Source organism: Cnephaeus nilssonii, assembly GCF_951640355.1.
Source record: "Cnephaeus nilssonii genome assembly, chromosome: 6".
NCBI classification, from domain to species: Eukaryota; Metazoa; Chordata; class Mammalia; order Chiroptera; family Vespertilionidae; genus Cnephaeus; species Cnephaeus nilssonii.
Window position 1 is genome coordinate 15,135,922 of NC_137077.1, and position 72,089 is coordinate 15,208,010.

Genomic DNA, 72,089 nt, shown 5'->3' on the forward strand with positions numbered 1-72,089 from the left:
TCTGGTGTTCTTGCCAAAAATATTTAACCCAAATCTAATCATGAAAAAAGAATCAGATAAATGCAAAAAATATTTGTCTGGATTCTCTAAAAATGTCAATTTCATAGGAGATTAATTTTTTAAAAAGCTGAGGAACCACTCCAGATGGAGACTCAAGAGTCAGGACAAATAAATACAGGCTGTGATTTTTTTTATTAGATTCTGGATTTATTTTTAAAATTATAAATGGCATTTCCAGAACAATTTCAGAAATTCAATACAAAGATCTATATATTAGATAAGGATAAAGGATACTGTCCCAAAGTAGCATTTTCTGAGTGTCATTGTGGTTATGCAGACGAATGGCCTTGCTTAGGAGACACAAGCTGAAGCATTTAGAGATGAAGAGTCAGGGTGATGTAACTAATTTTCAAATGATTCAGGGGGGAAATGTATACACATATGGGAAGAGAGAGAGAGAAAGAGAGAGGGGGGGGGGGGAGAGGGAGGATGTGGTCAAATGTTAAGAATTGGTGAATCTTAGTGAAAGGTATATGGGTGTCCATTATATATTGTACTAATCTAGAGAAAAGTTAAAACTTTTATCAATATTTCAAAATTTTCCAAATAAAATGTTGATGAGATAGGAAAATATTAAGGTACAGCCTTATAACAATCTAAAATTAAACACCCCACCCATAATAAATGAAGCCCAAAAAACTCAGCCATGTAAATATGAGGCCGTTATTGCCAGGTTAATTAAATAATAGGCCAGATTTTTGTTTTCTTTTTAATTTTTATTGAATTTATTGGGGTGACATTGGTTAATAAAAATTATATAGGTTTCAGGTGTACAATTCTATAATATGTCATCTATATACTGTACTGTGTGTCCTCTACCCCAAGTCATCTCCTTCCATCACCATTTATCCCCCCTTTACCCTCCTCTACCTCCCTCCACCCCCCCTTACCTCTGGTAATCACCATACTGTTGTCTGTCTACCAGATTTTTTTTCTTTATTAATCCCTTCACCCTTTTCATCAAGCCCTCCAACCCCCCTCCCCTCTGACAGCTGTCAGTTTGTTCTCTGTGTCTATGAGTCTGTTTCTATTTTGTTTGTTAATGTTAACATAAATTAACTTATATATAGAGTCCACATATAAGTGAAATCATATAATACCACAATGAGATATCACTTTACACCTGTCAGAAGGGCTATCATCAATAAATTAACAAACAACAAGTGTTGGCAAGGATGTGGAGAAAAGAGAACCCTAGTGCACTGTTGATGGGAATGCAGACTGGTGCAACCATTGTGGAAAACAGTATGGAGTTTCCTCAAAAAATTAAAAATGGAACTTCCTGATGACCCAGCGATTCCGCTTCTTGGAATATATCCAAAGAAACCCGAAACACTAATGCACCTCTTTGTTCATTGCAGCGTTATTTATAGACAAGATTTGGAAGCAGCCCAGTGCCCATCGATAGATGAGTGGATAAAAAAAGCTGTGGTATACTTACACAGCGGAATACTACTCAGCTGTAAAAAAGAAGGAAATCTTACCTTTTGCGACAACCAGGGTGGATGGACCAGGAGAATATTATGCGCAGGGAGATAAACCAGTCAGATGACAGCCAAGTTTCAACAGCCAGACCTGCGAGATCCAAATCTGTTCAAATCCCAGTCACTGCGGTTGGCGCCACCTGGTGGCAGTGGTCTGCTTCAGCTTCAATAAGGATAGAGATTGTTCTGGGTCCTATCAGTAGTAATTCCAGGAATCTGGAATTGCTGTAGGTAGCAGCAACCATTTCTTTAATCCAATCGAGGAGTTTGGCCAGGGGAATTCTGAAAACAGAGGGACCCACCCTCCCTTTTCCTACTTCCCAAGGGAGGTTGCATGTGGTGGGCCGAGGTGGAGGCGAAGGTAACCGAGTCCAGTCCACGTGAGGCACTGGCATCCAGATGCTGCCTGGCTGTGACTGGGCAGCAGGCTTAGCTGCTCTGTGCCGATAACAAAGTCGCAGGCTATGGGACCCTAATGTCCATCAATCCAATGGGGAAGTATTTGGAAGCGTTAGGATATCAAATCATGGCTCAGAACATAGCACCATTTAACCAGTGACATGAATGGTAACACCAGCAATCTTGAAAACTTAACAAACAATATAGAAATTATTTTATGCATTCTTTTCACTATAGCATATCATTTAAACGAGTTTTATTAGAGAATAGGAGGGGATGTATTTTAAATTTTTATTTATATGTGAATTTAGATGACTGTATAGTTTTAAAGTATTTTTAATATCACCTGTACATACATGCATGTTTTGAATACCAACCTGTACACATATATATACATAGGACATGGATATATGTTTACACACACACACACACACACACACACACACACACACACACACATTTATGGAACATAGATGGCATTCTAGATTGTTTCCTGAAAGGAAAATTGGTCCTGTAGTAACACTTTCATGTGCCCTGTCCCCACTACTTACTCTTTTTTTAATGAACAATGAAAAAATATTTACAAGCTTGAAAAACCATCAAGAGAAGAGATGAGCAAGGAGTCAGCTAAACAGTCACAAGTTTAGCTTTAGATTTCTTGGTGAGCATAATGAAAACAAAACAGGCTATTGCTTCTGGGTCCTCACCAGGGTCTAGTCTGGCTGGAAGGATTCCTCAGTGAGTAGAACAAATAAGAGACAAAGACTGGCTCAGTGGCAGCAGCTGATGACACTAAAACAAGAAGAGGGGCATTGTGAGGACAAGGGTGAGAGGCCACACTCTGAAAGCCCCAGGAGCACTCTGAATGGACTGGCCAGTCAAGGGGCCCAAAGCAGGAGACCAGGAAAGAGCATTCCTGAGTAACAGCTGTTGGCCACAGCTGGAACACAGGCCAGCCATGGGGTGAAAGGGAGCACTATTTTGAGGACCAGGGATGTAAAGAGCATAGATATACCTCTTTGCCCCATAAGAGAAATCTATGTTCATCTTTTATATAAGAGGCACTGAGTCACACTGTGACTCTGAGTTTTGTTAATGATACAGAAACATTCTTTTCATGAGTGCTTCTCCTAATACTCCTCTACAGAAGGTAAGACGCATGGTTTAAAAAAACAAAGAATGAAAAAGAGTTAAATGCATTTTGTGAAAATCAATAGCATTCTATAGAGAAGCTACTGGGAATATAATGAGAAAGAGATTCCAGTTACAGTCGCAAGAAAAAGATAAGGTACTTTGGAGGAGTTTTTATGAGAAATGTGTACGACCTCTATGAAGAAAATCCAAAATTTTATTGGGATAGTTAAAATACTCGATTAATGGAAAGCCGTGCTTTATTGGAAAACTAAAAGCGTAAGATGTCAATTCTTCACCTTAGTTTTCATTGCTGATGCTATATTGTAGGGCCACTGCTTACTTGATATATATTGATTTCATATTTGTTCCTAGAGACTTAAACAGTGAAGAGAGGTTAATTGGTTATCTGGCCCATTGATTTTGTTTTTGCGAAAAGAATGGGTTTCATTTTCAGCAATCCTTTATCGGTTAATGGCAACTCATACCATGAATGGATTCTCCAAGCTAACTTCTGTTGACGTCTAATATGTTTTCTGAGTCACACAATATTCCTGTGGTCATTGTAGTACTTGGTCATGATTGCTTGATCTCACACTTCATTCTTATTTCCATGCTCCCTTGAGAGTTCCAGATGTGTAGGAGGTCTCCAGGGGACACCCCCGCCACCCCCCCACCCCCCGCAGTAAATAGTAACCCTATTCTTTGTCCAGGCTCTGAGCAAGTTGAGAAATAAAATAATGAGTAAAGATAGAAACCAAAATATTAATGTTATTTATAATAAAAGCTAGATGGTAAGGAAAAGTTTAGGGAAGTAACTGAATGGGTCTGCTGACTGACTGGATTAGGCAAATTTAAGCATCAAATTCCAGGCAGAAATGAACCTGAAAAGCTCCCTCCCTCACTCACCCATCCACCTGCCTACCCCATGCCTCTGGGCAGGCAGGCTCCTTCCCAAAAGGAATAAGGGGAGAAATATTCAGAAATTTACCAATCAGGTACGTTACTATCTCCCCAAGGTGGAGTGAGAAAAGGGAGAGAGGACAGGTGTTACATTGACTGAGACTTTTTTATGGGAAGGAAACATCAGAAGATGAGAAGAAGGGTTCCCCACAAATGAGATGCATATTGAGAAGCAATAACAAGAAATGGAAAGAACAAGGCAATAGGAATAAAAAATTTTGGCATTTGCCATATTTTCTAGCCACGAGGACTTGAGCAAATAACAGCACCTCCCTGAGCCTCTGTTTTCTCATCTGTAAATGGAGATGATAGCTGTTCTTCTTATCCAAAGCTTTTCAAGATAACGTAAAGTAAGGCAACATAAAAAACTGCTAAACTGCTGAGTATGAGGGTATGATATTAGCAGATAAAAACGTCCTCAAAATCCTGATCATCACAGGATGAAGAGTTGGTTCTCTTAATAGTTTCTTTCTCTCGGCTTTTAAGCAGTGTGGCTATTTTTAGACTTGGTTCTAAAAATGCTCCTCCTAAGTTCCTTCCCCTTCCTTCTGTGTACTTCTTACTACGCCTCTGAGGTGACGAGAGATTCCCCAGGGACCTCCTGGCCATTTCTGTGCATTTCCTTCCCTGTACTTTCTTGCAACCAGGGAGCAGATAAAAGCCCCGAAATAGTGTCTTACAAAGCAAATGCTGGGCTCCCAGGAGGCCTAGTGTATCCCACCCCTCACAAGAGCCCCATCCTTCCTAATGGACGGGCTAGAAATCTGCTCCTCCTCCAAGGCCCTGGCTCCCTGAATAGCAGCGGCAGCAGCTTCTCAGTTGCTAAACCAGAAACCTGGCTTCCTTGCTGCTTCCTCCAGCACCCTCCCTGTCCCAGGTGGAAGTGACAGTTATCATTCGCTGGGACATTGTTGCTTTAGGTGCATTTTTTAAATGCTTTACACGTCTTGTCTTATTTCATCCTCGATACAGTCTCAGGGGATAGGCCCTATTTGTATTCCCAGTTTGGTTTCACCATTGAGGAAGGTAAGGCCCAGAGAAGTTCAGTAACTTTCGTAAGTCCCACACCTGGTAAGTGGTCTTACTGGCACTTGAACTTCCACATTTTACCAATTGCCAAGTCCTGTATGTTTTATCTCCTGTTTTTTCAAATCTATCCCCATCTCTTCACTCTTATCATCTTTGTCTAGTTCAGGGGTGGGGAACGTCCGGCCCACGGGCTGTATAAGGCCCACAAAATCATTTGGTCTGACTCTGCCAAGGCATTAGGGGTGGGTTAATCAAATGTCTGACCAAATAGAGCAGGCTAATTTTTAAGTTGATAATTTTGTATGGCCTACAAATGATGTTATAAATATCCAAGTGGCCCTTGGCAGGAAAAAGGTTCCCGACCCCTGCTCTAGTATCTAGTCGAAGCCTTTTTGTCTCTCCTCCAGCCGCTTGCAGCTTATAACTGAAATGCCCTGCCCTCTTCCTACCATCTCCAAATGTATCTTCTCTAGTTCTGCTCACTTCACATCCTCCATTCAACCCTAGTTTTGCAGTTCCCAGAACATAATTTGCCATTTCAAGTGTCCATGTCTTTGAACATGCTTTTCCACTTTTCCTACTCTTTCTACTTGGCAAACGTCTACCTGATCTTCAAAACCCAGTTCAAGTATCTTCTCTCCAAAGGCTTTCCAACCATCCCAAGCGTGGTTGATCATCCCTTCTGTAAGGCTTATAAGTATTTGTGTATTTAAGTATTTGTTTATCTGTTTGTCTTCCCGAATTGACACAATCCCTGTGAGAGAGACAACTGCTAATAGTGATAGCCATAATGGTTTGAACTAGTACAAGTTCCCATTTACTAGATGCCTGGCATGTATCACCGGATACTCTACCGGGCACTTGCAATCTTCACCTCTACTCTTTACAACTGCCTCGCATGGCACACACTATGATCCCATTTTACAGAGTCCAATAGCAGAGATAGTCCAAACACACCAAGGATCACAATAAATGTACATGGATTAAATTTACATAATAAAGAGATTTCCAAATTGAATGAAACAAGCAAAATAGGATCTTTGCATGTGAAACACCTAAGTGGGATCATTCTGGTTCCTCTGAGCTGAGTGTGTGTATGTGTGAGTGTGGGGTGTGTGTGTGAATGTGTGGGTGTGGGTGTTGGGAGGGGGTGCTAATTCAGTGTACATGCTTTTGGTGATTTTGGTGGCACTTAAAAGTTTGGTGGCACCAGCAGCACAATTTTAACTTTTGTATACATTTTTTTACAAGGTGTAATTTAATTAAGATATTTTTCACTGAAAGTCCTTCATCTGAAAAGTACAGAATACTGAATATGAAGCAGATCACATGAGTATTCAAAAGGGTTATATTGATGAGAATGGTTAAAGAGACACCCCCAGCCCTGACCTGTTTTGCTCAGTGGATAGAGCATCGGCCTGCAGACTGAAGGGTCCTGGGTTTGATTCCAGTCAAGGGCATGTACCTTGGTTGCAGGCACATCCCCAATAGGGGATGTGCAAGAGGCAGCTGATCGATGTTTCTCTCTCATCGATGTTTCTAACTATCCCTCTCCCTCTCTGTAAAAAATCAATAAAATATATTTTTTAAAAAGAGAGACACCCTCAAATATCAGCAGGTTTATTCAATGTATGGGAAATAGGTTAACATTACCATTTTGTTCTAAATGTGGCCATTAAAATCCCAAGGAGGGAAACTTTCACATATCACTGATTATTCACGTGGTAATTTTAGCCGGAAGATCTTCATTCTTTTCAGGGGCCTGTATAAATCAATTGTAACAAGCTGTGCAATTATCATTCTTGCAACTGACTGCTTGTGGCAGATTTAAATTCCATTTTGCAAAGCAGCCAAAAACTGTCCTTTGCCTCCTAAGGGCTGAAGCCAGAAAGCAGCCGAAAGTGGTCACTGCTTTGTTCTTGAATGGAGCTAATTGCAGAGTTGCCTGCAGCAGGGCGGGCACCAGGCAGTCAGGGTGTAAATAGGGACAATGAGAGCTCCTTTTAAACAGACATGACTTCTAAAAAAGGCAACAGAGCTGCAGAGTTTAATTACTCTCACAGGAATTGCTACATCACACAGACCTGACCATTTTTCCCCCCACAATTCAGTTCAACAAACATGACAATTCTCTGTCATAAGAGTGTTCTAATTTTAACTTTCTACAGATTGTTTGGTAAGAATGTGAAGTTTAATTCCTCCCTTCTTTCCTCACTAGATTTATTTTAATCCTGCATCACGGTCAGTTTAAAATAATTTGCACAGCATTGGAATGTGTATGTTCCTACACCTTCTTAGAATCATTATTTTTTTTTTAATTCTTAAAATTCAACCAAGCAGCCATTTAGTAAACCCTATACACAGGGGTGGACAAAGGTAGGTTTGCAGTTGTGAGTACATTGTGGATGAAAAGAGGCCACATGCTAACCTGACAAGCTTGATGAAGGCCTGCATGGTGGCCTTGCAAACTCACAGACCTAAAGCAACTGCAAAAATCGTCTGAAGTTAAAACTTTAACTAAAAGCAGTTCATGGTGGGTAGTCATGTCCTAGGCCGGTATCTTCCCTGACAAAGGTCAGTCTTTGCCTTAACTGAGCCTGTCTATTGTCTTTTTGCATCTACAATAACATATCGTTGGAAAGTCTAGTTATTTTTCCTTTTTCCGGACCCCTCAAAGCACAGGCACCACTCTGCAGAGACACAAATACCCTCATTGTTATTGAGTAAATTGTTGACTGTTAACTATCTGTACCCACCAATGTAAAAGAAGTATGTGTCTGTCATTTTACTTTTTATCCGATGCCATTGGCTTCCTCGCTTTGCTTTCTCCAGCCTCCCTAATCTATCACCAACGGATTTCATGTAACCCACTTACATCTCTTTTGATTGTAACATATAAAACAAGGTACAAAACTGCCATTCTCCAGAGCATTATCTCAGTCCGTTGAGATTCTGCTTCCTGGCATATGTCGACAGTTTGGCTCAAATAAACTCCCAAAAAAATTCTTGAAAGGTTTGAATGCTCCTTATGTTGACAACACGAAACAGAGTTTTATTCCTGTATTAATTATTGCATTACTTATTTGCATCACAACTGTAAACCTACTTTTGCCCACCCCTGTATGTTTTCCAAGCATGTCATTTAATGATTTGCAAACATTTTCTTGCTTAATGCTGAAATCTGCCTTAAGAGGACCGCTGTTCTCATTTTACAGTTCAGGAAATTGAGGTGTGGTTACTTGGACAAGGTCACGCACCCACTAAGTGGTGGAGCCATAATTTAAATCGAGCCCACCTCCAGAATCCTTTCCTGTCAGCAGAATTGGGAAAGCAAATGTTGGCTGTCCCCAGGAAACTTGGCTACACCGCTGTAGGAATTGTGGCCCCGTGTGTGTGTGTGTGTGTGTGTGTGTGTGTGTGTGTGTGTGTGTGTGTACTGGGAGGGGATGGATGGTGGTGACAGCAAAGAAGCTCCTCAGATGAGCTGGCCCGTGCTATTGGCACTTTTATATTATGGTCCAAGATCAAGAGATGGAGCTTTCTCTGAGACCGAAGGGCAGATGACTGCTTTTAGATGCTCCTTCTTATTCTGGTTTATTTTTATTCTTCTGGGTCAGTCTTCTGACCCTGGCCACATTGCATTGCCTCACTGATTTCCTGTCCTCTCTATTTTATTGTTATGGTTTTTTCTCTGGAGGGTTATCCACATTAGACAAGTCAGTGGTGCATTCCATGTTGTTCTAGACTCTGTTTATTTGTTTTCGGAATGACACACTTCTGTTCCGACAGAGTCATTGTCCTTAAAGGACTGATTTGGCAGGAACAGCAAAGCCGTGTGCCAGAATGTTTTCTAACCCACAAAGTCCCTCCACAAAAATAAAAACTGTATCATTTTCGAACTGTTCATCGAAATTAATCAGCAATTCTTTTTCTTTCCCTTTTTATAGCCAGACCCTGTTTAGCCACGCCTAGAATTCTGTATAGTATATAGACTTGGGATTTTAAAATAAAGTGGGCTACGCGGGGGCCAGGTGCTAAAGAAAAAATAGAGGTAGGCGCGTTACTTTTCTAATTTCTGATCTGTCTCCCTTTCTTTCTCTTCCTCCTTTCCCCCCTCCCTCCTTCCCTCCTTATTTTTTTTTTTTCCTGGAAGGACAGTAACACAGTGGAGATTTGCATGCATCATGTTTACTGTAGGGAAAGGACAGAAGAATCCTTAAAGCAGGATTGGGAAGAAGAAGGTGGGTGTGATGCTATCACAACAGACATCTCAGCTGATTCCACAGGGAGGGCTGGAGCCGGGATAACTCTCCAGAATGGTTTCAAGTGGAGGCAGGGAGGGTGAGCCTTTCTATCCATATCGAATCACTGACTACAGGTTGCCCCCGCAGATGAAGTGTATCTACTCAAACAAAGGGGATTGAGGACATTCAGTAATCATCTGAGAGGAAGGAGACACACCCACCAAACTCTGGGTGCTTGGAAGAGAGTGCTCAGACCTTAGAGCCGAGTGAATCTGGGGGGCACAGCACAATCGCCACTCCAGTTTTTGTTTTGTTTTGTTTTGCTTCCAAAAATATTTTTCTTGATTTCAGAGAGGAAGAGAGAGAGAGAAACATCAATGATGAGAGAGAATCATTGATCAGCCACTTCCTGCACGCCCCTATTGGGGATCGAGCCCAAAACCCAGGCATGTACCTTGACTTGTAATCAAACTGTGACCTCCTAGTTCACAAGTCCACACTCAACTACTGAGCCACACCAGCTGAGCTTGTTTTGTTTCTTAATTATGAAACACTTCAGACATACAAATGGAGAATAGCATAACAAACACACACAGACCCTAAATCTATCTTAGGAAATAGAACATTACAAATTTAGCTGAATTATATCCAGCATACCTCTGCCCAAACCCACTTCTTGCCCTCACTCAAGAAGTAACTGCCATTCTAAGCTTGATGTTTCTCTTTCCAGGTAAGGTGACCAGTTGTCTGGGTGTGCCTGGAACTGGGGGGTTCCTCCAGACAGGGAACTTTAGTGGTAAAATAATGAAAGTTTGAGGCAAACCAGGAAGGTTGGTTAACCTATCAGGCATATTTTATACTTTTTAAAAATCTATCTCAATTCACAAATAATATATTGTATTCTATTCCATGGTTAAACTTTACATAAATGGGGTCAAGCTGCATTATCATTCTATAACTTGCTTATTTTTAAGCTCAATATAATTTTATGAGGTTGAGTCACATGGGTAATTACAGCTCAAGTCCATTCATTTTCATAGCTCCAGAAGATTCCACTGTTGAGACACAATCACACTTTATTTATCCATTCTGCTGCTGATGGGAATTAGGGTTGTTTCTAGCTGCCCATTTCGAGTCCTGCAATTAGCATTATTGTGTCTGTCTCCATGCACATGTCCGAGCGCCTTTCTATGTGAGAGGAAAGCTGTTGGGCTCTCTCAGACACACAATGTCACCTTTACTAAGTAACTGGTAAACTGCCCTCCAAAGTGAATCTACTAATTTCCCTCCCCACTGGCTTTGTTCTGGGGGGTTGCTGTTGTTACACATTTTACTAGAGTTTGATATTAATCAGACTTTGACAATCTTTGGGATGTTGAAATTTAAGGAATGTGAAACTCTTCCCTTTTAAATAAAAATCTACTGAATCTACTGTTCATACTGTTCCCTACTGATTTTTATGTGCATTAAAATGTAAATATTCTCCAGATTTTGGTTCTGTGCGAGAATGATTTTGTTCTCACTGTGAACTCCTTGAGGACAGACCTCAGGCCTAGTTATTTTGGGGAACCCAGAAACCATCACAATGCTTGTCATAGAGCAGTCAGTACATGCTTGTTCACTTGGTGAATGATTCAATTCATTAAGTGTCCTATCTCTTGCTAATGTTTTCTTTCTTACATATTTATGGAGGACCTAATAGTCATTCACTTATTCAACAACTGTTTACCAAGTACCTATCATACTCTAAGCACTGCTCTATGTGGGGGATAGCAGTGAACAAATTAGACAAAATCCTGTCTTATAATCTATTGTTATGTACTTAGCTCCAAGCTACAGTAGATGAAGATACAGCGGATCACTTGGGCATGAAGTGGTCAGAGAGAGCTGCATGCGGGACACGAGGCTTAAGCCAGCCTGGGAGGAGATTTCTAGAGAGAAGGCGCAAGGGTGCTGAGATGGAAGAGAATGAAGTGTTTGTTTAACAGTGAAGAGAGGGTGTTCAGGGGGGGAAGGGAGATTTTAAAGTTTGAGCCAAGGAGTAGACTCAATGAAGAGCCTTGGAAGAAAGTTTTAAAATTCATATTTGTGGAGTAAGAAACACTGACTCTCAAGTTTTAAAGCAAACAAGCAACATGGCAAAGGAAGAATCTGTTCAAGGAAGTTAGGTCTGGTTGTGGCCGGCAGAATGTGTTCATGTGAAAAGTCTGGAGTCTGGGGTCAAACAGAGGCTGCTGCAAAAAGCCAGAGGCCTGGGAGCCCCCTAGACTCCCTTTACACACACACACACACACACACACACACACACACACACACACACACCTAGACTCCCTTTACACACACACACACACACACACACACACACACACACACACACCTACCTGCATCCAAGGGAGTGGCCAAGTTACATCAATCCTGTCACCTCGTTAGCTAGCTCCTGGAGTCACAATGCTGGCAGATGATTTTCCTAAAAGGCAAGTCCCATCACGTCAGTCCTCTGTTTACATCCATCAACCGCCTCCGTACGCCTCATAATAAAGTCCAAGTTCCACAGGTTCACCGGGCCCCACAGGTCCTGGTTTTGCCCACCTGTTCCCACACCCTCAGAACTCTGCATTCCAAACTGGGAATGATGTTTCCCATCTCCGTACCTCAGCGTCCTCCACTCTTACTGCTCCAAACGGGTTTCCCCGGATGGCTGGACACTCTCGTTCTTTCGAGGTCCAGCGACGGCATCCGCTTCTTGGAGAAGCCTTTCCTGGACACTTGGAGAGGTCACCACTCATCCCCAGGGCACACCTTCATGCTTCCGTCACACTGCATTTGTGGTTATGTGTACAAGTTTGTGCTCTCCGCTGAAGAGTAGGCTTTCTGACAGCACAATCCAGGTCAAACCATGCGCACAGATAGCACTTTCATTAGACTGGAAGCTCTGTAAGAGTTTGACCCACATCTATTTGTTCACCTTTACGCAAAGCTAAGCACATAGAGGCAATTAATAAATCTTTGTTGGATTTGTGGAAGATAGCAAATACTTAATAAATGTGGGATGGATGGATGGATGGATGGATGGATGGATGGATGGATGGAGTTGCAAATGTTAGGTCATGGCAGAGGAGTTGGACTAAAATTTCCAACTACCTAGGGATTGAAACTTTTTGACCCACTTATTGTTGGTTAAAACATTGTGAAGCTAGCCATCTGCAGGAAGCCAGTTTAGGTAATACAGTGTCCCCTTTGTGATATGCCTAATATGGTATGGCTTACAGCCAGGCCTTTAGTTGGTACATCTGCATTGTAAGATGATGATATCATTTATTACAGGACCAGTATCCTGTTTGTGATTAAAGAACTGGAAGTATCAAGGGACTTAATAACTATCTCAATCTCACCCCCTGAAAGACACAAATTCTTCCGGGTTAGGTGTACTGCCCTCACCCAGAGGCATGTTCCTTCTTAGCCAATACTTCTTTTTTGTGCATATTCCATCAACATCATTTGCAAGTGAGGTCAAGCCATTTAACTTCAAACAAACCCCGCCAGAGCATAGGACCTTGAGATTTAAAACCACAGAGTGAGGACAAAGTGAACGACCATTTTATGTACTTCCTGGACACCACAGATCTTTTTTCAGACCAAAGGTCATTACATGGGATGCTCTCCTGCAACTTCAAAAGAAAGGGGAAACATTAGAATGGCCCGACAAATGATTTGTAGTGGCATGCTCCAAAACCTCAGCACAGTGCCAGCCCATAGTAGGTTCTCGCTGGAATGAATGAATGAATGCAAGCATGAATGAGTGAATGTTCACTCCTGATTTGTGTTATAAGTATCAATGATGGCAACCATATAAAACTTGAGGGGGGGGGTGGGGAGCAACTCTTTACTAAATTTGTGATTTTTATTCTTTTTTTTAAGTATATTTTTATTGATTTCAGAGAGAAAGAGAGAGAGAGAAAGAGAAATATCAAGGATGAGAGAGAATCATAGATCAGCTGCCTCCTGCACGCCCCCCACTGGGAATCGAGCCTACAACACGGGCATGTGCCCTGACCTGGAATGGAACAGTGACCTCCTGGTTCATGAGCTGATGCTCAACCACTGAGCTATGCCAGTTGGGCCTCTGTAACATTTTTTTTAATATTTATTTATTGATTTCAGAGAGGAAGGAAGAGGTAGAGAGAAATAGAAACATCAATAATGAGAGAGAATCATTGATGGGCTGTCTCCTGCACGCCCCCCCCCCCCCCCCCCAGGGATCAACCCGGGTATGTGCCCTTGGCCAGAATCGAACCTGGAACCCTTCAGTCCGCAGGCCGACTATCCACTGAGCCAAACTGACGAGGGCCTCTGTAACATTTTTTGACCAAATTATTCTCATATCAAAACCTATTAGTAAAGTTACAACTACTTAGCATCTCCTTCAAGATCCTTCAATATAGACTCAACTTCCTACTTCCCCTTTTCTGCCTATTTTTCCTAGCAACTGGGAGGACTCACATAACCCGCAGGACAACTACCTCGACTACCTGCTGCTCAGAGGTTGGTTTACTCTGCAGCTAATAGGCTCTATCAACACATTCCCTGGCCTGGGAGTTTCCTTATCTATTCAATGCGAAGAATGAACTAGGTAGCAACAGGACTGTGCTAATCTAAGTCTAAATGTTATGCTCTGAGTATGTTCTCACAACCCCGAAAATAAATATTTTAAAGCAAAAATCCGGATAGTAAGTTGGGAAATTTTAAACTTTTTCTTCTGTACAACTGCAGCATTCTCTGTTGTGTGGATGTAACAAGAGATCTGTATCTTTAAGGCCATTCTCATTACCTCCCCTCTCCTCTCCTCTCTACTCCTCTCCAAACTAGGGTCACCTTTGCAGGCTTCTTCAAACTCTACCATGACATTGTCTCAGGAAAATCTTTTGACAGCAGGTGGATCAACAATATTAAATCAGAGGCTCACTTTACACACACTGATGCTTATTTCCATCAGTAAAAGGATATTTCCTTTCCTTCTTCCTTTACTCCACAATTTGGACATTAAACACAGGAGATGCAATCGTGAACAAGTGCGACATGGTAGTACCCATCCGAACTTTGGTGAGGGATTTAGGTAAATAAATGGGAACTAGTCTAGGTGCAATGCAAGGACAGGAAAAATGTCAGCTGGGAAGAAAGTACACTGGAGGCATCCAACTCAGGCTTGGAGGGACTGGAAGTTCCCACTGTGAGCTGGGTGAAGGGGTGGGGGAAAGAGAGGGTCAAGTCAAAAGAATAATGACTCTCCTGCTAGAATGTCCTCTGAAGGCTCCAAACTATCGCTTCTTAAGGTGCCCTTTGAGCTTCATTGATTTCAAAGGCTCTCATTCTCAGCAGTGTTGATTTTTTTAACCTGTAAGGATACCTGGGACTTCATGAACTTCAAAAATGGTTTTTGCTGATGCTTAATATAAATGGAAACTATTGCAAATTGCTACTTCAAGGCACTTACTTTCACTTTATCTCAGTGCTTAGGCTTAAAATTTTAAATGTCATGTTGCACCTTCCCAATGTGCGCCATAGTTTGGCCTATTCTTTCCCGGCTGCTAATTAGGCTCCCGTGCACCTAGCACGTGCAATGAATTATTGGAGGGACCAGCATTACATAACTTTTACCACATTTTCAGGGCTGTGTGAGAGAAATTTTATTCCTTTTACAAGAAGCATAGAAACCTGCTCAGTTATTTTTAAACTAGAGGCTCGGTGCACGAAATCCGTGAATTCGGTGGGGGGGAGGGGTCCCCCCAGCCCAGCCTGCACCCTCTTGCAGTCCAGGAGCCCTTGGGGGATGTCCAACTGATGGCTTAGGCCCACTGTCAGACATCCTTAGTGCTGCCGCAGAGGCAGGAGAAGCTCCCACCACCGCCAATGTGCTCACCAGCTGTGAGCCCAGCTTCTGGCTGAGCGATGTTCCCCCCTGTGGGAGCCTACTAACCACCAGAAGGCAGCTCCTGCTTTGAGCGTCTGCCTCCTGGTGGTCAGTGCATGTCATAGCGACCGGTTGTTCTGCTATTCGGTCGATTTGCATATAACCTTTTATTATGGATGCTGGTTTTTAAAACAGAAGTTCTAGGGCCACCTATAGTCATATCTTTTACCAATATCTATTTTCATTGCCCTGTCAGAAAATTATCTTAATTGCTAATATAATTATTTCATGCTAGATTTATTTTTCTCTCATCATTTATCATCCAGCAAATTTACAGAGGATTAGATTCAGCAATTCATTATTCCAAGAACAATGCTTTGAATGTAGTTAAGTGCTTTATAAATGTTAAACTAAAAACATGAGCCCTGGCCAGGTGGCTCAGTTGGTTGGAGCATCATCCCATACACCAAAAGGTTGTGGGTTTGATTCCCACTCAGAGCACATGCCTAGGTTGTGGGTTCGATCCCCAGTCAGGGTACATACAGGAGCAACTTATTGATCTCTCTCTCTCTTTTTCTTTCTCATGTCAATTAAAAACACACACATAGCCTCAGGTGAGAATGTAAACAAAATATAAGAATACACTAAATGTATTCAAGCTTAGGATATTTAAAATAAAGGGTAATTAAAAACAATTAAATCAAAACTTTTCTCAGAAGAAATAAAAGGCAGAATGGATTTTTTTTTAAATGCAAATCCTATTTTTTTTTTATCACATCAACCTGAAAAACAAATCAAGTTTGTGGAAAAGTATAAATAGGTATAAATAAATGTATCCTTTAAATAAAATTCAATTAGTCAATCCTAGAATTTTTATATTTATTCTTGACTTTCTTGAGCATTAGTTTCCTCATCTACAAAAAGAGAGTTCATTCATTTGTTCACAAATATTTACTGAATGCTTAGTACGTGCCAGGCTTTGGTTTAGGTTTTGGAGACACAGTGGTAAATAAAACAGATACAGTTCCTGTCTTTATGGTGCTTATACTCCAAGGAGGATCATTCTTACTATCCCATAGAATTGTTCAGAACACTGGATGTTATTGTAATTAAGTGTTTTGTGAGTTGCAAAGTGCTATATAAACCCAAGGTTCTTGAATGTGATGACTGTCTTATTCCTCTTTTTATCTCCTATAATTCAGTATGTTTTAGTAAATGGTGATTTGAGTAGTTACAGTGTTTCAACACTGCCACATCTGACCACTAGAGGTCCTCAACAGTCATACCCAACTCTAATCCATTCTACCTATTATATTCATTCATTCCAATATGATAACTTGTGAGATAGTTTAGCAAAAAACATTTAAGGAAGTTGGTCCTATTAAATGAAAAGGGGTTAATTATAATAGATAACACGTTATGTGCCCACAAATCACGCAATAAGTAGTGTGCTGTTCCTGGCTGAATACAGAAAATTAAGAAATATTTTATGTTAACTAGAGGCCCAGTGCACGAAATTCGTGCATGGGTGGGGTCCTTCAGGGTGGCCTGCGGAGATCGGCCCTAGCTCACACCCCCAGCCTTGCAGCCCTGCCTGGCACCCCGCCTTAGCCTGGCGCCACCCACTCGCCCCACCCACCGCCGCTGCCACTGGTCGCGGGGTGACTGGCAGGGCAATTGGAGCCCCCACTAGCACGCCCGCCAGCCCCGCTCCCTGCCGCTGCTGCTGGTCGCCGTCTATGGGGTGATCAGCAGGGCAATCAGGCTCACACCTACCTTGGCCTGGTGCCACCCACTCACCTGCTCTACCATCCCGCCGTGGTCCCGCTCTCATCAGGGCCCTTCGGGGCTGGCAGCACTTCCACTGCCACCTGCTGCCAGCACCATGTCACTGATGTCCGGTATGTTCCACGCAGCCCCCTGGTGGTTAGTGCACATCCTAGCAAGCGGTTGAACTCACGGTCAGTCGAACTCCCGCCCGAGGGAACAATTTGCATATTAGGCTTTTATTATATAGGACTAGAGGCCCGTTGCACAAAGAGATTCATGCAATAGGCCTTCCTTCCCTTGGCTTCCAGCACTAGTTTTCCTCCGGCACCTGGGACCCAGGCCTTCGCTCTGGCCAGAGTCTGCCTTCTTCGTCTTTGCTGCAGGCTCCGGCCAGAGTCTGCCGCCTTCATCTTTGCTGCAGATTCAGGCCAGAGTCTGCCGTCTTCGTCTTCGCTGCAGACTCCAGAGTCTGCAGTCTTCGTCTATTCACTGTGGCCAGAGTGCCGCTCCTATAGATCACTTCGCACCCCTGCCGCCCTCCCTCTCATAGCAGGCGTCCTGCCCCAACCGACCACTCCTTGCCTGGAGCAGCTGGGCAGTTGCCATCTTTCTCCTAATTTGCATATCCCCTCCTGATTGGCTGGTGGGCATAGCGGAATGATGGTTAATTTGCATGTTTCTCTTTTATTAGTGTAGATCAGTGATGGGCAACCTTTTGAGCTTGGTGTGTCAAACTTCGCCAAAAAACTGAGCATAACTTGGGTAGTGTGTCACTTTGAGGAAAAAACTAACTCCAAGACTCTAGTCGCAAATGTTTCATCCTCAGGAGCAGCAAATGTTTCATCCTCGGCATGCGGCCACGTGTCATCAGAAATGGCTACGCGTGTCAGTGCTGACACGCGTGTCTTAGGTTCGCCATCACTGGTGTACTTTATCACTACAGTTTCTCAAAACAAACCCCTTCATCACCATAAATGATTGTTTCAAAGTAAATCAATGTCTACATAATTTTTAATGGCTGCATGGTCTTCTATCTTGTGGTCATATCAATATTAATGACATGCTATGATTAAGACACTTATAGCTGATTCTTTGTGTGTATTATTTCTTCAAGATCAAGTCTTATTGTGCTTTTCTACAAGAATAGTATATCTATAGGAAAACAGCTTAAATTTAATAAAATATGTCTACATTTTTAGAATTACTGTAAAATACTTTGTAAATATTTTCCTATTACCCAAAATTTCATAAAATAAGTTTAAAACTTTTACATTCACAAATGGTTAGGAAATTTTAATAAATATTTTGTCTAAGTACTGTTTTTCTTTTTTTTCTGTTTTTTGAAACTTCACAAGCAGTACGTAGTGAATTGACTGCTTTTTATAATTGCTTTGGTCATGAATATAGGAAAAACATAGTATTTCAAAACTATTCTCACTGTATTGAACTTTCATTAAAACAGACTTATAGAAATTGAAAATTCCTACTATCAGTAGCTTTCTGTGAATACAATACTTGTGTCATCTATAGAATTCTGCTTTAAAAACTGACAAATTAGTTCAATTATCTCAGAGATTAATAAATATGAGTCTAGCCATACTGAGACAAACTTTTAACAAATACAGCAACTTGGGGATTAAACACTGTTACTTAATGGCGAAACCTTTTAACATCCTGGTGCAGTAAAATAGTTCCACAAGTATAAGGAAGGCATTTTAAATAGCAATAAAACTAAAACTATTCTCAAATTTATGAATGCTTCATATATGCAATTTCTCACATGAACCAAGTGATCAGAACACACAAAGAAAACACACTGAGAATTTGGTATATACGCTTACATTTTAATACTTGAGAAAATATAAATCTGATACAAAAACTGCTGGCACAAGGAAAGAATTACACAAATTTGTATTCAAATAGAGTCAGTATGTGAACCAAGATGTAAGAATATATCAGAACATCATAACAGCCTACTATGGAAGCCTTTTAAAGAAGTAACAGACTTAAAAATCAGAGATAAATAGATTGCAGAAGGAACAGTAATTTTCTTTTCTCAGAAAATCTCCCTCATCTATTAAGAACTGTAAACTCACTGTGGGAGGAAAGTTAGAGGAAATCTAATTTATCAAGGCATTTTGAAGATATAAGCCTTAAACACCAAGTGTAAGCCCAAACAATGTAAAAACAATCAGAATTTCATGTTCCTCTGAAGATTAATTGGATATATTAGTCATGTTAACATGGCAAAAAAACTTTATTCCATTCTTTTTTGAAAGTACACATTATTTCTTCTTCTAGTTACTTCAGTAATTTAAGCTTAATATTAACTTATTAAATATTAAACACAAAATTGTTTTTACAATCTTGCACGATTATTAAAAAGAAATAAAAACTTCTTTCCAACTTCAACAATATATTTTTTTAATTGTGAAAATGATTAGAGACACTAGCCCTTCTTTAACAGCATTTGAAAATAAATTTGAAGAAAGTATCTTTCAGGCACTGTTTATTTCAAAACACCTTTATTTTAGGATAAAATTCATTCAACATGACTAAAAATGGAGAAATTCCCTACTAATGAAAAATAGGGCTATTTACAAATGAATTTCCAATTTAAAAAAAAAAAAAGCAACACATAATTCTTGGAATTTGTGCGAGGTGTCTGAAGACTCTCCACACAAAAGTTCACATATTGTAAAATTTACTTAGATTCAGAGCTTGGCTGTAATATCATTTACTTTTTTTAAAATTCTAGAAGTTATTTATACAGAAGTATTGTTTCCTCTTACAAGGAAATAAACTCCTTCTTCTTCTTTGAAAGGTAAAATTCTTCCTCTTTGAAAGATGCATTAAATATTACTGATCATTAAAAATGGAAGCTTCTAGCATTTCTTGAACACTGACTTCACTTTCCAAAGATGTACATGTTATCTCTCTCAATGCCCAGATCAACAGCAGAACTAAGCCAAATATTTGGTGACTCTCTTTTATGAAGAAAAGCATTAATTATCCCCAAACTAGCTTGCATATATTTTTTACTTTAACTGTATGCCTCAGACAAAAGGTCACTTAGTTTTATACAAAGTTTTCTTACTATATAATCTACACAGCATTAGTAGTCAGCTTAAGATGCTTATTCTCTGATTGCACATTTGTGTAAACCATTATTTTTCCTTAGAAAACACATTACAGTTTAAAATAGAGAAACACAAACCTCAATATTGAATATAATAACCTGTGATAACTGATAATACTATAGTTATTAAAAATACCCTAAAACTTCTGAAAGTACATTAATATTTTAAATATTCACAATCTCTTAAAAAACAATTTACAACATCACCTTAGATTGATGGGAGTCTATGCGGTAATACATAATGTTTCTTGGAGAATCTGACTACAGAGCAGAAAATGTTGCATATAAACTGTTACTTGTCATTGCAAAACTGAAGGCAGCATGATTTATAAAAGAAAATTAACATAGTGGAAGAATCTAATTAAAACTAGCATTGTGCCTTCTAAAGAAAAATAACCACATGAAAGAATTTTTATGCAGCACCATTCTAAGCTTCTTTATTGCCTTAACTTTAAGCCTGTTAAAATGTAATTCTGATGTTAAATTATATTAATGTAAAAATTCATATCTGCACTGGTAGGAAATTACATTATTGAAAATATTTTCAATATGCTAAAAGCTACTAAATCAGTTTCCCCTTTCCCACTGCACAACATCCATCTAAAATGAAATGCATAAATTATTATAAATAATATTAAAAATGTAGATTTTACTAAATTTCTGTTGACCTTTCAATATCTTAACTTGTTTCTTTTTTTAAACCAAAAATATTGGTAACAAAATATTACCAATGTTAATAAGTCGGTTAAAAAATAGTTCCCACGGGGCAAGAGTGGCTTAGTGGTTGAACGTCAACCTATGCACCAGGAGGTCATGGGTTTAATAGCCGGTCAGGGCACATGCCTGGGTTACAGGCTCAATCCCAGGTGGGAGGCATGCAGGAGGCAGCTGATCAATGATTCTCTCTCATCATTGTTGTTTTTATCTGTCTCTCCCTCTCCCTTCCTCTCTGAAATCAATAAAAATATATATATTTTTTAAAAATCAGTTCCCTCTGATTTGGGAAGCTTAAAAAAAAAAAAGTAGTAAGCATTTACCAAACCCAGAATAACACCAACCTAATGAGCGGCAGCCATTGGTATTTAGTGCTGTTTGATCAGACAATCCTGATCAGAAAATAAAGTTAGGTGCCTTTTGAAAGACAAGTGCCAAACTGTTGCTATTTTACTAAAATGCAGCAGCTAATATTAAAAGCACCACCATTGCTATTAGCAGGTATGCAACCTCTGTATAAAAATATAAACCTATACTTAATATTTAAAAATATAGCAACCGTAGTTATAGCTCTAGTAGTGTTATTTGACTTTACAGTCCCCTTAAAGGGCAGACATTAACAAAGATTCTATGTACTAAAAATCAGATAAATGTTATTATTCATAAGAACCTTGTGGTAATTTTACAGCTGCCTGCCTCAAGATCTGGAGACCTCAGATCTGGAATTCTGATGAGCCCTCTCCTCACCACCCCTAGCTCCATCCCAACCTGCACCCCCACACTACTGTACTTAATGTCTGAACCCATTTGGACAAACACAAACAGAACTTTTTAACTTGTGAAGCTAACACATTCACTCTCTTCTTTTTCTGTTTTTTTAAAATGACACATTTGTATTTATTTCCTAGGTTTCTTACTTCCAGTCATAACAAAATAGTGATCGTCATCTTCCTTTTTCTTTGCAGTAGGCTTTTTATCCCCACTCCCTGCTTCCTTAACGGATGAGGGTGGCTTCCTGGTGGAAGCCGGGGCTTTGCCACCTCTGGGAGGCCCCCTGGCTGAGTGCGGGCTCCTGGAGGCAGTCTGTGCTGCCTTGGACACGGTGTGTGCTTTGGCAGAAGACTGGGGCAGACTCACGACGGAGAGCGGGGTGCGCCCGGGGGACTTGGAGGAGCCGGGGCCTGTCTTCAGGGATGTACTTATATTCTGAGGCTGCTTTTTGGCAACTGAAACCATCTTCTTATCTTTCGATTCCTGTGCTTTTGCAGGAGCGACTGAGGATACAGAAAGTGGCTGGTGTAAGTTCAAGGCCGACTTAAGTTTCTGTGCTGGCACGGCCCCTGCTTGTGGGGCTCCATCTGAAGGCTGAGACCGTGTCCCTAGACCCGGGGTTACGGTTTTGGAACTGGGTTTCGTCATTTCCGCAGGCGACTGGACAGAAGGAGAAGGTTTAGGTAGCTTCGGACACTTTGATGATGAATTCAAATGTGCAGCTGAGTGATATTCTGCATTATCCCTGGAGGATATATGATTGTGTTTCAAATGCTTTAGTTCCGTTTTCCCTGAACACTTATTTGGCAAAAGTGTAGACTTGGGCACATCTCTTGATTTCTGGGCTGGAGTCAACTTGGCCTTCGGAGCGTTGGGTGATGAGATACATTTTCTCAACGGCTCAGAGCCACAAGGTGCAGTTCTTGGTGAGGCTGGGGAAGAAGAGCTTTTACCTCCTAAAGCTAAAGAAGCAAGTGAAGACGCTGCGCTGTGGGAAGGAGCCTGTGGCTTCCTTGCTGTGCCTTTTGAAGATGTGAGTTTGAGATGAGAAGATGCTGCTGGGGGCTGTGGCGTTTTTGAACGGACTGACACGGAGCCCGGGTGACCTCCTTTTAGGGAAGGAGCTGGCAGCTTTTCTTTGCTCCTTGGAAAACCAACGGGCGTGCCCGGTTTTGATTTTTCTTTCTGAATCATGCTCACTGCTGACATCGGATTCATTTCAGGAGGCTGCGGTGTTCTGGCAGGTGAATCGGGCACACTTTCACTAGAAACGCCTTTTTGAAAAGCTAGAATTTTTTGTTCTAGTGTAGCAAACTGTAATATTCGACAGGGGTCATATTTAAGCAAAAATCCTTGAAGAGTATCCCAGCCTCCACCAACACGGACCATGACATGTTTTCCATGAAGCATCTTTCCCCCAAAAGAAAGTAAAAAACAAAGTTGTGAAACTGCAAGGTTCACAGTTACAATTCACTAGTTAGTAGTCACAATTTGTGATGTCTGTGATCTATGAAATTCAGAGTATTTGCCAATAGCTTTACTGTAAATTGACAGTCCCTTCTTTGTATTGAAGGAATAAATTTAATCCATATGGAATCATGTAATTGACAAAGAGTATCCTCCAATTTGTAAAAAGATATTTACACACAACTTGCATCCTAAACAATCCAAATTACTAATAAATAAAGTTGCAAGGGCAATCTTGTTCAACAAAGAATAGAATATTGAAGGAATAAAAGAGAAGAGAAAAGAGAAATGGGAATTTACAGGAAAAAAAGCCTCATAAAAAAGCAATTATTATGAAAGATAACAATCACTAAAATGTGTACTTTACAATTTAATAAATTACTTCATATGTATTATATCAATTTAAATTTTCAAAAACTTTGATATAATTTATTACTAGTTCTTCACAGATGAGAAAATTACGGCTCTGAGAGATTAAGAAAATTGTCCCAAATCACACAGCTTGGCCTGGCCTCAAATACACCAGGCTTCCCCAACCCAAATGGTGCTTTTGTGCGGATAAGATACATCCTGAGTCTGCTAACGCAGAACAAGCTGGATTTCAGCCCCCTGACCCCCATCCATTAAGCAGGAAAATCTGCACAACTGTATGAGATTGCCCTAAAAGTTTCACCTCTAAACCCCACGCTCTGTGCACTATCACTGCGTCATACTGCTTTGAAAGAGAAAGCAAACTAAAAGAAAGTACACGTAGGTGTTTCTGCATGTTGGGGTTATGGGGAGGTAACGATAATATATAAAATAAAAGAAAATATGGATGTCAAAATTATTTTTAAATATTTTTATATTCTATTCCTAACGAATAAAACAGCTCTTTTATCCAAAGTAGACAGAATGCTGAACAGTGAAACTTCAATCTCCTCAGCAAAGGAGATGATCAGTTGCAGACTGCAGATGGGACAAAGGAAGGAAATGAACGTATATATCAGCATATTGGTATATATACTGATGCTGTGTCGATGTAAAAAGATTTTATACTTAACACACAATGTGTATATTACTATAAACGGCAATGTTTCTATTTTCTTTTCTTATTACTGACATTTAATCAGATTAAATGTGTTGGTTTTTAATGATGATGAAAAATGATTCCTTTTTAGAAAATCTGAAAAATGGAATAAGTTACCTGAGATATACAAACATTTCCTCCCCCAATTATATTCAATGTTTCCTGCAGTTAGCAGTTTGTTGTGTTAAAGGTGTTAACCTAAATTCGTTATCCTACCTAATAATAGACAAATATGCAAATTGACCGTACCTTCGCTATGACCACGACTGGCCAGGAGGCGCGGGGGGGCGGGACTCGAAATGGCCAGGGTGGCTGATTGGGCTGGCGGGACGCTGAGCTCGCTTCGCCAGTGGCGGCGCGAGCTCAGCGTCTGCGCCATGGCTGTGCTGCGGCACAGAAGGGGCCTCTGGGGCAGCGAGCTCACGTCCCGCCGCGGACCATCAAAAGCGTGGGAGCTGGGTGCCTGTCCGCTTAGGCACCAGGCCTTTCAGAAGCCTCCGGCGTGGCAGAGGCTTCTGAAAGGCCTGGTGCACCAGCGGACAGGCACCCAGCTCCCCCTGATTGAAAGCGAAAGCGTGTAGGGGACCCTACACGTGCATGATTTAATCATGCACTGGGCCTCTAGTATATTCATGAGAGCAAGAGTTCCATATTTTTTTGTGCAGTGAAATTCTTTCATTAATAACACCAATTTTTTTGAAAAGTAAAAGCGAAACAAAAGATTGGTAAAGCAATAGATCCAATTTAAAAACAAGATCTGTGTGTAAATAGGATGTAAATGGTGGACTTACTCTTATAAAGAGTATTTTATCTCCTAGTCGGTACCGTCCTTCAGATAAGTATTCAATAGAAAACCGATGAGAACAACTGCAAGGGGGATCTTCAGCAATGTGTGTAACCTAAGATTAAAAATAAGTAACAATCAGTGCTTGTGACAAAAAGTATTTTGTTCAACACTAAAATGCAAAGTTATTTGATAGCTGAGAAAGCCAAACTCAAAGATAGAAGTTTAAAGACAATTCAACTTTTAACTATCTCTTCTCCTTCACTTGTTGACAAATATTGAGATTAGACATTAGCTGACCCATTAAAAACTAGCAGCGCTGCAGGTCCGAGTCTCTCTTTCTCTCCCCAGTGCCGGGCTTGTGCTGCTTCACTGACCACGGGAGAACGCCTGTGAGCGTGTACAGAGTAGAGTCCATTCAAAGCACTTTCACTAAGCCACATTAGTTCATTAAGTTTGAATTCTTGTAAGCCCTGGACTAATGTATCTGTGTCAAATCAAAGATAGGCCAGTCAGATGAAGCTTATGTAAAAGCTCTCATTTGTCCCTAACACTGTACTAACTTAATATGAGGGAATATCTAGATCTATTCCAAAGTTACTTTTAAAATAGGCAGAGATGCCGAAACTGATTTGGCTCAGTGAATAGAGCGACGGTCTGCGGACTGAAGGGTCCCAGGTTCGATTCCAGTCAAGGGCATGTGCCTTGGTTGCGGGCACATCCCCGGTAGGGGGTGTGCAGGAGGCAGCTGGTCGATGTTTCTCTCTCATCGATGTTTCTAGCTCTCTATCCCTCTCCCTTCCTCTCTGTAAAAAATCAATAAAATATTTTTTTTAAAATAAAATAAAAATAGGCAGAGACATATCTATTCATCCAAGATTTTTAAAAATGCAATGCAAGGGGCATTTTCTGCAAGTGCTCACTTTGTTTCAATAATCTGCTAAGGAGATGAGAGTCGGGAGAAAACCCTACTTCTACCCCTCAAGAAGCTTATAAAATTTTTAATTACAGCAAGTATCTATAAAACGGTAATAACTAGAATAAATATAAAAATACTATAGCCTGTTATTACATTAAACAACACTTTCCAAATGTTTATTAATGACTTATTTCTTTAAAATTTTGTAAATTAAGCACTTTCATAAAATACTACATCCAAAAAAGACCACAAAATCTAAGCAACAGCCGAAGCAACAGCCGAAGCAGAAACAATGTTTGATACTCAGCTCACCTCCATTCCTTGTCATACTGTAGTCACTGCGGAATGCACAGCCTGACCAAGTGCAATTCTATTAACTTCTACGTAATGGTAAACAGCTGAAGTTAAGAAGACTTTCCAGTTGAGACTCGCCATCTAACATATATTCTGTCACAGGGAGCGTCCAGAAAATCCCCATCAATCGGCTCCCACAACTTTCTGCCACCTGTACTCTCCAAGTACCATACTTTCCAGCATATAAGACGACTGGGCATATAAGATTTTCCAGGGTTAAAAAGTCGTTTTATACGCTGGAAAATACGGTATATTGGACTATATTGATGGGATTAGATATAATGGATTAGATATATTGGACTACCGTATTTTCTGGCGTATAAGATGACTTTTTAACCCAGGAAAATCTTATACGCCCAGTCGTCTTATACGCCGGAAAATACGGTACCAGTGTACCCTTTACTTAGACACCTTAGCAGTCAGCCCAGATTTCTCACTCCTTGTCAGAATTAGAATTCCTGCCAATCCTACCTTCTAAGTAGAAAAATACCTGTGCTCCTTTTGCCTTATTTCCACTACTACTGCTTGAGTTCAGGTTCTCATCATCCCATGCCTGGATTATTACAATAAACCAACGTAACTTCTGCATGGCCATGAGAGTAATCCTTATCATTTACAAATCAGATGATAACACTACTATGTTAAAAAAAAAAATCAATGAATTCTTATGGCCCATAGTACCCTTCATGATGGATTCTAGCTTTTTTGCCCCAAAACCATTCCTCACCTTCACAAGCTACACAAAGTCACCTTATCATATAGTGCCTTGAACTCACCAGGAGTGGAAATTAGTACTAGTGTATATTCTAAGTAAGAAACATTCTTTTAAACATAGCATCACCTGTGGCACACTCGAAGACTAATACATCATGGTCGCAAGTGTGGCAGCTACTTACAGCTTCATGCAGCTCCTCATGCTGACAGCACGATTTGGGGATGCTGATGGAATCGTCATGCCCAGAAGTATTAAGTAAGGTCTCTTCTAACTCAATTTCCTTCTCAAGTTTTACTAACACTGGTGGCTCAACCCCATACCTGAAAAACAATTAGGAGATTTCCTCATTCCAGCAGTCTTTCCCAAGCACTTCCTTGCATATCACAATTGGGCTTATTTTATTTTTAAATGAAGTCTGTATGAGTCTCTTCCACTGATTATTTTACTGGCATATTTGCAAATGCTTTTTAATGTCCCACAGATTGCCAGAATTCAAATGATAAACTTCACACCAGAGCATATATTTGGATTACTGGATGCTCTCAATATTCAACCAAAGGTTTTGAAAGGCACCTTAAAAATCAGCCTATGAGTAAAGATGGGGCTGAGGTAGGTGGGGAGGACGCAAGGCTCAGCCTTCTATCAGCTCCTCGTTATGTCCAGAGGACTTGCCTCCCCTTGAACTGCTACAAGACCACATGCTCTTACTTTATTCTTAATATAAACATTTTAAGGAACCACTTTTACAGTTTTACATTAAATGAAGGCAAGTTATATGAGCAAGCAGATGTTGACACATGATATAGTTCACACAAACAGAATAAAGAAAACAGAAAGAAAAAAGTAGAAAAAAGTCACTTTATTCCAATAAAAATTATTCTTTTATTTATAGAAAATCATGTGTTATCTAAAATAAAGTAGCTTAAAAATACTTAGGACACTGAAATCCTGAAATATTGTGGGATACATACCTTGACACAATTCGACCAATTTCAAGAAGACAAAGATACACCTGTCTTGGATCTTTGTGCAAAACTGTGAAAAAACAATCAAACATATTTTAAGAAACAAAATTAAGTAAAGAAATATATTTCTGGCATGGAAGAAGTAAAATAAAAGAATAATGAAGACATTACTTGTTTGGAGACTTTAAAAAGACATTTTTGTTATCTCCACATATTATCATCTTCCATTCGTGTGTTTTTTTAAAAAATGGTTGACAAGAAGAGGATGAAAACTTGCCATGCACCCTTATTTGTATAGCATTTTAATTCTAAAACAACTAAGGGCTTAAGTAACATTAAGTTATTTATAATTCAGACCTCTCAACAGGAGATATATTTGAAGAGATACATCACCTCAATTTTATTCTAAACTATCTTTAGCGTAAGGCTATGTGGTAATAGACTTCTTAAACTCTTCCAAAAAATAGAGGAGGAGGAAGCACTTCCTAACTCATTCTATGAGGCCAATATTACTTGACACCAAAGTCAAAAAAAGACATCACAAGAAAAGTAAAGACCAACATCCTAAGGCATTTGACAAAATCCAACACCCTTTCCTGATAAAAAAACAAAACTCTCAGCAAAGTGGGAATAGAGGTATCACACCTCAACATAATAAAAGCCTTCTATGACAAACCTACAGCCAACTTCATACTCAATGGGCAAAAACTAAAATTATTTCCCCTAAGAACAGAAACAAGACAGGGATGCCCAATTTCACCACTCCTGTTGGACACAGTACTGGAAGTGCTAGCCATAGAGATCAGACAAGAAGAAGAAATAAAAGGCATCCAAACTGGAGAAGAAGTAAAATTGTCATTATTCGTAGATGACATGATATTGTACATAGAAAACCCTAAAGACTCCATAAAAGAACTACTAGAATTAATAAATGAATTCGGCAATGTAGCAGAACACAAAATTAACACCCAGAAATCTATGGCTTTTTTATACACCAATAATGAACTCACAGAAAGAGAAACTAAAAAAAAAAAAAAAAAAAAAATCTCATTTACCATTGCAACAAAAATATTAAGATACCTAGGAATAAATTTAACCAAGGAGGTAAAGGACTTGTACTCAGAAAATTATAGAACACTGAAAAAAGACAAAAACAAATGGAAGAATATATCATGTTCATGGATTGGTAGAATCAACATCATTAAAATGTCCATCAAGCAATCTATAGATTCAATGCAATCCCCATTAAAATATCAATGGCATGTTTTAAAGACCTAGAATAAACGCTCCAAAAATTCATTTGGAATAAAAAAAAGACCCTGAATAGCTGCAGCAACCTTGAGAAAGAAGAACAAAGTTGGAGGGATGACAATACCAGATATCAAGCTATACTACAAAGCCACTGTTCTCAAAACTGCCTGGTACTGGCACAAGAACAGACATATAGACCAATGGAACAGAACAGAAAACCCAGAAATCAACCCAAGCCATTATGCTCATTTAATATTTGACAAAGGTGGCAAGAGCATACAATGGAGTCAAGACAGTCTCTTCAATAAATGGTGTTGGGAAAATTGGACAGATACATGCAAAAAATAAATAAATAAAACTAGACCACCAATTTACACCATACACAAAAATAAACTCAAAATGGATAAAGGACTTAAACATGAGACGGGAAACCATAAAAATCTTAGAAGACGCCATAGGCAGCAAAATAGCAGACATTTGTCAGTAGCAATATATTTAACGATACAGCTCCTAGGGCAATGGAAACTAAGAAAATAAATAAATAGGACTACATTAAAATAAAAACATTTTGCACAGCAAAAGAAACCATCAACAAAACAACAAAAAAGCCCACTGTGTGGGAGAACATATTTGCCAATGTTATCTCCAATAAGGGTTTAATTTCCAAAATTTATAGGGAACTCATACAACTTAACAAAAGGAAGATAAACAATCCAACCAAAAAATGGGCAAAGGACCTAAATACTAGTAGACACTTTTCAAAAGAGTACATACAGAAGGCCAAGAGACATTACGAAAACATGCTCAAAGTCACTAATCATCTGAGAGATGCAAATCAAAACAACAATGAGGTACCATCTCACACCTGTCAGAATGGCTATCACCAACAAATCAACAAACAAGTGCTGGCGAGGAGAGGATGCGGAGAAAAAGGAACCCTTGTGCACTGCTGGTGGGAATGCAGACTGGTGCAGCCACTGTGGAAAACAGTATGGCGTTTCCTCAAAAAATTAAAAATGCAACTTCCATGGGACCCAGTAATCCCACTTCTAGGAATATATCCCAAGAAAACAGAAACACCAATCAGAAAGGATATATGCACCCATATGTTCACAGCAGCACAATTTACAATAGCTAAGATTTGGAAATGCCTAAGTGCCCATCAGCAGATGAGTGGATTATAAAACTTCGGTGAAAAAAGAAGGAATTCGTATCATGGATGGACCTGGAGAGCATTATGCTAAGCGAAATAAGCTAGTCAGAGAAAGATAAATATCACATGATCTCACTCATTTGTGGAATATAATGAACAACATAAAATGATGAACAAAAATAGAACCAGAGTCATAGAAGCATCTAACCTATGAGGGAAGGCTGGAGGTGAGCGGGTAAGAGATCAACCAAAGGACTTTATGTATGCCTATGAGTATAACAAACGGACACAGACAGTGGGGGGGGGGGGGGGGGGGCGTGAGGGCACGTGCTGGGGGGTAGAGGCGGCTGGGGAAAAGGAGACTTATGTAATACTTTAAACAATAAAGAATAAAACAAAACAAAGCAAAACAAACAAACCTTCCTTTGACTAACTTAAAAAAAAAAGGACCAACATCCTTTATGAATATAGATATAAAAATCCTTAATGCAAACTGAATCTAGAAGCAAATAGGATTAAGCCCAGAATGCAAGATTGGTTCAACATGAAAATCAATCAATACAATAACCACATTAATACAATAAAGGAAAAGAAACACACAATTATCTCAGCAGATACAGAAAAGGCATTTAAAAAAATTAAAGATCCTTTCATAGTAAAAGATTCAACAAACTAGGAATAGATGGGAACTTTATGAATATGAAAATGGACACATATAAAAAACCCACAGCTAATATCATTCTGAATGGTGGAAGACTGAAAGTCTTCTCCTAAGACAGGGAAAAGATAAGACTGCCCACTCTCACCATTTCTATTCAACATTGTACTCAACATTTTACTGGAGGTTCTAGCCAGTGAATTTAGATAAGAAAAATAAATAAAAGGCATCCAGATTAAAAAAGAAGGAAAAATCTCTATACACTGATTGCATGGTTCTTAGTATAGAAAACCCTAAATAATCTACAAAAAATAAACTATTAGAGCTAACAAGAAAGTTCAGCAAAGTTACAGGTTACAAGATCAATATACAAAAATCACTGCAGTGTAAACATAACAAAAAATAATCTGAAAGCACAATTAAAAAAAAAAAACAGTTCCATTTACAACAGCTTTAACAATAAAGTACTGCCAAAACCGGTTTGGCTCAGTGGATAGAGCATTGGCCTGCGGACTGAAAGGTCCCAGGTTCGATTCCTGTCAAGGGCATGTACCTTGGTTGCAGGCACATCCCCAGTAGGGGGTGTGTAGGAGGCAGCTGATTGATGTTTCTCTCTCATCATTGATGTTTCTAACTCTCTATCCCTCTCCCTTCCTCTCTGTAAAAAAACAATAATATATATATATTTTTAAAAAGAATAAAGTACTTACCAATAAATTTAACCAAAGAAGTGTAAGACTTGTACACTGAAAACTACAAAACATTGTTGAAAGAAATTAAAGAAGATATAAATAAAATGGAAAGACATCTGTGTTCTTGGATTGGAAGACATAATATTATTAAGATGGCAGTATCCTCCAAACTAGCTTATAGATTCAATGCAATCCCTATCAATTCCAACAGCCTTTTCTTTCAGAAGTGGATAAGCTGATGATAAAATTCCTATGGAACTGCAAGAAACATGGAATAGCCAAAACAATCTTGAAAAAGAACAAAGTTGTAAGACTCACACTTAATTAATTTCAAAACTTACTACAAAGCTATACTAAATCAAGACAGTATGTTACTGGTATAAAAACAGACATATAGACCAATGAAATGGAATTGAGCATGCAGAAATAAACCTATATGTTTATGTTCAATTGATTTTCAACAAGGGTGCCAAGACAACTAAATACAAACAGTTTTTGCAATAAATGGTGCTAGGAAAGCTGGATATCTACAAGCAAAAGAATGAATTTAGACCCCTACTTCCCACCATATATATATATATATATATATATATATATATATATATATATATATATATAAACTACAAATGGATCAAAGACCTAAATGTAAAATCTAAAACTATAAAACTCTTAGAAGAAAACCTAGGTAAAAATCTGTGGGACCCTGGATGATTAGGCAATGGTTTTTCAGATTATAGCACCAAAAGCACAAGCAATCAAAGAAAAGACAAACTGAACATCAAAATTGAAAAGTTATGCATCAAAGGACACTACCAAGAAAGGAAAAGACAACCCAAATTATATAAAAATCTCTTACAAGTCAACAAAACAAAACAAAATGACCCTTGGAATCGAGCCAAATATGTGAATAGTATATTTCTCCAAAGAAGATATACAAATGGCCAATAAGCTTATCAAAAGATAAAACATATCTTTAGCCATTAGGGAAATGTAAATCAAAAACACAATGAGATACCACTTCACACCCACCAGGATAGGATGGTAATATAATAATATGAAAAAGAAGAGGAGAGGGGAGGAGGAGGAAGAAAGAATAATAACAAGTATTGATGAAAAGATTAAGAAATTGGGACCACTATGCATTGCTAGTGGGAATATAAAATGGTATGCCCACTCTGGTAGTTCCTCAAAAAGATAAACATAGTTACCATATAACCCAACTATTCCACTCCTAGGTATGTGCCTGAGAGAATTTAAAACAAATGTTTACCCAAAAACTTGTACACAAATGTTCATAGCAACATTATTCATAATAATCAAAAAGTAGAAGCTGATAATGAATTTTTAAAATGTGGTCTATCCATACAATGGAATATCATTCTGCTATAAACAGATATGAAGTACTGTTACATGCTACAACATAAATAAACCATTATGCTAATTAAAGAAGCCTGACACAAAAGGCCACATATTGTATGATTGATTCCATGTATTTGAAATATCTAGAATATATAAATCCATAGAGAGAAAAAAAATAGATTGGTGATAGCCACAGGATGAAGGCAGGGAGTAAATAATTGGGCCTAACTGCTGGGTATGGCTTTTCTTTTGAGTGATGGAAATGTTCTGGAATTAATTAGTGGTGATGGTTGCATGATATAGTGAACATATTAAAAACCACTCAAGGGTACACTCTGAAGTGATGAATTTTGTTATATGAAGTATATCTTAATTTTTTAATGCTATAAAAAAGAAGCTTCACACACTTAAAATGGTTATGATCGTACATTTTGTTCTGTATATTTTACCACAATTAGAAATTTTTTAAATTAAAAAGGAACCTAAATGCTAAGCCTAAGAGTTCAAAAAAAGATCCTTAAAAAACAATTAAGCAAACAAAAAAACCCTGATTATTAGAACTTGTACTAAATGCACCAATATGGTAGTTATAGATCACCTAACTTTCTTTTCCTGTTCTTAGAGTTAAAAGCTCTAGCAAACCCCTAAACTCTAATAATAGTTATGTGATAAATTGCATATACTTATACTGACTCCCTGAAAGGAAATGACATTGTTCTCTGATTTATAAATAACATCTATTATATACCCCAAACAGAAAGCAATAAAAAGCCCTATGTTTGACTTTAAAATTCATACCCAAAGGATTTTATCCTGAAAAATGTATTCAACTTGTTTCTCTGAACACTCAGATTTACCTTTAAATAGTGTATTTATTTATTTAATTGCTTTGAGTTCCTAGCAAAACGTAAAAAATGAAGCTGCTCATCTCTGAGACCTTTAGAAAGTGAAAACATTAGTTCTTTAGCTCAACGCCTAGGAATGAATTAATGTTATTGGCAGTGCTTCATTTAGTTTTATACTGACTGTAAGGACAGTGTGAAGATGCCTTCTACTGGGAATGAGAAATATACAATCTTATATCCTTTCAGAAGTAATAAACTGGAGAATTGAAAGCACTTCCTCTCCCCTCTGATCGATAGAGGCTGTATATGCCATTAAATCAACCACATTGTCAATAATGATCAGCACACCCGGATGAAAGCAGGGTGCAAATTGGGGGTAAAACATCAACCAAATCCACATTGTTTTTTATTCTCTAGTGCACAGTAGCATCCAGAGGCATAGTAAATGCGTAGCAGTGGGAGCAGCCCACCCTGCGTGCAGGCAGCAAGGGTATGCAACATCAGTCAAGAATTTTAAAACAATAATAAAACCAACTAAAAGTCAGTTTGGTTTTTATTATCACCTTGAACCAGTAATTCTAAACACTGTCAGTGATAAAATACTTCTCTCCACCAGGGCAGACTACCCCGCCCTTGGAATGCTTTGCTCCTATCAAAACATAAATTCTGTGTGTCTGTGTATACACATATATAGAGAGATCGATAAATATGTATATACATATATAAATGCTTTGAGGAAATATACAGACTAAAACTTAGTTAGCTTTCACTTTAGTCACTGCACAGAGTATGTCAATAATTATTCAGTAGAACGTGACTTTTACAAATGAATTGTCAAAAACATTAATCCATTTAGATAATCAAGTTGGCAGCTGCTGTTCACAAGGTAAATCTAAAACCATGAATATGCATCCCTTAGTCTTCTGTTATTTCTATAATTATCTAGTTAAAGAGGAATTACTAGTAATTTAGGCCTGGTAGAGTAATTCTTGATGAAAACATTAATTAGTAAAGCATTCTTCCAGAAACTTCCTGTAGCCAAATCATTCAGGAAGTAAAATATTTCTAGGGTATTCTATATATATAAGATCTTTAACTATACATGAAAAGCTTAATATATTTAATTTAGAATCAGATTCTCTAATTATTTCACATATACTTAAAGTATACATTTTTCTAGGAAAATGAGATGTGGCATTAGAGTCCTTATTTGGAAAGAAAAATTAGAAATGAGGTATTAAAAAATGCTAATAAACATTAAACAAAACAACACTTACCTAAACCTTCAGATTCAAAGAGGTATGTCTCATCAACCCCAATGTGTCTACACCAGTGAAGAAAGTTCGCAGTATTGTCTCTAGCAAAGAACGATCCAGAGGCAGCATCTTTCTTACAGGGCACTTTTCTCATTGGAAAATTCTGGAAAAGACAAAAGAATAACTTCAAAAATGCATTATGGATATTTTCATTAGCTATCCATGCTAATCACTAAAGAAATATTAAGTGCATTGAATGCAAGTAAGAAGTATACAACATTAGGTATCTTCAAAATTATTTTATCTTATTCTCTTTTAGTATAGTTCAGAAATAATCTGGTTAAAATTAGCAGTAGGATTGAAGCATTTCTAACCTCTTTCTTTTTGAAATGACAAGAATCTTTTCAATTTTAAAAAAATTAACTTTTAAAAATGACACTCTAATAATTCCAAAGTATATCTCCATAGAATCTCTCCATACATAGTTCAATACAAACACAGAATTACTGCCCTGTTAAAGATTAATAGACACCCTCATGTTTGCTTCCTTCCCTATTTGCAGATTCATAAATATAATTCTGAGTTTCCTGAGAAGACTATCAAATAAGGAAGTAGTAGCCCATTCTTAATTCAAGTTCTTTGAAAATTGATGATCTAAGTTTTACAGAACCCTAATTATTTGAGTATCTGAACCAAGAGTATTTAGATAATCCTACTGAGGTTGAGAGACTTTTAGTTTTATTTCAGTTTAAATTTTTACTTGAATAAGCAATTCATGCATATGATTTTTAAAAATGTATTAGTCATAGTAGACACAACGTAAGTCTCTCTCCTACCCTACCCCTCAGTTCCTCTCTCTCTCTAAAGATAACCACTATTACCAGTTCCTTATATATCCTTCCTGTTGCTATTATTTTCCAGAATTAAAATAGTCTTGTTAGTTTCTCTAATGTATACAGGATATATGATCATCGCCAAAAACATAAATAAAGAAATAAAATCAAACGATACAGCTGAATACAAAGATGGTTAGTCTCAACTGAAATCCTCTCACCCACATTTTAGCAAGTCATCTCCGGGCACAAGTATTCATAAATATGATTCTGAGTTTCCTGAGGAGACTATCAAATAAGGAAGTAGACCATTCTTAATTCAAGTTCTTTGAAAATTGATGATCTAAGTTTTACAGAACCCTAATTATTTGAGTATCTGAACCAAGAGTATTTAGATAATCCTTCTGGGGTTTATCTAAATAAACCTACAGAATGTTACAGAAACACACTACTCTGCAATCTGATTGTGTGTATTGCTCATGCACATTTAACAATAGGTTGTAGGCATCTTTTAGGGTAAAAAAGAACAGGTTAAAAGAGTCATTTCTCATGAATGAATGGATAATAATCAAGTGTGTTTAGGTACCATAACTAATTTTTAACAACTTATCTATTGATGAGCATTTAGGTTATTCCTAATTTCTTGCATTTTTGTGAATTTGTGATTTTTTCCATAGAACAAATTCCTGAGAGTAGAATTATGTATCACAGGACGTGCTATATATTTTTTTTCACTTACATTTTACATTCAATATTATTTTATATTAGTTTCAGGAGTACAGCATTGTGGTTAGACAATCATATACTTAACAAAGTATTCCCCCTACATTTCCAGTACCCACACCATACAGTTATTACAATATTATTGATTATATCCCCTATGCTGTACTTTACTCCCCGTGACTCTTTTGTAACTACCAATTTGTACTTCTTAATCCCGTAAACTTTTTTAGGATGGGCTCTATTTTCAATGTGATATACATCACACACTGTCCCCCCAAAAATGACACCACTTTATACTTCACCAACACTGTGTGAGTGTCCAGACCCCCTGTGAAAGTGCCATGCTTGATGAAAAGAGAGAAAACCTTATCTCTTCAAATCATAACTTGAGGGTCAACAGAGAAAAACTGGCTAAAAAATGATTATTCACCAACCAATATTTATAGAATTTACTCACCAAGACAATATATGAAGAATATAAAGGTGATAATGATGATGATAGCTCCTAACTGTGTATCAGAAACCACCACAAGCTCTTTTCTCATTTAATTCTCACAATAATCCTATATTATTGTTCTCAAGAAGAGCTAGCTACTGGATATTTACTATGCACTAGGCACTAAACTAATTGCCATATCCTTGCAAATAAATTCTACAAGTGGAGGTAAATGTTAATACCTCCACTTTACAAGTAAGAGTATTTTTCTAGATTCTGAAAAAGATTAAGTAAATTATCCAAGGTCTTATAGATAGTTGAGGTGGAAATGTACAACCCTGTAGAGATCATGAGAAATGTACATAAACAAATGAGTATGTACCAAGGTATAAGACCACTGCTGTCCAATATCTCCTTACCCCTGGTTCTTCAGAGCTGCAGGCTTTCACCATGTTCTGAAGAACATCAATCAGTTGGCATAACAGCACTCCATTATCAAGCTCTTCCAGTAATCTTTCTGCCTTAACTTCAATACCTAAGAACATATATCCAATGTTAAGATTCTTCTAGAAACAATAAATTCAAAGAATATGGTTAAAAGTTAATTAAATGTAATTAGATTATGGCTGAAATACTACACAAATGTTAGATCAGACTATAATCATTCACTCTTGGAAGGTACAGCAGAGAATGTCAAAATAAAAAATGACAACTGAAACAAAAATGTGATGTAGTACAGGAAAAAATTATTTGACATGTCTTTTATTTCATTTTATTGTTAATTATTTTATTTTCTATTATTTCATTTTTTTAAAAACCCAAGTGCTGTATGTTTCATTACTCACTATTAAGGTTAACTTGTGATTCACTGCACATTACTACTGCTTACACAAGAAAAATTCTCTATAAATAAGATGGAATTTGTTGCAACTTAAAAATTAAAGACAGTAACCTAGCAAAGACTCAGGGAATACTAACTTTTCACCTCTAAAATACCTTCTTTGGAAGCTTTATTACACAATAAACTTAAAAAAAGTATTTTTCTAAATCAAACTGATACTAGATATCTGGAGTGTTTGCTCTGTTTTAATGATCTCGGGAAGGTCACAGATGAGCTTCATATATCTTTTTTCACAAAAACCTTGCAATGCTACATGAAATTCTGTATTAAAAGAATTTTTCTGCAGAAAAATTCAGGGCACTTATCATATTGCTTAACTGAGTAAAGCAATATGATGCCAGACAGTCTCCAACCTGACGTTTCCTCCTGGGTGTCATGAATAATCATTTTAACTGCAGTATGAATGCCATTCAGAATCCCATGCCTTATACAGAATTAAGCGGGGGGGAGGAGGGGGAAATCAGTAAAATATAGATCCCAAAATTATACCTACATATTAAAAAAGGATTTTAATATTAACAGTGAAAATGTTGATTATTTAAAGCTTACTGACCTCTTCTGTTCAGCCTCAAACTTCCTTACTATTCAAGCCCTAAGGGTCAGGGTGAAATAGAATATCCTCCCAACTAGAATAAAAGCTTTGTGAGATTTCATTCACAGGAGTATCCCCAGCCTCTAGAACAAGCACTCCTTAGCAAAGAATAAGGTTCTCAATAAATGTTTACTAAATACAAGAATAGAATTTTGAATGTCTTTTCAAGCCTTACCTAACAAACCAGATAACCAGATTGACAGATCTTCTTGCATGGGCAAGAGGGTGGCTTTGTGCCTCACAGCTATCCACTCATCATACTGACAAACATCAGCCAAACCTGGCCCGTGTCTGGGGGTCAGAGGGCTCCGTGGGCTTAGAGGCAGGTCTTCTCCAAACCACACCTAGAGAAAACGCCAACCAAATGAATAGATGTGACCTTGTTAAGTCAGCATAACCCACATCTATATTTAAACATGAATTACAGACCATGAATAATACAATATATGCAAAAATATATAAAGTAGAAGCAAACTATTAGTCGAGATACTTGAGGCATTGTCAATATCCACTACTGTGGTAAATGTAAGTGAACCCCCTAATTAATGAATGCATTCTACTATCAAGCCAAGAGAATAAAAATCAGCAAGTTATATTTTTACTTTACTTGTTAGATAAGTAAGTTTTATAAGTTACTTGACCAGAGTCTCAGCATCTTGGCTGTAAAATGGGTTAATGAACACTGCCTTATAAGATACATCCTTGTAACATCTAGCATTGGTCCTAGCAATATTTGTTGAATAATGGATAAATTGAATAAATGCATAAATGGCATTTTAAACTTTAAATCATAATAAGAGTATAATCTTTAAAAAATATTCTAAATAATCTGGTCTGTCATCTGATATTGCATGGCCCATAACTAAGTATGGTTTTTACATTTAAAAATGGCTTGTTATATAAGTACCTACATAATTGCCTCGATGTTGCCTGTTGACTCTCAAAGCCAAAAATATTTACTACCTGGCCAATTCCTAGTTTAGAATAAAAATGGACATAAACATACTATCAAACCAGCACTTGCAAATTTTTGAAATTTTACAAAACTTTAATACAGGCATCCTCAAACTACGGCCCGCAGGCCACATGCGGGTGTTTTTGCTGTTTTGTTTTTTTACTTCAAAATAAGATATGTGCAGTGTGCATAGGAATTTGTTCATAGTCTTTTTTAAACTATAGTCTGGCCCTCCAACCGTCTGAGGGACAGTGAACTTGTCCCCTGTTTAAAAAGTTTGAGGACCCCTGCTTTAATACAATGTTATTTAGAGAAAAGACTATCAATACTCAATGCAGAAAGGGGAACAGAGCCCAAGTGAAATGACAGGCGCAGAGAGGGGGATGGGGAGAGGGTTCTTGCAGGAGGGTAGCTTGAAATAAAAAGTCAGAGTTTGAATGAAGTAAGAGGATGTCCACCGATGAGGACAGCCTGGGCACAGAGTCAGACCCTGAGCAGGATATAAGTCAGACCCTTTGGGGACGAAGGGCGAAGGTCCCAGTGCAGGGTGTCAAAGCTCAAGTGAGCTGAGAAGGGCAGCAGCTCAGGGCGGGGTGGCAGCAACAGAGGAAGATCAGTTACACACAGAGAGATTTACCAAAGGAAACCAGGTTTCTCACTGCCAAAGAAGAATGGTACAAATATGGAATGAGAGAAAACTAGAATGAGTCCTATGGTGTTGCAATAGAATTTCTTTTACCAAAAAGCAAAGATGTGCTCAAAGAATGGTGAGGACATGCCAAAAGGAGACAGATGCCAGCCTGCAGAGACTCTAGTGGCTAAGTCAAAAGCAATTTAAACATCAAAATAATGACATAAATGGGTTATAACACAAAGAATAAAATAAATATAAGTCCATCTATATATATAAAAGCCTAAGTGACCGTTTGACCATTCAACCTATAGCTATGATACACACTGACCACCAGGGGGCAGACGCTCAATAAACAGGCATGGAAACATGGAACAGATTGATGAATCTCAGAGAGAAGGGGGGACGGGAAGAGATTAACCAAAGATCTTATATGCATACTAGAGGCCCGGTGCATGGATTTGTGCACCAGTGGGGTCCCTTGGCCTGGCCTGCGGGGATCGGGCCGAATCTGTGCACAAGTGCTCTGACATCACCCAAGGGGTCCTGGATTGCAAGAGGGTGCAGCCAGGCCAAGGAACCCCAACGGTGCACGATTCCATGCACTGGGCCTCTAGTATAGATATAAATTAATAAACTAGAATTTTGAGGAGGGATGACATTCAAATACTTCCCCCTTAAATACTTACTACAAAAGAGAGTCATTTTACAGTAGAGAAACCTGACAGGCGGCATCTTAATTGAGTGACAAAAGTGAACACCATTAATAATGGGACAACCAAAAGCATAGGCCACCTGATAGGATGCAATGAGAAAACATAGCAGCCCTCTGTGATATGGCTGCCAAAGATACATAACCTGAATTGAATCATGAGGAAACATCAGGCAAATCCAAAATGAGGGACACTGTACAAAATAACTGATAGTTAATATTCAAAAAGTGTCAACGTCATTAAAGGCAAGCAACGGTTGAGATACTGTTTCAGACTGAGAAGGACTAAAGGGACATGACAATTAAATTGAACCCATGATTCTGAACTGAGCACTATTGAGACAACCGGCAATTCCTGAATGAGGTCTGAGAATTAGATGGTAGTACTGTATCAGTGTTAATATCCTGATTCTCATTACTGCATCATGGTTGTTTAGGAGGATGTCCTTGTTTTTGAGAAATACACATTGAAGTATTTGGAGGCGATGACACATTAGATTGGCAACTCATTCTGAAATGGTTCAGACAAATATTTCTGTGCTATACTTAACGATTACTTTGTAAATTTGTGATTACTTGCAAATAAATTTTTAAAGTGTAAGTACAAATAATACCAATATCCTTTCTTGATTTTTAAATATAGTTAATTTTCTCCCTAAAATACATTAAACTTACTGAGGTTTATTTGAGGCAAGTCTTACTATGCCAAATCAAAAGCCATAACACCGTAATTAATCCAGACAAATTATGGAGAAAACAACAACAGCAACTATTTCTAATCTCCCATGATAAGAAAAAAAAAACAACACATGCTTTTGAAAAAAAATCCCAAGAGCAAAGGAAGAACATGAATATATACCACAAGAGGCAAACAGGAGTAGCAAAACTCAAAAAAAAAAAAAAAAATCCAAAGAATAAGAGAAACTAAGTTATTTGAGAGACATCATTTCAGGAATTGAGGGTAGGGTTTGGGGAATGAACTCCTAAATATCTAAGAATCCTATAAAGTTTTAGAAAAAAGGTAAGATTTTATTTATTTACCTGAATTCTCTTAAAATTATTTCAAAGGAAGTGCAGCAAAGATATAATACCTAAATCTGCCCTTCATAGGCATGTATAATACCTAGCACATGGTATTCAGCCAAAAATATTTGTTGGTATAATTAAGGAAATAGATATCAGCAAATGGCTGATATCAAAATCAAGATGCATCTACAATCAACAGTATATTATAGTCAATGGAATATGTTATTTGTCCTTTAACCATTCGGCTGAGCTGAAAAGAGGCAGAAAGATGCAAATGTTTGTCAAGGCAAGATGTGCATTAGTTAGGAGGGTGGTTTTGAAATAAGAAGCTAACATTAACAAAGGTCATCCTTCTATCTTCCCACATGAGGAAGAAGAGTATTTCAATTTCCCTGTTATTGCAGGCAGAAGACTATAATAACCTGGGCTGGTCAGTAGCCTGTTAATGTTGTTAAAAGTTAGATGTTAGCTCTGGCCTGTGTGGTTCAGTGGGTTGAATGTGGTCCTGTGCACCGAGTGGTTGCCAGATTGATTCCCAGTCAGGGCACATGCCAGGGTTTCAGGCTTAATCCCCGGTAGGGGGCATGCAAGAGGCAGCCAATTGATGTTTCTCTCTCTCTCTCTCCCTATCCCTCCTTCTAAAAATCAATAAAAACATATTTTTTAAAAAGTTAGATGTTAATAATAAAAACTTCATGTACAAAGGTTGTTCTCAAACATGCAGAAAGCTGTCATATTGCAGAGATTCTTAATCCATAGGCAGTATATAGATGCCTATGGATTAAGAATAGGTACATAAACTTGCTTACATCTAGGCAAAATTTTCTGCCTTTGTACAAATAGCCCTTTTTCTCAGAAAGTTCATACCTTTTCTCAGATTCTCACAGAGGACTATGAACCAAAAGACACCAGGAACTATTGTTCATTGGTTGTTAGACTGTACTTTTATATACTAGTCAAAATGAAAGACCAAAAGAAAAAGGCAAGTAAGATCCTAATGTATTAAATTAGTAAGAACCAATTGATAATAGCCATTTACTGATAACTCCTCTCTGTAAGGCATTTATGAATAACTAGTATAGTTAGCAGAGAAAGAGGTTAATATCCTGGGAAGTTCTCACATTTATTACAGGTAGAGAAGCAAAAATTTCCATGAGAGATGTCAAGAATGTGCTCGGAGAAGAATCAATATAGATGGATCTGTGGAATCTAGATTAGAGAAGGTTTTATGGAACTATAAGACAAAACTATGAAAATATTCACAAAGTTAAGAAAATATTAATGGCCATTAGTGTAGAAATGAGAAGAGCATGGTCAATGTGGCAATGATAAAAAAAAAAAAGCACACTTATAGAAATCAAAAAAATATAATCAACATGAACCTTATGACATTTCTGAGACTTGGATAAAAAGAGAACACAAAGAATAGTCAGATAATAAAAGGTTTTGAGTAATAAAGTTCTGAGCATACTCAGTATGGATTTGAGAAGACCGAAGGGGAAGACTAAGACCTGCTAGGAGACTGCCGTGGATTTCCAAGTCCCACGAGGAAAGCAGGATAATGGAACTCTTTATTAGTGGGGTAGAAGGATAAGCTGCATAGCACAGGAGGGAGCACAAGCAGGATCACATTCAGAGTTGTTCTTAACCACTTGATAAATTCTCTTCTCTGGCTATCACCCACTGTTAGCTAGATAAGCCTCCTTTCTTCATAAAATAAAAAAAGAAAACGTAAAAAGAAAGACATGCATGACACAGGTATAATCTCAAGTTTTACATCTTGATAATTTTGTTGGACAAATGATACAACCAAACTTCTGAAGTGCTTATTATGCAATACACATTCTAGTAGGCACTTTGTGCATGTAATGTCACTGATTCCTCACAGCTATTCTACTAAATAAGTGCAATGACCCTCACTTGAGGCATGGAAGCAGGCATTGGGAGAAGTAAAATAAAATAACTTGTCCGAATCTTACAGGGATGCAGAACTATGATCAGAAATGAAATCTGACAGATTAAAGCTTTCACTTTCCAAGCAATTTTATTATTAGCTGCTTGCATCTTTCTAGATAGATGTTCAATGTGATTTCTGTCTTTAAGTGACTAGTCAATCATGTTCTATTTATAGCAAAAGAAAAAAAACTTAAGAGGATATCAGAATAATATAGCAAATACTGTACCAAGCCTGGAAATCATTCAAATGTAAGATCATTCTGGTTTATCTCATTATCCTCATCTTGCTTCTCCACCCCTCCCCCCCAAAAAAAACACAAAAACAAAGAAACAACAACAAAAAAACAACCCACTCTTTAAATTTTAATAATTAGTTATTTATAGGCATTATGAGGCACATGTACAATTATCTAAAATAAAAACTTTATATTTGTATTTACTGAAAGTTTTTTAAATACAAATATATACTAAATTGTAATGAGAGGAACACTATAACATATTCGACTTCTTTTCCCAGGACAGTATAAATAAGATGGGCCCACCTAACCCTAAGGTATTTTTTATCCTTATAAATATTTAATACAAGCCTAGAATTAGAATCCTTTCAGAAATAGAAAGTGAAAATATAGTATTCCTGTTATTAAAAGTTGATGCTTAAAAAACTAGCACAATAAAAACATTTTGATAATTTTGGTATTTTACTAATTATTATAATTTTATTATGTTAATCTCATAAAAATATTTTTTCCAAAACACTTACTTGAATTGCAGGCTGCATGGTCAGTAATACTCAAATCAAACTGCTTTTCTGAAAAGAGAACAAAACATGAATATGCAGACAATGGCAGCTTTCCTACTTACTCCCCCAACTTCAAATTACAAGGAATCTGTTTCACTCTATTTGATTGAAAATCTAAGACTTTTTCTTCTAATTGGAAATCATTTGACTATAAGATCAATAATCATTCCTAGCTTCTTACTTCATAAAAGTACTCTTCGTTTGAAACAGGAAGACCTGGAACACGTTTTAATATTTAGTTTCTGATACTAGCACCAAAGTGATTCTTTTTATTTTTCCTAAAATAGAGAAAGGATTCAAGACAGGGAATAGGGGTGATGTGGCTCAAGAGTCCTAGTGCACCCCTTTTTCCCCCCACTTTTTAAATTTAGTAATCTACCAAAAAAGAAAAGGCTGTGTAATGGGAGCTCTAACTAGCTATCTGATTGCAAGCAAGCCAATTCTTGAAACATCTGGCTTCAAAGTAATTCTTGAAGCTTCTGGCTAGCAAAATAAAATTAACAGTAACACTTAGCCAATAAGTCTTCCAGAATTCTCCCCTGTGAACATAATGTAAATACATATATCACAGAAACTAAAAGTTAAGTATCTTCCATCTGACCTTTACATGGAGGTCATAAAAGTTCATCTGGACTTTGTATAAATTCACAAGCTTAACCATGAGCTTCTTTTGCCAGAGGAAAAGGTAATAGACACAAACATTGCCCTAACTGGTTTGGCTCAGTGGATAGAGTGTCGGCCTGTGGACTGAAAGGTCCCAAGTTCGAATCCGGTCAAGGGCATGTACCTTGGTTGCGGGCACATCCCCAGTAGGAGGTGTGCAGGAGGCAGGCAGCTGATCGATGTTTCTCTCTCATCAATGTTTCTAACTCTATTCTTCTCTCTTCCTCTCTGCAAAAAACAATAAAATATATTTTTAAAATTTTTTAAAAATAGACACAAACATCTATTTTAATCAATTTTAACTATGAGACAATACTCAATGCCTTTCTATAATAATTTTTCATAAGTTATTTCCTCTACTAGGTGCTAAAGATAACAACAACAACAACAACAAAGGAACAGCACAATTTAGCTCCAAAGTACTCTTCTTGAAATCTACAAGAAGGAAAACCACAACTTTAATTATGTTAGGTTAATAAAATTCTTTATTGCATTATCAGAGAGGGGGAAAAAATGAAGCTTAAAAACACCCAGAATAATAAAACTATGTAAAACCTAGAAATCTTCACTGCTTAGAGCAGTATAATATCGTAGTTATTTTTTATTGTAAACCACCATTAAAAGAGTCTAAGAAAAAAGTCTAGTTTATAAGGCTATAATGCTACCAACTTCCAAGGAAAAGTTATTTTCTCCTCCAAGTTACACCAGACATACCTCCTGTACAGGGCCAACTACACATACTGCCTTCCTCCTTCCAGGAACATTTCTTCTGGTACTGAAGTTGAACTTGAGCTAAACCTAACTGAAAAGTGTAATATTACATCATATTTTCTTTGCGGGAAGGCAAAGGATAGCAGAATGTCCTTTTTGATGTCATTTTTCCTCTCTCTACCACAGCAAAAGGGCAAAGTACAACTGGGCCTTACTAATGAGCTTGTTATGCTTCCCACGAGCCAAGTCAGTGGGGAATACATTTTCCTTTAGCATAAATAATCCTTTGTCCCCAACAAAGACCCACAGTAAGAAGCTTCCAAGACCATTTTTGAAACATGCAGCAGAGAAGCTGCTCCCATTAAAATAAGGAGTCCCACACAATCGGACCAGAACTCTAACAGTTGGAACTGCCAGCCCAAAACAAAAGAAGGCCTAAATGACCAGGCGTGTGCAAATCAGGAACAGTGATGCTTTCACAAAGAAGCTATCACAAGAATGTTTAGTCGTTGCATTTTTATAGAAAATTCAGCAAAATTGGTTTTATGAAAGAAATGAAGAATGTGTGCACAACCTGAACTTTAGCAGAAAGTTTTCTGAATTACCCTCCTTGTGCAATGGAAAAACTACTTTATAATGATGACAATAAGAACCATCTGGGTTATCTTTAAAAACAAATTCTTTAGTAAAATACTCAGATAAGTAAGTACTCAGGTCAGTTATAACACACCTTCGTATATGAAAGAGTATCATGTACACAAATACATGCTTTTATATGAAAACTTTTATAAAGTGGTGAGAATGTATCAGTGAATCATCAATTAATGAGTACTCATCATGTCCCAGATATTAAGAGCTAGTTAATTGATATTTTCTAGTCACTCACTGTTCTCTTTATAAACTATCATGTGTCTCAGGCATTTAATCCCAAGAGTAGCATCTTTCTATAGTTAGTCCCAGTCCTCAATCTGCACCACAATCAATTCTTGATTACTTCTCACTGGTTTTATTACCTATTTTCCTCTCTTCCCTGAAAGTCTTGGTCTCTACTTTTCCCCCATAAACCAATCATTCTGAAATAGAAACATTTTGTTTTTGAAGCTACATATTAACTAGCAACTTATTGGCTTTATTTTGTTCCTGTTTTTGTCTCTGTCCTTTTCCAGAAGCCTCATTCAAGTCTTTGCCAACTTGAGGAAGTCGCTTTGAGGGGAAAAGACCTCTCACATGACCATGACCAAGTACAAACTATACTCTGCCCTGCTGGGAATCTCTCACAAGACAAGGGGCTTCCGTAGACAACATGAGTGAAGATCACTACACTTGATTTTGAAACCTGAGGGAAATCTTAGGGACACGGAATGTGCTCATCCACCTGAAACCTAACTGGATTTGGGCCTAACCCACTCATCTTAAAAAGTTTCAGTCATGAGGCCCTCAGGATTATTTATGGTAGGCTCTTTATACCAATCTGACTCCAGATCATGGTGAAAGAAAATGCCATCCTGTTGAACTGATCCTTTGTCCCACAGCTGTAGGCTCTGAAATTGAGTACATTTTTATTCCTCACCCACATTATAAGATACGGTGGGGAGAGCACGAGGTGGCATGACTCAGTGCTGGTACAAATCGGAGGTCAGTTTAGAAAAACAATGGCAAAAAAACATGGTAAGGTTTCTTCAGAAAAATAGTAACATGGGCACCACTGCAACACATATACTAGTACATTCAGCACTCAGCCACCAGGTCACTGCCTAGATACATAAGCTGCAAGGATATGGCAAGTGCCAACCCCGGGATAGAGGCTACTCCTGGGGAGACGAGGAAGATGAGCTCGGGGAGGAATGCACAGAGGCCTTTCAACAGTACTGGTAAGATTCTATGTCAGGATAAGTGGTGAGGACATAGGTGTTATAATATATGTCTTTCTAAATGTCAAACAAACATTTTGTCATTTCTTAACGCTTCATTTAGAGAAAATAGTTGAAGATATCCTCCTCCCTGATGTATTCAGAAAACAAAAAAGAACAACTTTCTCGGCTTTAATTTTTTCACTTAATTATTTCCTAATTGCCTAACAGAGAAAATAGAAATGTTATATCCATACCAAACATTTTTCATATATTTTTATGCATACTCACCATAAAGGCACCACTGTGGTAGTAGGAACTAGCAGAAACATCTGGTGCGAATTCCAGCTCTAGCAAATATTAGCTATAGGACCCTGGAACGGCTAACTCCTCTGAACCTCAGTGTTCCCATTTGTAAAATGGGACACCGCCTCCTCCCTCGTATGGCTGTTACAATGATTATATGAAATGATACAAATAAAGGACCTGGCACATAGCTAGCACTTAACAAATGCTAGCTGTTATGATTAATACTATGATGAGACATGATTATAGTTCATTTTTTATAATTTATCAAACTAAAGAGATAAGAAAACAAAGCAAATAATGCTCAGAAATCATTAAATGTAATTTGGAAAGCTCCTTTTACTAACATCAAAATAAATATGGTTATAAATAAAAGTAAAAGCTTTTAATACCCACATGCTAATTGGGAGGATAGTGAGATGTGAATTTGAGGGCTACACTGCTGGCTTGGAAGATGCGGAGGAGCCAAGGAATGTAGGTGTCCTCTAGAACATGGAGAAAGGCAAGAACGGACTCCCCACTAGAACCTCCAGAAACAAGACAGCCTGACCGACCCCTCCTTTTCAGCTCATTTCAGATTTTTGTTTTCCCAAACTGTCTATATATATAAAAGCCCAGTGACCAAATGGTGGAATGACCAGAACGACCGGTCAACCAGTCACTATGACATGCACTGACCATCAGGGGGCAGACGCTCAATGCAGGAGCTGCCCCCTGGTGGTCAGTGCACTCCCACAGTGGGAGCAGCTGCTCAGAGGGTGGGTCCACAGCTCGGCTGACGGGGATGAGCGGCGCCACCACAGTGGGCCGATCCCTGTAGGCCACGCCCCCCACCAGTGCACAAATCCCATGCACCAGGCCTCTAGTACGATAATAAATGTGTGCTGCTTTAAATTGCTAAGTTTGTGGTTATTTGTTCTAGCAATAAAGGGAAATGAACACACTACTTAAGTGAAGAAAGGAAGATTTGTCCAGAGGGTCAAGACATTTGACCCAACCTAGAGAAAGCAATAGATATCAGCGAGCCCAGCATGTTCAAATTATAAGAAAAAGGGCACCAATTTTATACAGCATGCTTTAAAAAAAAATGATGCAAAATTTATAGGTAAATCACATTATGAGTGCCATGTATTTGCTATTATCACCACCACCAAATGCCCCTGCCTTTGTATATTTAAGATCATTTTTACATTAATTCACTCACTTAAATATTTACTAAGGTTTCCTGTATTTAGTTTCTCAGGAAATGACATCAAGATTCACGGAGTTACCAGGTCATCCTTGATTTCTTCCTAGCTCACACCTCTACTTCCTCCTCCTGGGTCCCTCATCCAAAATTAATCAATGACCGTATCTTGTTACTTTTATTTCTAAATTTTCTCTTCAATACCTATAGCCACTCTTCTAGTTCAAGCCACCATCATCTTTTCCCAAGTTTACTGAAACAGACTCCCACCAGGCACCCTTTCTTCAGCCTTGCAAGCCTCCAACTGTTTTCCATGTACTACAGCCAGCGTGACCTTCACAAACACCCAGCTGAGGACATGTTACTTACTCTCCTGCTTAAAACCCCTGATGGCTCTTCCCTGCCTTTAGGATCAAGTCCAAACTCATTAATAAAGCAAATAAAGCCTTTCAGGACTCCCTTCCAAATCATCTCTTGACCCTTGCACTCCCACCATCTGAACTTCTTTTAGACCCTTCAAGCACAAGCCGATCCATCTACATGGAACACTCGCTTCTTCCGCTTCTTCCAGACTCACTGCTACCTATCCTTCAGATTCAATTCCTCTAAAAGTGTCCCTGAACCCGCTCCTCAATTTAGGTTATATAGCGATATATGCTTCAATTTTACTGTACCCTATACTTTTTAAAATAAGGTCCTTGAGGTAGTAACAGTCTCCATTTCTTCTATTTCTATGTAGAAATCAATGCTGAAATTACTCCTAAATATAATAAATGTTGTATTTATTACTAAACGGAATATAAAACAACTAGAGGCCCAGTGCACGAAATTCATGCACTCGGGGGGTGGTCCCCCAGCCCAGCTGTGCCCTCTCACAGTCTGGGAGCCCCACAATCGATCGCCCCAAAGAGGTAGGCCCCACCCACCTGCCACAGCACCGCCACGTGGTAGCCTGGGCTTCCGTCTTTGCGGTAATTGTGGAGCCTCTCAATTGATCGATCGCCCCGCCAGCCAGTGGCCTAAGCCTCCCTCTACAGGGTGATCATGGGGCGATGGCCGGGCCCCCGACCAATCGCATTGCACCCGCCTTGGCTGGCCTGGCGCCAGTGGGTATCATAGCATGGTCATCTGGAAGGTCATCCAGATGGTCGTTCTGCTGTTCAGTCTTTTGGTCAATTTGCATATTATGCTTTTATTATTATAGATGATATAAATGTGTGGTGTATTCATTTAAGAGAAAGACAGCTTCTAAAGTCAAATAAAGACTTTGAAGAGAAAGAAAAAAGATTCTCACAGTTTAATAAAACATCACACATTACTTGCAAAATATATAAACTGTTCATTTGTTGGGAGTCTTTTTTTTATTATTTGAAACTAGAGGCCTAGTGCGCAAAATTTGCAGTTCAGGAGCCCTCAAGGGATGTCTGACTGATGACTGACTCCTGGGAAGCGGGCCTAAGCCGTCAGTCAGACATCCTTAGCGCTCTCCCGTCACTGCTGCTGCGCTCGCCAGCCATGAGCCCAGCTTCTGGCTGAGCAGCGCTTCCCCTGTGGGAGTGCACTGACCACCAGGGGGCAGCTCCTGCGTTGAGTGTCTGCCCCCTGGCAGTCAGTGCGTGTCATAGCGACCGGTCTATCTGCCATTCGATTTGCATATTACCCTTTTATTAGATAGGACAGGATTTTCCTTTCAATGTTTGGCAGAGATTCAATCTGAATAACAATTTTATATTAGACAGAATTATTAATTTGTCATAAAATTTTGTGGGATGCAAAAAAATTTTTAAAGAACTTAAAATCAGTTTGCCATTATATTTGACAGACTAAAAGACTTTATGGAAAACATACATGCACAGACACTAAAATAAAGACATGGAAAAACAATAGTAAGTGTCCATTAGCAGGAAACTGCTCAAATAATTTATGGGACATTCATACAGGAATTAGCCACTTGAAAGACTATATGATATAGCTTCATCTACTAATCTGGAAAGATATTTATTATATCTTATGCAACCAAAAGTATATATAATTATATTATTGAGGTCACAATGTTTTCTAAATTGTGTGTGTGTGTGTGTGTGTGTGTGTGTGTACTAGTAAAAAGAAAAACTTTTTAACATAAACAATTTTTTCACCAGCTAATTTTTTGGGTGAATCTAAAATATTAACAAGTCATTTATCAACGGAAAACAAAAGTCATTACGTATAAAACTATATAAGTGAGCCCTTCACCATAGCTAATATACTTTCTTACAGAAAAGTTTATGCTGTGTGACAATAGGAAGAAGTCTCTACCAGTCAGCCCTTAACCAACATCCAGCATATAATGGTCATAATACTGTAAATTCCTATGGAACTTTCAGCATCAAAGATAAATTGCATTTAGCATATCTGCTACATTTTATTACATTCCTGGAAATGAGTAATTCATTTAGGAAATACATGGTAACTTTCTGTTAAAACAACCTACTTTGTAACAATGTAATAATATAAAAAATCATTTTGAGTTTTTAGGAGAAACACTAAAGAAATATAATTATAATTACTGTCTGTATCTTGTAAACATTACTTCTGAGGCATTTATCTAAGGCAGTTAAATTTCAATTAAAAGTAGGGAAACTGAGACAACTGACAAGACTCAAGTTTCCTATTTTCTCAAATCCTATGTACATCACATGGTTAATTTGGTGTGTTAAGGTATATCTGATACCAAAGTAGAGAAAGTAAAAAGTAATAGGAAGTAAAACATACACAGAGAGGCATATATACACAGACATGTTACTATAAGAAATTACAATATCATAATACATAGTAACCTTAATCCCTTACTTCCCTCACCAAGAGTTAGCTTGAAAAAAAAATTAACAACAATATCAGTAAAGCACATCGTATCTGGTACATTCTAGGTAATAACGTATTTAACTGAACTTTCTTATCTCCAAATTTAAATTAAGATTTATAGGGGAAAAAGATAATGGAGGAGTGCTGTTTAGTAAAATTATAGTGAATAAGCAAAAACTAAATGTTTTTGCAAAAATATAAATTAGAAAACATTATTTCTGACTGACCAATTCTCCAAACATCCCAGCGCTCATTTAGTTTTTTAATAATAGCATATATATTGTTGACATTATTCTCTTATCACATTTTGACTTACCATCACAAATTATTTCTTATTATTTTTTTAATGAATGAAGTATCAAAATAAATCCATACAGCAGAAATGAACCCACAAACAACTCTGTGCAGAGAAGTTTGCCTAATGCTGGGAATATAAATGCAAGGGCAGTCTGTATGATAGAAAAAAGAAGCGAGATGTTTGGAGGCAGTCTGGACTGAATTCTGATGGACCTTATTTATTAGGTTATGTCCCTTCTCTGAGCTTCAGTTTCCTCACCGAATGAGATAACACCAACTACAGTGCAGGATTACCATGAGGTTTGACAATAATATAAGTAACGCACATCATATTTGGTACATTCCAGGTAATAATGAATTTGATAATCAAGAATGTTTAGTATGTTCCAGATACTATTTAAGTGTCTTGCATGTACTAATCAGTGAATGATAACTATCATACCTCTGCACTGCCTTCACCTCTGCTCCTCTCTGCCCTTTGGGGATAACTTGAAACATGTAACACAAATTAAACAGCACAGAAATAATGATACCTGTGTGTCAGGCATTGTACTGAACTAGTTATATAGGTTATTTTATGTAATCCTCAGAACAGCCCTTGCATCAATAAGGTAGGATCTATTATTAACAGTCTTTTACAGAGTAGGAAATTTAGGCTTAGAAAGATTAAATAACTTGCCTAAATTCACACACATAGTAAAGTCTGATTTCAGAACCCACATACAACTCTGCTAAACTAAAAAGAAACAGTATTACTTTCAATCTCAGAATAGCAGAGACACCTACTATTATTATTTATTATTATTATTATTTTGTTAATCCTCAACTGAGGATATTTTCCCATTAACTTTTAGGGAGAGTATAAGAGAGAAGGAAAGACAGAGAGAAACATCGATGTGAGAGAAACACATCGATTGGTTGCCTCCCACATGGGGGGCCTGGGGAAGAGCCTACAATCAAGGTACATGCCCTTGACCTGAATCGAACCTGGGACCTTATGGTCCATAGGCCCATGCTCTAACCACTGAGCAAACCGGCTAGGGGCAGAGACATCTACTACTCATTGCACATTGTGGGGCTTTTTTTATCCTCACTGGAGGATATGCTGAGAGAGAGAGAGAGAGAGAGAGAGAGAGAGAGAGAGAGAGAGAGAGAGAGAGAGAGAGAGAAAGAAACATCAATGGGTTTTGGGGAATAGAACCCAAAACCTAGGTATGTGCCCTGACAGGAATCAGGTACAACCCTTTGGTGTACCTGACTGATGCTCCAACCAACTGAGCCTCCCGGCCAGGGCTGCACACTGGATTTTAATGAGTTTTTTAAGCAAATGAGTCAGACAGACATGTATCAGTATCTACTCCAGAAGATTATCACCAGAGTTTCTACTTTTTCATTCAAATCAATTCCAATCTCCTCCCAGGGAGAATATGAGCTGGCAAGAATTCCAATTCCTAATCATTTAAGTACCAAGAGAAATGATCAGATGGCAGTTCAACAAACCGCTTATCTCGAATCAGTCGTTATTAGCACTCTCCACACAAACAAGCAAAACCCAAGCTGACTTAGGCTGGGCCTGCAAAAAAAAAAATCTCTTCACTCGGTAACGATTCCCTCTACTTCTCCACCATACATAACAGGGGAGCACTCTAAATCCGTATGATTCAATCCCTTGGTATCAAAAGATTAGTAGTTAACCCTCCAAAACTTTCCTCCCATTTCCTAGGCCAGTGATGGAGAACCTATGACACACGTGTCAACACTGACACGCGTAGCCATTTCTGATGACACGCGGCCGCATGCCGAGGATGAAACATTTGCTGCTCCTGAGGATGAAACATTTGCGACTAGAGTCTTGGAGTTAGTTTTTTCCTCTAAGTGACACACTACCCGAGTTATGCTCAGTTTTTTGGCGAAGTTTGACACACCAAGCTCAAAAGGTTGCCCATCACTGTCCTAGGCGATCTACAGGCACCCCCACCCACGCACCCACCCACGCAGCCTTGCAAAAAGAGGGGTGTGGGTAGGTAAGCTTCCCACGCAGCTCCCAGTGATATCTCCCTGTTCCTTCCATCTGAGAGATCCTGGAGGGCCTTGTATGGACTGCAGAGGACAAATAGGGAAGCGAGTGAAGGGGAAATGACTGCATGGTTCTCTTTGCAAAGTCTGTGACTTCATCAATTCTTCCAGAGCGTGGTGTGGAGGAATCAGGTGACGCTAAATGTGCTAAGCGCTGGGGAATGAGGGTGCCCCCTGGAAGCCCTAAGCTAGCTCCAAGCTCTGATCCCTGTTTAGATTCTAAAGCAAAAGTGGCTCTCCCTGCCCGCGTGGCTCCGTGGTTGAGCTTCGACCTGTGAACCAGAAGGTCAAGGTTGGATTCCGGTCAGGGCACAAGCCCAGGTGGCCGGCTCCATCCCCCGTGCGGGGCGTACAGGAGGCAGCCGACCAGTGATTCTTTCTCATCATTAATGTTTCTATCTCTTCTCCCTCTCCCTTCTTCTCTGAAATCAATAAAAAAAAAATTTTTTTTTTTTAAAAAAGTGGTGGCTGCTGGATACCTCGTCCTCACTTAGCACACCTGTGGACCCTCGCACCGCACCAAAGGCAGGTAAAGGCAGGGCTAACGTCACCTTGACGGCGCCAGGAACCAATCCGAGCACGCGACTCCCGCAGCCGGCCAATCGCAGAGCGTCTTGGGTTCCCAGTTTAGGGTCTCATCCTACCCGCCGCTGGGACTCAGGCTGAGCGCGGGGGATTCCTCGAGCCCGGAGGCTGAGGCCCGGCAGCCCCGAGCGGGGCGAGTCCCAGTTCGCGCGGAAAAGAGAAGGCGAGCAGGGAAATACTCACCAGCGCGGCCGCAGGAGGGTCACTGCACGCGGTGGGGCGACATCGCGGCTCAATCTGTGCGGCGCCGGCACGCCCCTGACCAACCGCCGCCGCCGCCTGTTTCGAAGGGACCAATCAGAGGGCGGGACGTGGGCGTGGCTGGAGGCCCCGCCCCCCCGGAGCCCCCGGAGCACGAGACTTGCGCGCGCCTCTGAGTCCGCGGGTTGCGCCCGGCCTTCCGCCGCCTGGAGGCTCGCGACCTCAGCGTCCACGCCTCTCTTTCGCCCGAAAGACTGGTTTGGTTTGCAGCACAAGCGCCCCCCTCATCTGGCCCCTCAGCGACAGCAGCAGCCCCTCCTACCCCTCCTACTCGTCCCCGTAGGCAGGAGCGTTGAATCAGCCTCCCATCCTGGAATGTCGCCCGGGGTGTTCAGGGCGGTGTCCCGAGTTTCCTCCCGATCAGTGAAGAGCCCCTCCCAACCTTCAATCAACTCGCGATCTGCCTGCACTGAAGGCGCCTTGGTTTCCGGAGAGGAACTGTCACCGAGCAGGAATGGCAGTCCCAGTAGAAACCTTGCAGAGAGAGGCCCCCCCGGGGAAGGGTGACAGATGAAGGGAAGGAATCCTGTAACTCCAGGCCACAACCAAAATCAAAAAGGGTCTGTGGGCCACTTCCTTCAGAAAACACAAGAGCCCCGGGAGAAAAGTTAAACTCAACCCAATGAGATATGCTTACCAGCTCGGAGGGGTGACTTAAAGCAGAGATTGGACTTAATGGAACCATAGATAGGTCCGTCATAACTGTAAATGTGGCTTGTTAATTGCCAAAAAAAAAAAGAAAAGAAAAAAAGCAATGGTCAAAAACCTGGAGTCCTGGCACTTCTCTGCTTGTTAGTTCAGTTTTGTCAAGTCATGTCACCTCTCTGGGACTCGGTTTCCCTGTCTGCAAAGTGTGGGGATTGACCTGGAATGATGGTCTCTCGCGCGCGTTTATTCATTCACTTATCAAAAACAATGAGGAAGTACTATAGCTTGTTGAAGAGACTAACATGAAGAAGATAGTTCTGCTTTCAAAGTGCTCAATGGAAGTCGGGAGGTCTGTGAAAGAAGGAACCCCTAACAATCCTGGAGGGGACGGTCAGAGGTTTGAAAGAAGTTGAATTTTGAAGGATGGATAGGAATCTGCCAAGAGGAAGGATAATTGGGAGTAAGGAGTACTTTCCAGGCAGAACAACAAGGTTCCAGAGATGAGAGATGAGAGGCCCAGGATGTTCTGGGAATAGTAGTTATGAATAACTGAATTTTGGGGATCAGGAAGCTAGATGAGGCTGGAGGAGTAGGCACAGATGAAAGTCCCAGTAAGTGCTAAGGAGTTTAGATTCTTTCTTATAGGCAATTGGAATTGATTATAAGGAGCGACTGGTAGGAACAGGTTTGTGTTTTAGGAAAGAATCATTTTCAAGGATTTTTGAAGACAGGAGTAAGACCGGCAGCAATTCTAAAAATTAAAAGATGACAGTTACCTAAACCAGCTCAGAAGGGATGGTGAGGAAGAAGTGTCTGGAGAAACCCAAGAGGCTGACGTGTCAGCAATTCGTTACCAGGTGACAGTGGTACCCATCTGAGGAATACAGAGAAAACAACTTTGGGGGAAGATTGATGCATTTTGCTTTGGGGTGTGTTCAGTTTCAAGTATAGAGGAACATGTAGGTAGAGATATTCAGAAGATAGTTGGAGACTTAGGTCTGCAGCTGCTTAAATTGATTTGTGCAAGAGACACAGATTTGAGAAATCAATCCAGCAAACACTATTGAGCACTTGTTCTTCACCAGACTCTAAAGTACAGAGGTCCTGCTCTCACAGAGCTTATCTCTTGGGGTGGGTGGGTGAAGATGGTCATCAAAGGTTGACATGTAAGTGGTGATTGAACCTGATGCCCAACAGCTGTCCCAGAGCACTTTGCTATTCATGACTATGATAGATCAATTTTTACAGGACCTGTTGTTCAAATCAACCTGTTTTATAGTGTTTCTATTTAAAACCTTCCTCTCTGCAATCAATAAAAATATGGGTGTTTTTTTAAGTAAGTATATCCATATATATAAAAGGCTAATATGCAAAGCGTCCCCTCGGGAGTTCGGCCAGGAGACTGGGAGTTCGATCGCTCACTATGATGTGTGATGACCACCAGGGAGGAGGCAGCACAGAATGAAGGAAGGCCCCGGCTGTCAGCTGGAAGGAAGGTTCCAACGGGCCCTGAACACCAGCCAGGCCTAGGAACCCTACCCATGAACGAATTTCGTGCACTAAGCCTCTAGTTGTGTTAGATAGATCTTGTTGGATGAGTCATTAGTTAACAGTTCCTTTATTGTTTTTTACATGCAAATGATGTGCCATAACATTTGAAACTATGCTATGTGAGGTATCTACATAAATATTCTCTCTGTGTGTCTCTGTCTATTCTCTCTCTGTGTCACACACACACACACACACACACACACACACACACACACCACTTAATATTTCTAAATCATTTACTGAAACTTTGGCAGCAGGATATTTTATGGTTGCTTGCTTTTTATTCTCATTGTCTGGTTTTTCTTTTTTTAAAATATATACTTTTATTCATTTCAGAGAAGAAGGGAGAGGGAGAGAGAGATAGAAACATCAATGATGAGAGAGAATCATTGATGGTTGCCTCCTGCAGGCCCCCTACTGGGAATCAAGACTGCAACCCAGGCAAGTGCCCTTGACTGGAATCGAACGTGGGACCTTTCAGTCTGCAGGCCAACGCTCTATCCACTGAGCCAAACCAGCCAGGGCTCTATCCACTGAGCCAAACCAAACCAGCCAATGCTCAAAATTTGTGCATGAGTAGGCCTTCCTTCCCCCGGCTGCTGGCACCAGCTTCCCTCTGGCACCTGGGACCCGGGCTTCCCTTGCAGCACCGGCTTAGTCCGGAAGGACATCCAGAAGGACGTCCGGTCTAATGAGCATATTATGCTTTTATTATTACAGATTATGTTGGAAAGTGAATCCATAGCCAACGTATGTAAGTCGCTTCTCTCTAAGCCAGTGGTTGGCAAACTGCGGCTCGCAAGCCACATGCAGCTCTTTGGCTCCTTGAGTTTTTAGCAAAGGCCAGCTTAGGAGTACCCTAATTAAGTTAATAACAATGTACTTACCTATATAGTTTGAGTTTTAAAATTTTGGCTCTCAAAAGAAATTTCAATCGTTGTACTGTTGCTATTTGGCTCTGTTGACTAATGAGTTTGCCAACCACTGCTCTAAGCCCATCTTCTTCTGATTAAATGTGGAGATTGAGTGAGGAGTTCTTTGATTGTTGTTGCTTTTCATGTCTTATAAAAAAAAAAAAAAAACTGTTCTCCTTGTTGCTTTCCCAACCTCACTTTTACATTAATTCCCAGTTAGTAATCCACTCCCTAAGTGTACTCACTATCTTACCTACCTTGATTTAAACACTGCAATTAGTAATTGAGGGTTCCACTTAATGAGCTGCAATCTACTTTCATGTGTAGATTTTCTAATTGGTGGTTAGGTTAATAGCCATATTTTAGAGATTCTCACTTTACTTGAAATTGACATGGCTGTTGTAACATGCAGAACAAGCTTTGCAGTTTGCTTCCATCAGATGACAAAGTCTGTCAGTTCTGTCTTTCCCAGAATTGTGAAGATGTAGCCCACTTTAATAAGTATTGAGCTTGGAAATCTACATTTTTAGTTATTACATTAGGAATAATAATTCATGTGACTAAATTTCTCTACAGAATACAGAAGAGACTCTCTCATTTACCCCTTGGATATTGAAATATGATTTGGCTCTTTCACAGCCCTACAGGAATGTTCCGTTGCTTAAAATATACCATAGCTGGAGATTTTTTATTTTTTGCTTTTGGTTTATTAGTTTTGTTCTGCCTTTTGTGGTTGCTGTTGCTGTTTTTAATGTTTTTACAGTACTGAATGTCAATCTATGGATTGTGCATTGGGTCATATACTAGATGAAGTTTGGGGGCAATAGAAATCATGATTAATTCACAATTAAACTACTCATTCAGCAGATAATCTGTTGAGAACCAGCTACATTAAAAACAATACTAAGCTCTATCTTAAAAGAATGTTACCAATTTACATTGACAAATATAATATATACTAGAGGCCCAGTGCACGAATTTGTGCACAGGTGGGGTCCGGCTGGCCCAGCCCAATCGGAGCTGATCAGGGCTGGGCCTCTTGGGAGGAGGAGATGTCAGGAGGTTGGCTGGCCGGCCTGCCCCAATCGGGCCTGATCAGGGCTGGGCTGGCTGAGGGAAGGGGCCGAAGGTGATTGGCCGGCAGGCCCCGCCCCTGATGGGGGTTGGGGGATGATTGGGGGCAGGGCAGGCCATGGGGAGGGGCTACGGGCAGTGGGCCAGCCAGCCACACCCCCAAATGGGGTGGGGGGTGCCAATCGGGGTCAGCAGCTTTGGGGAGGGGCCATGGGTGGTTGGCAGGCAGGTTCTGCCCCTGATCGGGGTGGGAGGGGCCCATCTGGGGTAGGGGTGGGCAGGGGGAGGAGATGCAAGAGATTGGCTGGCCGGCCCCGCCCCCTATTGGGGTGGGAGTGCTATCAGGGATGGGGCAGCCAGGCGGAGGGGGCGTTTGGCCGCAGACCCCGCTCTTTTTTTTTTTTTTTTTGACAACTTCACTTTTATTTTGTGGTGCCTGTGCTATGTCTAGAAAATACCTTCTCCCCCTGCCTAGGACAGCATCAGGGAGGGGGCAGAAAAAAATAGAAGACATCCCTCCCTATTGCACATGGACCCTATAGACAGGCCCACCTGACCCAGGCCGACCCTTGGCACATTCTCAGATCCCTGCTCAAGGGCGGGAGGGGTGACTGGTGGCAGTACACGTGAGAGGGGGCCTCCGGCGTTCAGAGATCACAATAATCTGGCCACTCAGTGTGTGTATATATATATAGATTTTTTCCTAATATATTTTTATTGATCGTTGGTGGGCTCCTCGTCCCTCCCCAAGAGGTCTGGGATGGGGCTGAAAGTACTAGCCCTCTAATAACACAGTTGGTTCCTCTGGTAGTCAGCTCCCATCCAAAAGCACATAGAGTTCCACAAACAGTTACCCTATTAGCATAATAAACACAGATATAGTCGAAAAGAGCTTGTTATGAATAACGAAAGATGCTCCTATCCACTTAGAAAATTCCAACGGGTTTTAGATGCTCCATGTCAGAAACTGGGGGCCAAGACCAAAAACATATTTCTTATTGTATCACAATCTGTTTTCCCCATGAGAAGCATTATTATTTGCTCTTACAAGGTCTTCACCACTTGAATAAACCCAGACGAATAGGATTAACTCCTCGCTCTGTATGTCCACAGTGGCCCCTCAGTTCCAGCTCATTTCCCACCCCTTTCCCCACAGATGCCTTGTGACCTGGACACCACACCCAGTTCCCCAAATGTGAGCTACTCCATCAGGCATTCCGGAAGTTTAATTCTCTGTTTTAAATGTCCTTTCTCCCCTGGTGGGCTTACAACTTCCGACTTACTCTTCATTCATCAGCTAAACCTCCTCAGGTGGCAAGTGCTGATGCCTTCATTTTGCAATGGTGAGACTGAGGCTTAGAAAGGGACTGTGCACCCTATCTCTCCCTCCCCTAGATTACTTGTGGTCTCTTAACATCTGGACAACTCCCCGCCTCCCTCCTTTTGCTCCCCCCCCCCACCCCCCTTTTCACTTTAAATCCCCTTCCCTCTTACTTTGACCCATGCAAGGCCTGGCCATCCTTCGAAGCCCAGGGAAGTGCCACCTCTTCCAGGTCACTTTCCCAGTTGAGTCCATACAACATGGACCCTGTGCTTCTTTGTAAGCCCCTCCAGGCAATCACTGTGTCTTCATCATCTTTGGACTCCCCCATGGAGTTCAGCGAAAGAATCTTGTACTACTGGGGATTCAAGTCTTTGATGTTGTAGCAGATGGAACCCAACTGATGGAACCCCAACTCGCTCCCTTTTCCACTGACCAGCTATTTTTAGGACATCAGGGTCGCCCTAGTATTGTAATACAAAAAGAAAACCTTTTCTTGCTCAGCAAGCTCCATTTTGGCTGACTTCAGGAGGAAGGGAGAGATAAGCCCATTACTTATAGAAGGTGTTTTATTGTATTCACCAAAGGATAATGGGGAGAAGAGTGCAACAGTATAACAAGGAAGGAAGGAAATGAACTAATTCCTGCTTTGGGGGGGGAAGTATACAATAGCTGTGCACCAGGCTGAAGGAGTGTTTTCCAAAAGCAAACAAAACAAGATGATGAATTATATGCACCGAAACCCACAGTGAGCACTTCCAATAGAGCTACCTGCATACTCTGAATTGGTAAATGCTGCCTCCAGACTCCGACTACGAGAAGTAGTCCCCCTGAAAGCATAACTAATCCGCTTGGGGAATGTTTTATGTGATAATCATGAACTTTTCTGTATGTTATTCTCTTTGAACTTCAAAGAAAATGAAATGATCAGAGGGCTACTACAAATGAATGAATATTCACAGGGATGAAAAAATGTAGCATTAGTATTCTGAGAGTTTATCCTTTTGTAGTTACCCCCTTGGGCTCAATACGATGTCATTCATCATTTAAAGACATAAGAGTGTGTGTATTTTTTCAGATTCTGTTCTCAAATAAAAGCCTGTTGGCATTATGTTCAGTTTATTGCCAAAAGTGCACACAACTGTTTAATAAAATATATGCAACAAGGGAAGATGAAGAGCAAACTGAGATTTTTTCCCTATTTCAACAAATAGAATTGAAGTGACGATTTAGTTAGGCAAACAGGGCATGCCAATTAGAAGAAAAGATCCCCTGAAGCCGTGTCAAATAACAAGTAGAGAAAGCCATTCTACCGAGCCCCGTATTTACAATTGTGGAAGTTACGTAATTACTGCATAAATATTCGTCAAAATTCTTGTGTGAAACCAGGCACAAATGAAATCAAGGCGAAGTTTCACATCGGCTTTATGAGAAGAGGAAAACGGAGGGCCGGCCCCGCCCCCGGGTGCTCCTCACTGCACATCCCAGATTTCGCAGAGAAGCGGGGTGAACTTGTGGTCATTGACGCGCCAGGACATCAGCATCTCTGCGTGGTGGTGGTTGAATGTCCGCAACTCTGTCAGGCGGCCCAGGAGACAGGCGAAATGCTGGGGGTTCTCAGGCTGATGGATCTTGCACAGCTTCTGCAGCACCTCAAGCAGAGGCTCCTGAAGCTTCTCTACGGCCTCTCTGTCCTTTATGTATTGTCTGTCTGTTTTGACGTTTAACATAAAACGACAAAATTAAAGAGTGGAAGGTTTGGCATAATTACAGTAAGGCTAACCTTTAGAACATATATATATATATATATATATATATTGATTTCAAAGATGAAAGGAGAGAGAGAGAGATAGAAACATCAATGATGAGAGAGAATCACTGAGCGGCTGCCTCCTCCTGCATGCCCCACACTGGGGATCAAGCCTGTAATGCAGGCATGTGCCCTGACCAGGAATTGAACCGTGGCCTCTTGGTTCCTCAACACTCGACCTCTGAGCCACGCTGGCCAGGTAAGGCTAACCTTTTTGAAGTGTAACTCACACATGTTGTACAGTTGAAATGTACAAATGAAGTGTTCAACTTGATGAATTTTCATACACTCACGTACATATACTCATATAATCATAACTAGATCAAGATATAGAACATTTACAGGCCTCCCTAAACTCCCCTTTCAATTAATGCCCCCAAAGTAGCATGTATGGTGAACATAAGTATCATTTCTGGTGGGTATAACCTAAGGACTGGAACTTGGGATGTAGGGTTTATGCATGAATAACTTTAGTAGGTACTGTCAAAATGTTTTTCTTCTTGCCCAGCTGATGTAGCTCAGTGGTTGGACGTCGACCTATGAACCAGGAGGTCATGGTTCAATTCCCCGTCAGGGCACATGCCCGGGTTGTGGGCTCATTCCCCAGTATGGAGTGTGCAGGAGGCAGCTGATCAATGATTCTCTCTCATCGTTGATATTTCTATCTCTCTTTCTCCTTCTCCCTTTCTCTCTGAAATCAATAAAAAATATATTAAAAATATTTTTCTTCTTTTTAATGATAATTTTTTATGGTACAACAAAGTAACAACTAGCTCTGACTTAATATCATGTATAAAATGGTTTAAGGCCACAAATTATGAATGTGGCATCACTTACTCCCAAATAAATAAGCAAAAAATAGAAAAATATATAATAGAGGTATTCATTTCAACATTGTTTAGAACAACAAATAATTGGAAGTATTCTGAATATCCAAACATATGGTAAAAGTTAAGTAAATGATTGGTCGATACAATAGAATATGATGCATGCATTACAATAAACTTTTCCAGTGTAATTTTTTAAATGACATAGGGCAGTGGTCGGCAAACTGCGGCTCGCGAGCCACATGCGGCTCTTTGGCCCCTTGAGTGTGGCTCTTCCACAAAATACCATGGCCTGGGCGAGTCTATTTAGAAGAAGTGGCATTAGAAGAAGTTTAAAAAACTTGGCTCTCAAAAGAAGTTTCAATCGTTGTACTGTTGATATTTGGCTCTGTTGACTAATGAGTTTGCCGACCACTGACATAGGGAAAGACGTTGGAAGAAAAGTACACTTTAAAACAAGACATTAAAAATAAATAAATAAATAAATAAAACAAGACATTAAAAATAAATAAATAAATAAATAAAACAAGACATTATGGTGTGGCTCAATTGGTTGGAGTGTCATCCCATGCACTTAAAGGTTGTGGGTTCAATACCTGGTCAGGGCACATACCTAAGTTGTAGGTTCAATCCCCAGTGGGGTCCTGTGTGGGAGGCAACTGATCAATGTTTCTCTCATACATTGATGTCTCTCCTCTCTCTTTCCTCTCTCTCTCTCTCTCTTTCTCTCCCCCCTGCCCTGCCCACTTCCCCTATCTCTAAAAATCTGTAAAACATATACTCAGGTGAGGATTGAAAAAATAAAATAGCCCAGCCAGTATGGCTCAGTGGCTGAGTGCCAATCCATGAACCAAGAAGTCACTGGTTCAATTCCCCATCAGAGCACATGCTCAGGTTGCAGGCTCCATCCCCAGTACGGGGCCTTGCAGGAGGCAGCCGATCAATGATGTTTCTCTCTTATCAATGTTTCTATCTCTCTCTCCCTCTCCCTCTCTCTCTCTAAAAATCAATTGAAACACATATTTTTTTAAAAACTAAGATAGGTGTGACACGGGCAAAAAATAAATGAATAAAATAAAATTTAAAGACAGTATGCTTTCTATTATTATGTTAAAAAGTATGTGCATAATTTCATTTAAGCTCCTGTTTAATAACCCCTGAAAAAAGCCTTGCTTGACTACTAATTAAAATAACATTCTACTGCCACTTTCTTTCCTTATAGTCTCATCTTTATATTTTTGTAGCACTTGCCACCTCAATAATTACTACAAATTATTTTTATTTGTTTCTTCATTTGTTGTTTTTCTTACCCCACTAGAATGTAGTGAGCTCCATGCAGCTGTGTCCTGCCTGTTTCTTTACTTCTATATTCCCCAATGTCTAGAACCATGTTTAGCACATACTAGGTATTAAAAATGCATTTACTGAATGAAAGCGAGATTTAGAAGAAAGGCTGAGAAGAAATACACTGAAATGTTAATATGATTCAATTTGAAGCAGTGGGATTATAGGCCATTTTATTTTTTTCTGTTTCTGTGTTTCCCAGATTTTCTTTAATAAACATTATTATGATTATACTGGAAAAATGAACCAATAGCATAAAAATGAAAATCTAACATCAAAATTACCTGGAGAGAGAATAACAATTGCTGTAAGCAGAGCATACTCTTCTTGAGTCATTTTCAATTCTGCCACACTTTTGTAAAAACTAAACATTGGCGTTATATATTCATCAGAAATACCTGTGGGGAAAATGTGAAAAATTGCAGAGGCATAGTCAAGTTGCTGAATAACTGAAATTGTAAAATTACAAACATATCACATATACACACACATCTGAATATTTGCACCCATATCCACACGTTTAAAGAATGTCAATATATATTATACTAGTGTCCCAGTGCACGAAATTCATGCATGGGGCAGCGGGGGGAGGTTATCCCTCAGCCCGGCCTGTACCCTCTTCAATCACACATAAACCGGCAGTTGGACATCCCTCTCACAATCTGGGACCACTGGCTCCTAACTGCTTGCCTGCCTGCCTGCCTGCCTGATCACCCCTAACAGCCTCTGCCTTCTGGCCTGATTGCCGCCTAACTGCTCCCCTGCCGGCCTGATCACCCCCAACTGCCCTCCCCTGCCAGCCCAATCGCCCACAACTGCCCTCCCCTGCTGGCCTGATCCCTAAACCGGTAGTCAGACATCACTCTCGCAATCCAGGACTGCTGGCTCCTAACCGCTCACCTGCCTGCCTGCCTGATCGCTCCTAACCACTCTGCCTGCTGGCCTGCTCTCCCCCAACTGCCCCCGCTGCTGGCCTGCTTGCCCCCAACTCCCCACCCCACACCAGCCTGATCACCCAGAAGGTCTCCTGGTCTAATTAGCATATTACCCTTTTATTAGTATAGACCAGTGGTCGGCAAACCGCAGCTTACAAGCCACATGCAGCTCTTTGGCCCCTTGAGTGTGGCTCTTCCACAAAATACCACATGCAGGCGCGCACGTACAGTGCGATTGAAGGAGTACCCTAATTAAGTTAATAACAATGTGCCTACCTATATAGTTTAAGTTTAAAAAATTTGGCTCTCAAAAGAAATTTCAATTGTTGTATTGTTGATATTTGGCTCTGTTGACTAATGAGTTTGCCGACCACTGGTATAGACGTTCTAGCCAAAGGCCAGGCAAAGATCAGCTAACAAAATCCTCAAAATATGACTAAATCAATGATTGGTGAGTCTTTAATTTTGGTAGTGCCTTTGTTTTAGTCACTACTGTCTGACAATAAATGATAACATTCCTGACTTGTCAAAAGAATCTTCTAACGTCACCCATTTTCCAGATGGGGTTTGCTCATCTTTTTCATATTAATATCTATAATCAAGGTATAGATAGCATCTTAAATAACCACCCCCCAATTATTGTTCTTCAGCCCAGAAGTGTAAACAGCTTCAGTTAATAATGTTTAGAGTTCTTATCTGAGGTCTGATATCTCTCTGCATTACCAAACCTGTTCATCCATCACCTGCTAGGCATTGGTGCTTGGCTGTTCTCTTCAAACTCAGCATGTCCAAAATTAAGACAACATGAACAAAATGAAACTCTTCCTCTTCCTGCAAACACACCTCATTCCTACTGTTCCCACTCTCAGTGATTGCTACCCTCACCACCCCAAAGCTCCGCCTGACAGTGAGATTCAGCCTCCCTCTCACGTGGTCAGAGGCCAACTCCTGTGGTTAGACCTGCTAACTCTCACTGAGCGGCTCCCTCTCCTCTCCACTGCACCTGGAATTAACTTAGTTTAAGTCTATCCTCTTCATCTGGAGCACTGCCATGGCCTCCTCACTGGTCTTCCTGTCTTCAGTTTAGTCTCCTCCTACCCATCTCAGAATTACCTTTCCAAAATCAAATCACACCCTGACTCCCCACTTCCTACAAACCTTCAAAAATTCTCCATGGCTTTTGGCATAATTGTTCTCCCTTTTTACATAGGAAACTCCAGGACCTGTCCCCTGCCTACCCCACCACCCACTACTCGCCCACATGAGAATCATAGGAATTCACAATTATTTAGTGCACTGTTCCAAACACTTCTTATGCTATAGCTCATTTAATCTTCCTAACATTCCATGCGATAGGTACAGAGAGGTTCTATAACTTGCCCAAAGACACAGCTGGTGAGAGGTGGAGCCAGGATTCAAACCAAAGCTAGCAGGCTCCAGAGTCCTGGCTCGTAGCTGCGACTAAGCTGCACAACCTTTCCATTGTATCTCACAGCCTTTATTCCAGCCATTGCAGTTCCTAAACAGTTCACATCACCCAGTTTTTAAAAAATTAATCCTCACCCAAGGATATGTTTTTGTTGAATTTTGAGGGAGAGGGAGAGGGAGAGGGAGAGGGAGAGGGAGAGGGAGAGGGAGAGGGAGAGGGAGAGGGAGAGGGAGAGGGAGAGGGAGAGGGAGAGGGAGAGGGAGAGGGAGAGGGAGAGGGAGAGGGAGAGGGAGAGGGAGGGAGAGAGAGAGAGAGAGGGAGAGAGAGAGAGAGAGAGAGAGAGAGAGAGCGAGAGAGAGAGAGAGAGAGAGAGAGAGAAACATCAATGTGGAAGAAACCTCAATAGGTTGCCTCCCACACTTGCCCTGAATGGGGATCAACCCACAACCCAGGTGTGTGCCCTGACCTGGAATCAAATCTACAACCTTTAGTTCATGGGACGACACTTGAACCAACTGACCACCTGGCCAGGGCACATTACCCAGGTTTTATACATGTTGTTCTTGCTACTTGGAATATCCTCCTTCTTTCTTTATCTAGCTTGCTCCACTTTGTAAGTTAAGGCTCCTTTGTGTTACTTCCTCCACTGATTCAACAAATACTAGTTCGGTGCCTGTTCTGTGCTTTGACTGCGGAATGTGGAGACGGGAAAAAACAAGACTATGATGTGACCTATGGATGAATTGAGAAGAACATAAGTTCCCAGGATTGGGCCAGACTAGACTGCTCTATTCCACCCCACACCAGACCTAAAGCCATAGAGCTTGGAGAGCCAAACCAGGACAAAACTGGATTCCAGATTCTAGAACATTTAAGTATCATCTGATATTACACTTCACAGAATCAGAAAGTCTAAATCCTCACCTTTAGAAAAACCTAAAGAAGCATCGCAAACCAAATCCTTGGTCTTTCTCTCTTTAGTCAAAATACCACACTTTTCTTCCCTTTGACTTTTGAATCTTGAAATGATTCCTGTGGGCTCTCTTAACAACAGTGTCGTTGTGGAGCACCTTGGGGATTGCATCCTGTGGAAGACTGACCTCTAGCCAGCTGTTTCCGGTTGAACGGAATGTCCAGGACCAAACTAGATGTAACTTGAAATGCAGAGGGTTGGAGTGTGAGCGAGCCTGGGAGTATCGGTCCTGGCTTCCAACAAACAGTGTTTAAGAGGTAGTAACCAGTTCTGAGTTTGAAATCTGACCTTTGACTTGGTCTTGGGCACATTACTTAAACTCTTTAAGCCTCAGTTTCCTCATCTGTGAAATGTGAATTATAACAATAGTAGCATATGAGATAATATATGTAGAGTGCCTGGCTAAGAGTAAAACCTGCATAAATACTACAGCCAATAATTATTATAAGAGCTATTATTATTGTTATTCAGGAGAATTGGATGAATGCATTAGTTCCATCTTAGTATCAATTCATCATAATCTTATGTTAAGCTCATATACCTTTGTGTATGCAAAGCTGTGTTGTTTTTTGTTTTTAATAATTCTTTTTAAAAAAATATATTTTTATTGATTTCAGAGAGGAAGGGAAAGGGAGAGAGAGAGAGAAACATCAATGATGAGAAGGAATCATTGATCGTCTGCCTCCTGCACGCCCCCTACTGGGGATAGAGCCCGCAACCCAGGCATGTGCCCTTGGCCCGAATCGAACCCGGGACCCTTCAGTCTGCAGGCTGATGCTCTCCCCACTGAACCAAACCAGCTAGGGCATGTTTTTAATAATTCTTTATTGTTGAAAGTATTATGTATGTCCCCCTTTTCTCTCCCATTGACTCCCTCCAGCCCGCCCCTGCCCCCCACCCAGGCCCTCACTGCCCCATCATTGTCTGTGTCCATGTACCATGCATATACGCATATAAGATCCTTGGTTGATTACCTCCCACCCACCCACCCTCCCCCGCCTTAAGGCAAAGCAACGTTTTTGTTTTGTTTTTTACAGTCTGCTATTTCCGAGGGATGAATACAAATTGGCTGATCAGTGATTTGCTTCAGCATTTTTCTAGGTAGTAAATTTTCTTGGTAGGGTTATCCTTTTACACCTTCAACCAATGTCAGTCTTTGGCACTTGGGGACTACACCTATTAGTTGTGGTTATCTAAAATAATAACTCATGACTGTGCCATTATTTTACATAGTCCATGAAAAATTGGGAGTAATATTAAAGGCAGCTGATTTTAAAATATTTAATTTTTAGAAATTGTCTTTGACTACCTAATTTTTTATTTTATTTGTCTTTCCAAATCCCCACTTACTTTCCAAAGATGTTACCTCTGTCACAGTGTAACAGAATCTAATTGCAGTTGATAATTTTAGAAAAGTAGGTTAAAATGTTTATTACGATTTTTCACCTTGTGTATGTTTTAAAGGACAAAGTGAACATAGAGAAGATGTAGAAAACAAATAATAGGAGGGTTTTAAAAAATATATTTCCCTACAGGATGGATCAAATATAAATCTGCTTTTGAATTAGAATCGATAATCAGAATTAAGCCCTGGCTGGGTAGCTCAGTTGGTTAGTGTCGTCCCGATATGCCAAGGTTGTGGGTTTGTTCCCCGGTCAGGGCATATTTAACAATCAACCAATGAATGCATTAGTAAGTGGAACCACAAATCGATGTCTCTCTTTCCCCCTTACTCTCTCTCTCTCTCTCACTCTAAAATAAATAAATAAAATATAATCAGAATTAACCACAACAGCATTAACAAAGAGGTGTTTTAAGTCTCTATGAACAGCCATTTCTGACATGAAAAATGTAATAATAACATCTTCCTGAAGGGGCAGTCTTTTCCCATTTTCCTGCTTCTTCCTTACTGGAGACTTGCTTAAGGTTTGCTTCACTTGGGCTCTTTATCCCCAATTTGCTGATTTTTGGTCACAAGGGGGCACTATTTTCTAACTTAAACATAAAGACTACTATGAAAAAGTACGAAGTTGTGAAAAACCATTTATATTCTTATTCCTCTGTTTCTTCTTTTCCTTTATTTATCAAATGTTTTCTTGTTTTATTTTTTTAAATAGGTCTGTGATTGATATATTAACTGGCCAATGATCAGAAATGTTCTTTGAAAGAATAACTATTTGACAGAATAAATGCTATGCTGTCGTAAGTTATTTTAAAATGCAATTGTCTTTTATTTCCTAATTAACTTTCTAGTTTTCATTGGAGACAAAAATAGAGCAGAGGTAGGGGTGTGTGTGTGTGTGTGTGTGTGTGTGTGTGTGTGTGTGTGTTGCACAAATGTGCATTTTATACAAGGGATCCTTGTTAGGCTAGGACACCCCATCCATGTTTCAAGGTCAAATGCAAATTTTGTTCTCTCTCAGGAGCTTCCTCTGTCACCGTGTATCAGAATTAGTTGCTCCCTTCTCAATGTTCAATTCTATTGCACTTGTCACAACTCATTTCTTTCCATCCCATTAGAATGTGAAATACCATATAAATGTTATGAGAGTAGAAACCAACTATTCTCAGTGCCTGGCACACCGCCTGGCCAGTAAAGCATGCTCCACAGATGCTTCTTGTTCATCTCTGTATCCTTAGTAACCAGCGTGCTGCTGAGACATGGCAGGAGATTAATAAATGCATATTCAATTATGCAATATTACATTTTGCTAGTTCTTATGATGAAGGTGACATCGTTATGAGATGTGATGGGGGAAAGGATGCTATTAAGACAATGGAAACATTCTCATGATGCTAAGAGAATGGAGCCTAGCCTACAGCTAACTTGTACTCAGAGTCATTTGTGCCACAGTGTTGGTCTTAGTAAAAACCTGCCAACAGCTCTAGCTGGTTTGGCTCAGTGGATAGAGAATCAGCCCACGGACTGAAAGGTCCTGGGTTCAATTCTGGTCAAGGGCACATACCTGGGTTGCAGACTTGATCCCTGGCCCTACTTGGGGCATGTGCAGGAGGCAACCAATCGATGTGTCTCTCTCACATTGATGTTTCTCTCTCTGTGTCTCTCCCTGTTCCACTCTCTCTAAAAATCAATGGGAAAATATCCTCGGGTGAGGATTAACAAGAAAATATCTATATAATAAAAACCCAGTGGTAGTAACACCGTAATGACCAAAGACCAGTCACCAGGAGGTGCCTTGATGCTGCGTCCCGTGGCACAGGCGGGACTTGACCCTGGGTCCTACGGCATGCCAGGTCTGAGTCTTGTGCGATTTTGTGCGCTGGGCCCCTAGTTTAATAAATAACACACCTCCCATTAGTCCTAGTGGCTAAAAGTTATCTGGTCAAATTAGACCTCACCAGTGCTTAGGAATTGAGAGGGTTTGGACTATCAAGTCCCAGATTCATCCCAATAAAATTCACCAATTTTTGTACATCTAATATGTGCCAGGCGCTGTGATAGTGCTGGGAGTGATCCTCAAGCAATTGACAGATTAATGCAAGAGGCAGATACATAAATAAATTCATAATGACCAAAATGGGACAAATATAAAAGGCTCATGGGTACAGCTGAGGGCTAATGAGAATATAAACTCATGTATTACTTCAATACTTTCTCTTATTTTGAGAAAATTTTCTTCCTACAATTTGAGCCCCAAATTTGTCCATGCCAAAAGTATTCCATCACCATTTTGAAAAGCAAAAGGAGAGCTGTTACCAATTTTAAACTTTGTGTAAGCATTTCCTTTTCTTGTAAATATTCTGTCATTTGTTTCTTTATATTTCTAACCTTTCTTTCAAAGATAGTATTGGAACCGATA

General features: G+C 39.7%; 2 protein-coding genes and 1 long non-coding RNA gene across 11 annotated transcripts in view; all 3 read right to left on the reverse strand.

The window, feature by feature from the left end:
* Window positions 1-1,544: 1,544 nt before the first annotated feature.
* On the reverse strand, window positions 1,545-12,069 carry LOC307102427. Its single transcript, XR_013813735.1, has 3 exons — window positions 11,962-12,069; window positions 11,692-11,777; window positions 1,545-1,635 (listed from the first exon to the last, which is right to left on the reverse strand). It is a non-coding gene; the product is annotated as an uncharacterized lncRNA (long non-coding RNA).
* Window positions 12,070-18,632: 6,563 nt separating this feature from the next.
* GAS2L3 (growth arrest specific 2 like 3) lies at window positions 18,633-55,453 on the reverse strand. 4 transcript variants are annotated; one of them, XM_079775559.1, is made up of 10 exons: window positions 55,365-55,440; window positions 45,451-45,554; window positions 44,625-44,672; window positions 38,760-38,928; window positions 37,511-37,626; window positions 35,121-35,262; window positions 27,892-27,955; window positions 27,102-27,240; window positions 24,940-25,047; window positions 18,633-23,022 (listed from the first exon to the last, which is right to left on the reverse strand). In XM_079775559.1, the coding sequence occupies exons 3-10, from the start codon at window positions 44,640-44,642 to the stop codon at window positions 21,739-21,741; spliced, it is 2,040 nt and encodes a 679-aa protein (XP_079631685.1). In that variant the 5' UTR covers window positions 44,643-44,672; window positions 45,451-45,554; window positions 55,365-55,440; the 3' UTR covers window positions 18,633-21,738. The 4 variants fall into 4 exon arrangements, with proteins under 4 accessions (XP_079631685.1, XP_079631686.1, XP_079631687.1 ...); XM_079775560.1 differs by having other exon boundaries at window positions 45,451-45,552; window positions 55,361-55,433; XM_079775561.1 differs by having other exon boundaries at window positions 55,148-55,426.
* Window positions 55,454-61,374: 5,921 nt separating this feature from the next.
* NR1H4 (nuclear receptor subfamily 1 group H member 4) overlaps window positions 61,375-72,089 on the reverse strand; it is a 70,050-nt gene continuing 59,335 nt past the window's right edge. For all 6 annotated transcript variants that reach the window (XM_079776002.1, XM_079776000.1, XM_079776003.1 and 3 more), the window contains 2 exons: window positions 65,216-65,329; window positions 61,375-62,661 (listed from right to left, as the gene is read on the reverse strand). In XM_079776002.1, coding sequence (XP_079632128.1) covers window positions 62,423-62,661; window positions 65,216-65,329 — 353 coding nt within the window. In that variant the 3' untranslated portion in view covers window positions 61,375-62,422. The remainder of the gene's footprint in view (window positions 62,662-65,215; window positions 65,330-72,089) is intronic.

What these genes read in the sequence shown, in the direction of transcription:
- GAS2L3 (XM_079775562.1), bottom strand. An exon ending in CTTTGAATCTGAAGGTTTAG is followed by an intron (nt 27,956 to 35,120) that starts GTAAGTGTTGTT and finishes GTTTTTTCACAG; the next exon opens with TTTTGCACAAAGATCCAAGA. An exon ending in ATAAAATACTCTTTATAAGA is followed by an intron (nt 23,023 to 24,939) that starts GTAAGTCCACCA and finishes TTTGGGGGAAAG; the next exon opens with ATGCTTCATGGAAAACATGT.